Source organism: Coffea eugenioides, chromosome 8, assembly GCF_003713205.1.
Source record: "Coffea eugenioides isolate CCC68of chromosome 8, Ceug_1.0, whole genome shotgun sequence".
In the NCBI taxonomy this organism is placed as follows: domain Eukaryota; kingdom Viridiplantae; phylum Streptophyta; class Magnoliopsida; order Gentianales; family Rubiaceae; genus Coffea; species Coffea eugenioides.
Genome location: NC_040042.1, coordinates 6,523,772 through 6,595,860, shown reverse-complemented (window position 1 = coordinate 6,595,860; position 72,089 = coordinate 6,523,772). Strand labels below are relative to the sequence as shown.

The window sequence follows — 72,089 nt, the reverse complement described above, 5'->3', positions numbered from 1 at the left end:
TTTTCCATCCATGTTTTATTATGTTCCTGGTCTTTTTTATTAACATTCAAGTCTGGGATCCGGGTAATACTGATGCAGACATGGACTATGCTGGCCAAGTTGCCGTTGGCCATTTCTATCACGTATTCTATGAGGGCTGTTTGACAAACTTTGAAGCAGGAAAAGATGGTAAAGAAGCTTCTGAGCTATATCCGGAAGTTGAATACACCCGCATGGAATCATACTTGAAACGTTATGTTTAGATACATTGTTCAATTTTCTTGGGAGATGAAGTGCATTACAGTAAATTTTGTGCTTCAATAAAGGATCTGATGTATTTCAGTTTAAACTTACTCTTTTTCCTACACTTGATTTTCATTTCTTCTAACTTCAAAGAGAGGAGTAAAAATTTCCACTTCATGCCTAAAGACTAATCCAAAAGTAATGTTTATCTATTGCTTCTTTCATTCCTCCAGTAGAATCAAACAATAACCAGATTCAATAATCCGCTTATTTTTTATTTCAGTATTATTGCGTAAATACATACTTTCTGATTGGAAAACCCTTGCTTAAGAAAATATTATAGATGTTTATTTCTTTCTTCTTGGCTATGCAAATGTACTCTGTTCACGATGCAAGAGTTTTGATGCATCTAAAAGCAGGAAAAATCTAAGGCCTTGTTTGGACAGTAATTTTTCAAACGTTTTCCGTGAACACATTTTTCAATTACTTTTTTTATCTCATATATATCTAATTGCTACAGTAATTTTTCTACAAAAAATTCAGAAAAATGCAATCCAAACAAGACTGGTTATGTTTTCTTTCAAGTTACAGTATAAGAGGATATTGTGCACCAACAAAAATTCAACAATTAAGGATAGGCCAATGGTAATTGAAGTCTTGTTGGTTTTATACTTAAGAATGAGAGGTGTTGATTCAATCTTTCTCTTGCCAAAAATACCACCTTCGATTACATTAAAGAGAAATGCACTTCCAATTGAAGAAGTGATCCAGTGAACCATGCAAAATATCTACACTTGTTTGCGTTAGAAAAAATAACTATAACTACAGTATATCAAAATTAAAGTTAAGTTAGCGGTCTAAATTGGTTTAACATTTTGTTTCAAATTTAATGTTATACATAGTCTGACAAAATTTTAATAAAGAATTCCGAAAATGTAATGTAAAGTGAAAATCTCTAACTACATAAAGCGCCCAAGGGTTTGCAATAATGATTTTAGCCGATTATTTTGTAATTTCAGTGTTCATTTTGTCCTCCGGTGCAATTCTCCTTCGACGCTATCAAATGTTACATAGTTAGAGATAGACACGTAGTTAGAGATTTATGTTGTTAAAGATATGCTTCGTTGGGTTCTTTTGCACATTATTGCCATAGTGGACCTGCAATCATTAAAGATTTACTATTTCTTTTCTTGCTATATATTTTCCACGGTTGTGCTTTTAACAGGTTTAATATATATCATTACCCATCAAATCTGCACAGTTAAAGACTGTGTGCTGCCGACACACTATGTATAGTTAAGGACTGTGTGCTGGCCACTGGTCATTTGGTCCAGTAGTCATCACCTTAATGGTGATGCTGGAGGTCAGGGGTTCAACCCCCGCCTCCCACAAATATTTGCCACAATATGTGGTTGGTCTTAGTTGACCATTCCCCTTACCCCTTCTCTTAGATTAGGATAGAATAGGTTATAGGACATCTATCGTTGCGAAAAAAAAAAGGACTGTGTGCTGCCTATATTGACCTTTCCACCATCAGTTTTTTTGGTTTGACTTTCTTTACCTACAGACTAGCAACTATTCTCCGTTTGATTTAGCTATTTTTTAAGGTGTTTTTAAAAAATTTTGTTGTAGTAGAATTTTTAGAGTATATTTTAAAATATTTTTAAAAAATATTTTAGAATATTTAAGAGTAGAAGAGTTTCTAAAATATATTTTGAGATATTTTCTAAAATTTTAAAAAAATTTAAACTAATTTTTAAATTACCTTTTAGAATACTTTTTAAAAATTTTTATTGTATTTGAAAAATTAGTTTTTGAAAAACACACCAAAAACAGGGGATTCAAACAGAGTTTTCTTTTCTCTTATGTCTTTATTTTGTATCGGCTTTTTCTATCTCTGTTTCAAATTCTCTGCTTTGCGCTCGCTTCACTCAAGTATCTTCTTGTTTTCCTTTACTGCATTTCTCTAGTTTTATAGCCAATGCATCTGTATATTACCCCTCTTCCTTCGGTTGACCTTTTGCTCTTTTGCTCTTAATGAATATGCACTTACTTATTTTCTTTTCTTATGATTGAAGTTATGTTTTTATCATTTTCTCTTCCCTATTATTTACGTGAGAATATCTATTTTCTTCCCATGATTTTTTCAAAAAACTTACTGATTTACACAAAAAATTTATTTTTTCTTTGTTGCAGCTTTTTAGTTTGCATTGACTCTGAATTTTCTTATTTTAGCTGACTCCATAAATTATTAGTAAATTTAAAAAATCTTCTGATTTTTTCCATTTCGATGTCTTTTTTCCTTTTCGTAGTGTCTAACAGGGGTCGAATCTGTGCAATAATAATTACTAAAAAATCCTAATTACCATCACAATTAATTATAGAACAAATCCAAGTATTGGAGCAGGAACCCTAGGTGTGCAATGAGTTACTTGATTCACCCTATTCCTAAAGAGTTTGCTTGATCTGATATACCAAAATTGTTTACAAAGATATTAAATTTGCGGACAGTGGCAAGTAAGGTCGATTCCACAGGGAACGGGTAGGAAGCTGTTTCTTTCCAAGTCAATAAACAAAATTGGGGGATATTTGATGGAATGACGATAAAAATAAAACAAACAAAATTCAAGAGTCAACTCAATAAGTACAATTTACCAAAAATAACAATTAATAAAATTCTACCCAAAAGATCAACTTTTCAGGCACGATCCAATTAAATGATCATCGATGTAAAGATATTTCATTCATTCGTCACTAGAATGGTTATAACTATCAACAAGCTCTGGTAGCCAGTTTTTCCTTACTTTTTCGACAGTCAAGGTACAACCGTTGACTGTTTCTCTAACCAGAAAATAACTCTAAGTACGACCGTAGGAATTTAATTATCCAGTTGCATTAAAACTAGAAAAATCCAACCCTAACCAATAAACACGCTAAGAGGGTTTATTTAAACTAAATCTTACGTTTCCCCAACATAAAGCCAATTATGGTGGTTGTCACTGGTTATCAACTAAACGAACAATTACGGATTCAATTTAGTTAACGTGACAATAGGTTATTAGATTAAATTAAATATCCGGCCGTTGATACTCAATTAATAAAATAACCATAAACAATTAATCCAGGAAACGCATGAATAGTAACGGATTGAAAGAAATAGAGAAAGTTTGATTAGATCTCACAAATATTATGAACTGCGCCTTCGCGTCGACCTTTGGGCAGAGGAAAAATCTAGCCGCTCCTCATCGTATCAATCTCGCGTGATTTGATTAATATCATCCACACAATTGCTAAAGAATTGGGAAGATGAATTAACGAAGGAACGAAAGAGAAAGTCTCTTAGTTTCCTTTCTTATTTTGAGTTCGTACAGGAGGAAAATAAAGGGAAAGTCTCACGAAAGTTGTCAAAAGCCAAAGCAGAGAAAGAAACGTTCGACAAGAAAAACTAAAAGCTAATCTATTCATATGACGTGAATCTGGCTTTTCCTTTTTATATCCAGATACCTTTATGGTAGGAACCCTTCCACCATAGGCAGTTCCTCAGAGCATGACACGTGTATTTGTAAAATAGGAGCTCACGGACTGTTATGTTGCAGTGGTGGTAACGCGCATGGAGATAAACCAAACAAGACATGTCCGGATCAGCCTTTTTTCCCCTCCAATTCCTCCATTCACTGTGCATTGTTTCCCCACTGCTTTATTATATTTAAAAAATTGTGAAATTATAATTTTCTGCACCTAATATACCAAACAATTTAATGAAATTAATAACAACATATCAACAATATATACCCATGACATAAATATATTAAGCAATTATAAAAATTATTAGGATTATATAGTTACTTTAGAAGTTGCTCCCAAACACCGTGCAACTAAATTTTTCATTCAAATTAACGATAGTATGAAAAAAAGACTAATTAATGAAAATACGATCTCGAAAAATTTTTAATTCACAGTCACAATATGTGAATTCGTGATAAATACAAAAAGTATGGTACTTTGATCATATAATGAAGGAAAACCATAAAGAGTAGGTTATTTACTGGAAAAGTTTTCATTAATAAAAATACCAACTCTTCACGGGTTTCTTACCAATCCTCCAACGTATGAGCAAAGTGCCAATAATTAAATTAGTAATTTTTTCGATTTATACATAATTAAATTTTTTTTTGCATTTCCACAAAAAACAAATGAAAATTTTTTATCAAAAAGCACAAAAGTCAAAATGATTGGTCTAAAAGGGAAAGGAATAGCAGATATGTACAGTACTTGTATTTCATGTTCGAAATGTTACAGTACTGTTTTTGAAAAACACTCCAAAAAACATCTAATCCAAACGGAACAAATCTTCGTCATTTAAAGGGAAAATCGTTCAAAACGTCTCTCACATTTTACAAGATGATATTTTTTGTCCCTCACTTTTAAAAGTGTAATTTTACGTTCCTTACAAATTCACATTGACCAAATTTGGTCCCTACCTAAGTTTCTGACTAGTTTTTGCCAGAATTCACCACGTGACTTGTATGTGATCAATTTTTAAGGGCAAAATTATCAAATCAAATTTTTACATAATCTGATTCATAGTCCCTCACATTTCACAAAATAAATTTTTTCGTCCCTAACATTTTACAAAATGAGTTGTTTCGTTCCTCATATTTCAAAAAATGAATTTTTTCATCTCTCATATTTTTTAAAATAAAAATTTTCATCCATCATTGATCATGTATACGAATAATTTTTTTTTCTATAAACCCACATATATGTCTATTTGATTTTACCTGAATAGTATGAATAACATGTAATTTATTTCTATGGAATTTCATCTAAACATGCTAATTGTAGTTATACACATGCTATTCAAGAGATATATTTAGAGGTTTTAAACTAATAATTTCGTTTGAAACTCATGTATATATTTATATGATTTCACCATTTGAATCTATTCAATATTTGTGACATTTTTCTTTTGGTAATAATTTATTTATTAAGTTGTATAATAAGGTCATCTAATTAATGGGTCCTAACTCGAATTCTATAATTGTACTAACAAATTTCAGTTTAAATCTGAAATTTCTACTCGACACTTTTAAGACCAACAGTTGAATTACTTACCTTGTGATTGTGTTAAAATTTGAAAGTGCCAATCACTTATTTCTTTTTGTCATACTTTTCTTTTGTTTACTTTTTCTATCTAAATTTAATTCGATATAAATACTCGATAATATTTAGCATTAAATGTCATCTTTATTTTCAAATTTAGAGTAAAAAAAATGAATATAAGTGAAAAACTAACAATTTTTTTAAACCTATGTATATATCTATTTGATTTCACTTGAGCAATATGAATAGTGTGCAATATATCTCTATTTGATTTCACATGATATTCGTACTATTTAGGTGAAATCAAACAAATATATACATGGATTTAAAAAAAATTATTCATACACATGATCAATAAAAAATAAAAAATTTATTTTAAAAAATGTGAAGGACGAAAAAATTTATTTTATGAAATGTGAGAGATTATGAATTGAATTATATAAAATTTTATTTGATAAATTTGCCCTTAAAATATGATCACGTGCAAGGTACGTGGTGAATTCCGATCAAAAAGTAGTCGAAAACTTAAGTAGGGACCAAATTTGACCAATGTGAATTTGTAAGGGACGTAAAATTACATTTTTAAAAGCGAGGGACGAAAAAAGTTATTTTACAAAATATGAGAAACGTTTTGAACGATTTTTCCTTATTTAAAATACCAAATCTGTGAATGTATTTTAACTGTTATCCATTGGTATTTTAAAGTATTATTTTGTCATCAAATACCAGCTCTTTAACTATCATTCTCCTATAAACAAATTTATTTATCGGATAAAATAAAAAAATACCTGTTTTCCAATAGCTATTTTCAATAAATAGCTGGTGTTTTATTGAAAAACGGATTTATTTTTATTTTATCCGATAAATAAATTTGTTTATGGAAAAATGGGTACTCTGTTCTTATAATAAATAAAAGTCATAAAGAGTTGGTATTTTATGGGAAAATGGGTACACTGTTCTTATACTAGAGAAAAATCATAAAGAACTGGTGTTTTATTGAAAAATGGATTTATTTTTATTTTATCCGATGAATAAATTTATTTATGAAAAATAGGTGTTAAAGAACTGGTATTTGATGGAAAATGATACTTTAGGATGCCAATGGATAACAGTTAAAACACATTCACAAATTTGGTATTTTAAATAGTGAAGACAGTTAAAACACATTCACAGATTTGGTATTTTAAATAATGAAGACTGTGATTTAAAATACCAAATCTGTGAATGTGTTTTAACTGTTATCCATTGGTATTTTAAAGTATCATTTTTCATCAAATACTAGCTCTTTAACACCCATTTTTCCATAAATAAATTTATTCATCGGATAAAATAAAAATAAACCCGTTTTCAAGTAAAACACCAGCTCTTTATGGCTTTCCTCTATTATAAGAGTAGAGTACCCATTTTTTCATAAATTTATTTATCAGATAAAATAAAAATAAACCCATTTTTCAATAAAACACCAGCTATTTATTGGAAAACAGGTATATTTTTATTTTATCCGATAAATAAATTTATTTATGGAAAAATGGGTGTTAAAGAGCTAGTATTAGATAGAAAAATAATACTTTACGATACCAATGGACAACAGTTAAAACACATTCACAGATTTGGTATTTTAAATAATGAAGATTGGTTCCATTTAGATTAGATATTTTTGGAGGTGTTTTTCAAAAACAGCACTGTAGCATTTCGAACGTGAAATACAAGTACTGTACATATCTGCTATTCCTTTCCCTTTTAGACCAATCATTTTGACTTTTGTGCTTTATGATAAAAAATTTTCATTTGTTTTTTATGGAAATGCAAAAAAAAAAATTAATTATGTATAAATTAAAAAAATTACTAATTTAATTGTTGGCACTTTGCTCATACGTTGGAGGACTGGTAAGAAAGTCGTGAAGAATTGGTATTTTTATTAATGAAAACTTTTCCCGTAATGGCCTGCTCTTTATGACTTTCCTTCATTATATGATCAAAGTACCATATTTTTTTTGTATTTATCACGAATTCACATATTGTGGCTGTGAATTAAAAATTTTTTGGGATCGTATTTTCAATAATTAGTTTTTTTTTCGTACTGTCGTTAGTTTGATTGAATGAAAAATTTAGTTGCACGGTGTTTGGGAGCAACTTCTAAAGTAACTATATAATCCTAATAATTTCTATAATTACTTAATATATTTATGTTATGGGTATATATTGTTGGTATGTTGTTATTAATTTTATTAAATTGTTTGGTATATTAGGTGCAGAAAATTATAGTATCACAATTTTTTAAATGTAATAAAGCAGTGGGGAAACAATGCACAGTGAACGGAGGAATTGGAGGGAAAAAAAGGCTGCATCCGGACATGTCTTGTTTAGTTTATCTCCACGCACGTTTCCACTGCAATATAATGGTCTGTGAGCTCTTCATTTTATGAATACATGTGTCATGCTCTGAGGAGCTGCCTACGGTAGGAAGGGTCAAAGGCTTCCTACCATAAAGGTATCCTTTTATATCCTCCAAGTAGCCGCCGCCTAGCAGAAGAGAAAACGTCAGAGAGTAAGCCTTTCTTTAGGAGTTTTAATCCCCTGCATCTTCACGGTCCACGTGAACCTGACTTTCTAATTGCCCTCCTGTTGCTACCAATCCCGCGGGCACGCTATAAAATAAAGAGTCTTCTGAAAATTTGTCTTGCGAGAGCACTTTTTACACCAACGACCTACACTTTACATAAATACCAAATATGAGCAAAATCTCAACACTTAGCACAGTAAGTAGCCAAAACTATGACAGAATAACAGCGCAAAAGGTGCCCGATAATAGTTCTATCAAACCCCCCATACCTGGACAATACTTGTCCTCAAGCATTTCGGAGCTCAGAAATATAACCAAGAAAGCAAAGGTCATGCAGTAATCTACACTAACACAAGTATCCCGTATTCCTGACAATGTCGCCAAAGTTAGAACATACCAGACAAGTAGTTATCGAAAGAGTATGAATAGGAATATTCGTCACCTACAAGAGAATGTATGGATACAAGGAACACTCAAATCAACATCACGGAATGACACTACCATAGGCTTGCACATTTATCATATCTACACCACTCAAAAGTGAACTAAATACACTAATCAAAGGGACTTTTAATAGGGTTGTAATGGGGCTTAGGTAAAAGGCGGGATAAGAAGGTAAAAATATGGTGTAATGTGTCAAGAGAATGTCCAATATCCACTACATAACCACAACACTTTACCAGAGAAATTTCACAAGCAAGGCATTTCCATTTGCTATACCCACTGTGCAAGTGTCGAATTTTTTTTTTTTTTTTATTAAAGGGGAAACGTCTTGTAAGGCGTGGGCACACGCTGTAAGCCAGAGTTTTCTGTTCACCATCTTATTGACAATTTCTCCTATTTTTTTCTTTTTTTTCTTTTTTTGTTCCTTTTTCTTTCGATCTTAGATGCGCAGAAATAGCATCATATAGCGTCTATTCCGACAACACTTGCGACCCTAGATTTATTTTCTTTGGACAAACAATGAAATTCAGACATCTCTTAAACGACACAAGATTGAACAAGAAAGTCTAAAAAGGTCCTGGGTTATCAAACACGGCTAACAATCAAAAGAGCAGGATAAAAACTCAAATTGGTTCACTATTGGGAGACAAGAAGAATGCATGGTTCGTGGAAAACTAAAGAAGGTTATATCCTAAATGCCCTTATCATTTCAAATGCATTCAGTTCAACATAATGTGGCCTCGACATGTATGAAATAGCAAGTTCTAGAATGCCAACACCATGTGTAATACCCACTCAACAACACAAATGAAGCAACCAAGAATAATGTGCTCGTGCATGGCTCAAAAACTCCCAAAAATTTTAAGACTTGGTCAAGTTCAGCATATTCAACATTCAATGATATTGCCAAGGAAAAATAAAATACATAGCTAGCATGTATGACCACATATCCGTGCACCATAATTGTGCAATTCATCATAGCAACATGCTCTAGCAACTAACAAATGTAGAAATAAACAGGAAGTCGACTAACTATATTTTTTTTCATTTTTCTCTCTCTTTTTTTCTTTTTTTTTCAAGCAAAGCAAAAAGAAATAATGGAACCCATCCCTCCTATAACTAAAACCTACATTGTCATCAATGTAATAAAGACAAATAAAATGTATGGAGAAAAGGGGAGAAACTTCCTTGACCACCGAGAGGTTGCAGCGAGACACTAAGGCGGAGGAGGATGAGATGGCTGGAATCCAATTTGAGCAAAACGAGCTGCCTGATGAGAGAGATAGCGACAGTGGTGCGAGCAATGACGTGTGATGGATGGCGCGAGGAAGAGAGAGAGAGATAGTTGCAAGCGGTGGTGGTGCGGGCTGGAGAGCGGCGGCAGACGAACAGGAAAAGGAAAAAGATAGGAATTGAAACTAAGACAAAACAACGAAAAGTGGAAAGTAGAAGCTAAGACAAAAGAAATTGAAAAGACCAGGCAAAACAAGAAAAGAGGAAAGTAGAAAAGTAGGGGTTAGAGATGGTTCTGGTTGCGTTTGACTTTCGTTGTCGTAAAGATTGGAAGGCGTGGGCACGCCTTGGAGGTTGAGGTCTTCTGATCACCAAGTTTCACAAATGTCCATGCGCTGTGAATACAAGGCGCGAGCATGCCTTGTAACATGAAGTTTTCTGCCCACGAATTTGTGTCCTCAACCTAGAATAAAACTGCATAGAAACACCCATGATCTACAATACAGATTGTTTGTCAATAGGAAGCTAAACCCGCTGATCTTGAACACACAAATATGAAATAAAACATAATTGAAATTCTTGGATTGCCTTCCAAGTAGCGCCTTTCTTTAACATCTTTGGCTAGACGTTAAACACCACTCTTTAGTCTGGATGTAATTCAGTTTTCCTTATAATCGATGGCCCCCCTCTGGGATTCAAATAGCTATTGAGTGCAACCTTTTCCCTTAATTTTCTATTCATTTTCATCTCATGAATTGCTTTCACCCTATGATACTTATTCGTAGTAATTTTGAATTTACCCCTATAAGCAAACTCAGAAAATTCTTGCACAGAGGAATTAGTAGCATGAATAGCAAACACAGAATAAGAGTTAATTGAATGTTTTATTGAATCAAAAATATTAAAATGGACTATTTCTCCATCAAATTCGATCGTGAGAGTACCCTTATTAACATCAATTTTGGTCTGAGCAGTACTCAAGAATGACCTTCCTAATATAATAGGTGATGGATTTGGAGCACTTCTATCATTCATGTAAATCATATAAAAATTAGTAGGAAAAATTAGTCCATCTACTTGCACTAAAACATCCTCAACTATTCCATCCGGATAAGCAAATGTACGATCAGCCAATTGAATTATTATCCTTGTTTCTTTTAAGAATCCTAAATTTAGGTAATCATATATTGATTTAGACATCACATTAATAGAAATCCCTAAATCTAACATGATATTTTTGATATTAGAATGGTCAATCTTACAAGGGATAGTAAACATACCTGAATCCCTACATTTGGGTGGGAGTTTCCTTTGAAGTATAGCTGATACATTCTCTCCTACCGTCACTCTCTCATCACCTCTTAGCTTCCTTTTGTTAATGTACAAGTCCTTCAAGAATTTTGCGTACTTGGGCACCTGTTTGATCGCGTCCAATAGGGGGATGTTTACTTGCACTTTGCGAAACACGTTCAGAATTTCTTTTTCCTTCTCCGCCTTCTTTGTCTTTTCCAACCTGTTAGGAAAAGGCGGTAAGTTAGATTTAATAGGAGTTGAAGGAGTAAATTTTACCTTAAAATCTTCGCGAATGTGCCCTTCTTCTTCAATCTCCTTTTCAATCTCTTCTTCACTTTTACTCTTTAGGTTTGTGGCCTTAGGCATCTCCACTTTCTTGCCACTCCTCAGTGTCATGGCACTTACATTCTTGGGGTTTGTTTCGGATTGCGATGGCAATTTTTCAAAAACATGGGACTCTAAGCGATTAATTGCAGTTGCCATGTGATTTATTTCAGTCTCCAGATTTTTCATGCCGGCTCTAGTTTTCTGTTGGAACTGAGCAGTACTCGTGGCTAGGTTCTTAACAATATCCTTCAAAGAGCTTCCTAAATTAGAGGACGAATGTTGAAGCTTTTGTTGCCATGGTTGTTGAAACCCTGGTGAACGATTTGAGGATGAATTCTGTGGTCTGTTTTCATAGCTGAAGTTGGGGTGATCTCTCCAATCCGAATTGTACATGTTCGATTATGGATCGTACTGCTTACGAGGCACGGACACGCCTCCCATCATGTTCACTTGTTCAGCCCCATCCTCTTGCAAAATAGGGTATGAGTCAGTGAGGTGGCTCAAATTTGTGCAAATTTTACAGACCTTTGCTTGATGCTTGTTTCCCACAGTTAATTGCCGCACAAAAGATGTTAGTTCCGATAGTTGCTACTGAATGGATGTCGTCTCCACCTCATTGACCCTACGGGTAGGGTTACTCTCACAGAAGCCAAACTGTTGAGAATTCTCTGCCATTGTTTCAATAAGCAATCATGCTTCCTTCGGGGTCTTATTCGCCAGTGCTTCCCTGCTCGCAGCATCAATGATACTCCTATCAGATGACTAGAGTCCCTCATAGAAATATTGGATCAATAGTTGTTCACTAATTTGATGCTGTGGGAATCTAGTGCACAACTTATTGAATCTCTCCCAATAGTCATATAGGGATTCACCAGGATACTGCTTAATGCTGCATATCACTTTTCCCAGACTTGCAACTTGGGATGCAGGGAAAAATTTTTCTAAATTTTTTTTTTCAGTTGGGCCCATGTTGTGATACTACCTGCAATAGATAGTATAACCAATCCTTTGCTGCATCCTTGAGAGAGAAGGGGAAGGCTTTAAGTTTGATCTGCTCCTCAGTAATTCCTGGAGGCTTCATACTGGGGCATACCACATCGAACTCTTGGATGTGTTTATGAGATTCCTCACCTAAGAGACCATGGAACGTGGGTAAAAGGTGAATTAATCCCGACTTCAATTCGAAGGAGGTATTTTTAGCTAAAGTTGGAAATGTGATACACAACAGCTGCTAGGGCAATTCCAGAGCAGCCAACTCGCTTAGTGTTCTTGTATTCACCATAGGAATGTCCTCTTGACCTAGGTCACTTGAATTATCACCACTTGAATCTGTTGATTCAATCTCTGGATCCAATCTCTAAGATGCAGTACTAGATTGCTCCTCTCTGAGCTGTCTAGTTTCTTTCCTAATTCGGCGCGCAATCTTCTCTACTTTTGGATCGAAAATCAATTCACCTGTACGAGAAGAACGAAGCATAAATTAGAAAAAATGTCAGACAAATTCAAAGAAAATGACTTAGAAAGAAACAAAATTAACCATAACACCGTTCCCCGGCAACGGCGTCAAAAATTGATAGGTGTCGAGTTTGTATAATAATAAATACCTATTCAAAAAAAATACAAGTTTTGTATATAGCGGTGAGTAGGGTCGAACCCACAAGGACCGGGGATAATTCGTTTCTTCCAGAGTCCGAAGTATAGGGGATTTTTGGAGAATATAAAATAACTAATTAACTAACTAATTAAACAACTAATAGAAATAAACATGAATTAATCAATAACCAATACGACTCTAACCAAATGTGCAACTTTTCGGACATGGTCCATTCAACTGATCATCGATGCAAAGATAATTCAATTACTCATTACTAGATTAGTTATAGCCATCAATAAATTCTGATAATCAACTTTTCCTTACTTTATCGATAGCCAAGGTACGGCCGTTGACTATTTCTCTAACCAAAAAATAATTCTAGGTATGACCGTAGGACTTAGTTCCTCGATTGCATTAATAATTAGAAAAATCCAACCCTAACCAACAAACACGCTACAAGGGTTTGTTTAAATTAGATCATATATTTTTCTAACATGAAATCAATCACGCTAACTGCCATTGGTATTAATCAATTGAAGAATTACGGATTCAATCAATTAATTTGACATTAGATCATTAGATTAATTCGAATATCGGGCCATTGACATTCAAATAACATAACAAGCATAAGCAATTAAATCAGGAAACATACAAATACCAATGAATAAAAGAAATAAATAAAATTAATTCGATCTCACAGATATTTGGAACCGCGCTTTCAAGTTAACATTCAACTAGAAAAAAGGAATTCAGCTTCCCATCATGGAGAAGAACAGAATGTTTCTCATTGTCTCTTGTGGCCGAAAAGAAGGAAAAAGAATTCAACTACTAGTCTGCCGGCTTACTCTTTTATTCCCCAAAAAAAGTAGTAATCAAACGGGAGCCAGACTTTGATGAATTAATCTTCCCTCCGTAAATGTTGCAAGCCCACTCTTCCTCAAACGATCCGTCCTTTTGCTTTTCCTTTTTTTTTCGTATTCAGACTCTACTACCAATAACACCGCATGTTTCCTAAATAGAAAAGGGTAACTACTAAGATAATATTCCAAATTCCCTAATCCAACACTAAAACTAATAATGAAGAATAAAATCTTCAAAATCGTCCTCCAATACTGCCTTGAATTTGATTCGGACTTGAAATTCGATTCCGAACGTGCCACCATCAAATTAATTGAAAAATTGCCCCTTTTTGTCACGTTTTGCTCCTTTTCCTACAATTACCACCAAATACCAAATATAAGTAGAATCGATCAATTAATATAATATTTGGCTAGAATAAAAGGGAAAATAATTATGAATTAAATGACAATTTCACACCCTATCAGTGTCCTACATTCAATTAATGCTTCTTACTGTATGAACACTCTGTCTTGTATTTTGCTCATGCTCACTGTATTTACTTTTTCCATGATCATACCAGTTCATTTAATACACCCCAGCTCCACCATCCTATTCAATGCTTATTGTTCAGGTAAAGCAATCCTTTCTTTGCTTAATTGCTTCTCGTCTGATTAGTGCTTAGTTTATTCTGTTTCATTGTGTTTTATCTTGCAAGCCATGTTTGACCCTTTTGCCTATTGAGCAGCAATCATCTCTCTTATGCATGCCTGTTCTACCTGATTGAATAAACTTTAAATGATTTGTCATTATTATTGTTGCACGTTATAATTAACAAAATTCTCTTCGTTTTAGCTGCAATTCCATATGGGTCGGAAATATAAATTTTCATCAGAGGATGAATACCGTTTAGAAAAAACCATCGTGACCGTGAAAGATATATCAAGAAAATAGTTCAGCATAAAAAAGCAGCCCTTTTGCCTATTGAACACCAAAGTGCAGAAACGCAAGCCTTACCTATGACTACTGTTGCTCAGGCAATTGAGCACAATCTTTTTGATGTTCCTGTTCATGATGATCCGCCACCCAAACATACAATCAGCTGTTTTTGTTTGGATTTGCTTATGTTTTCACTTTCAGACAAAACAGATATTTCATCCATATCAGCTGTTTCTGCCATTGATCCATGTATTATTCTTCTCTTATTCTTATATGCTCTTACCTTTGTGTTCTTTTTCTCCTGACTTATTGAAGACGTAATCATTTTCTTAATCTTTTATTCATATAATTTGTCCGCCTATAAATAATGATCCGATTTTATAGAGCCTCTTTTATCCAATTTCGTCAAATGTTCATGTACACCAATTTCTTCTTCCTTCTCATTCAGGTAGCAATAATATCGCTCTTTAAACCATTGACTACCAATATGAATTCAGAGAAACATGCTAGCTTTCCAAATCAATTCATTTCTCCATAAAATATTCAGCTTGCATTTCAAACTTTGAAATTTCAGCCTCATTCTCCACCATGAACGAAGGATTTAATATACCAACATCTTCAAACGTTCGAGCGGGTATCTTATCAAGTTTTCAATTTTCCTCCTATATTCTATATCCCATTTATACTGCCAAATACACTTCATTTTGCATATGACCAAATACCAGTCATGCTGTATACTTTTAGGTAATCATTGATGTTGAACAAATATACCACTCATACAGCAGATATAATCAGAGCCAAGCATATTGTCATCTGTTCCAAATTGTATTCACTGCCATGCTAAATGTTTTTCATGGAGCCACCTCGATTCTACTGTCCTTTTGGAGAGATTAGATTAGCACCACCCAAAATGCCTGATAAATTAGTACAACTTTATAAAGCAAACACTTCTAAATCAAAAGAGTTTAGACAATGTATTAGGAATTATAAAAACATGTTTGCTTATACATCTTTGGGAGTCCATTATGATAAAGATCTCAGTAAGAGGAATGATGGTATCTATACTTTTAGGGTGCAAGGACAGACATACCATTTTATTAACTCATTACTTTCTTCTGATGATGAAAAAGCATCAAACTTGCAACTATATTTTTATGATACAAAACATGAGTTACAAATAGAATGGCTATATCAAGCAAATTCAGGGAGTCTATTATAGAAAAATCAAGTCAACACTTAATGAAAATCTACACTCTGCTTTTATCCGAAGCTTGGCAGAACTTCAGGAGTTAGACAAATATCAGATATTTCTAAAGTCTGATCCAGGATTCGACCAACGTGTCTATAACACACCTACAGTATCTCAAGTTGCAGCCATTTGGTCTGAAAGTGTTCTGAATAATGCTCAGACTTCAAGAAACATCGAAATTTCTACAAAAACAGGCAAGAAGAAAATAGTTAAGCAATACTATGGATGTTATGATGCATTGCAGTACCTTCTTATATATGCTCGAGGCGAAACAGGTTGGCATCCAGAAATTCTTCGAAAATCAAATCTGATATATTTGAGCGACCTGATCAGACTTGCAGGGAAGAAAATTTACTGCTTCTTCATCAATGTAATAACATGGATCAAATTATCAATGCAGAAGAGAAATGTACAATCATATGTCTTTGTTGGACCATTATATGTTTTGAATTTCTTCTTGCTAGATCATAGCTTTAATCTTTAAATTTTTATTATTACTGTAGTTGTCAAGAAAAAAAAAACAAAGCCAATTGTTTCATGCCGAAAATACTATGCATACATGTTTCAAGTTAGAAATGGGGATCAATCAAATCTTCTGCATATCAGTCGTCTTTTGCAGCAATACTCTGTTGACACTTATGTAAAACTAGAGACTTTAAGATTGGAATTTTACAAAGGCAGACAAAACAAATTAAGAACAGAAGCATATCAAGGATTGTTAGACATCGTTGCAAATGGTGAAACGAATGGCGCAAATGTTGGCAAGTGTATCATTTTACCAGCAAGCTTTGTAGGTGGTCCAAGAGATATGCGTCGCCGGTACATGGATGCAATGGCATTGGTGCAATGCTACAAAAAATCTGATGTTTTCCTTACTATGACCTGTAATCCATTATGGCCAGAAATCAAACAGTATTTGGACGAAAAAGATGAAACTTAGAATTGACTTGACTTAATTGCTTGTGTCTTCTGTGCAAAAATAGAACAGTTAAAGGAAGACCTGTTGAAAAAACACCTTTTTGGACAAGTAATAGCATATACATATATGATTGAGTTTCAAAAAACGAGGTCTACCATATGCTCACTTTTTGATCATCCTTAAAAACAAGTGAAAAATGTACTTTCCAAAAGAATATGACAAAATTGTCTCTGTAGAGTTGCCAGACAAAATCAGATCACCATATCTATTCTCTCTTGTTGTGAAGCATATGCTTCATGGTCTATGCAGATCTCTAAACCCAAAGAGCCCTTGTATGTGACAAAATCACAAATGCAAGAACAACTATTCAAAAGATTTTTCTGAGTTCACAAAGCATGGAAAAAGCTCATATCCACTGCATAGAAGGCGTGATGATGGAAACAATGTCATGATCAGAGATCATCAGTTGGATAGTCGTTGGGTTATCCCTTATAATGTGTATCTTTTAGCAAAATATGATTGCCATATCAATGTTGAAATTTGTTCTACTATTGAAACTGTAAAATATATATAAATATATATACAAGGGCTATGACCGAGTTATATATCAGCTGGGCACAGAACAAGTAGAAAAAGATTGTTGATGAAATAAAAAATTTTAGTCTGCTCGATGGATCTGTGCCCCAGAAGCTATGTGGAGAATCTTTGTTTTTTATCTCAGTGTCATTAATCCAGCTGTTATTGTTCTCTATTTACACCTACAAGATTATCAGCCAATGCCCTTCCATAAACATAGACCATTGCAGGATGTCATTGAAGATGAAAGACTTCAGCGAACAATGCTTACAGAATTCTTTGTTATGAATCGAACAAATAAGCAAAATAAAGATCTCAATTTATTACATATGGAATTTCCCCAAGACTTTGTCTGGGATGAAAATGATAGAATCTGGTATCCTCGAAAACGTGGACAGATCATCGGCAGTGTCACCACAGCATATCCGATAGAAGGTGAAAGATACTATCTTAGAATGCTCCTGATGCATGTTCGAAGACCAAAATCTTTTACTAATCTCAAGACAGTAAATGGATTCATTGCTTGTTCATTTAAGAGAGCTGCAGAAATTCGAGAATTGGTACAGATTAACAACGAGCAGAGCAATGTCTATCAGAAGCTATACTATACAAAATGCCATCATTTCTCAGGCAACTATTTGCTGTTATTTTGATATATTCTCCACCAAGCAATCCAAAAGACCTTTGGGACAAATTTTACCACTCATTATCAGAAAACATAGCAAATCAGTCATTCCTATCAGAGGAACAAACAAGAGCAGAAGTCATTCATCTTATTGATGAATATTTACAAATAATGGGAAAGAGTATAGCAGATTTTGGCTTCTCACAATTAATTCTAACAATGCCTTTCACTGCTATCACAAACGAAATTGAAGCAGAATATACAATTTCCATTTCTCGAGAAAATTTAGTAGCTCCATCTATGCTCAAAGAGATGCATTTGATAGAATAATGGAAAAAGTCAATGCCAATCTTCCAGTTGCATTCTTCATTAATGGAACTGGTGGTACTAGAAAATCCTTTTTATATAAGGCTTTGCTTGCAACTGTTAGATCAAGGGAAGATATTGCCCGGGCAATAGCAACATCTGGAGCTATAGCATCAATACTTCCTGGAGGTCGAACTGCCTATTCTCGCTTTAAGATACCTCTTCAGCAAGAAATTAACAGTACTTGTAACATCTCCAAACAAAGTGCCATCAGTCAATTAGTTCAAGTTGCAATGCTAATAATTTGGGATGAAGCAGCAATGGCCAAAAAATCTGCCATTATATTTGCTCAACTCTGACTCCATCTTTGGTGGAAAAGTAATTGTGTTTGGTGGAGACTTTTAACAAACTTTGCCGATGGTCAGAAAAGGTCAACGAGAAGATTATATCTCTGCATCCCTTGTCAATTCTTACCTATGGCCTCATCTGGAAAAGAACAGACTAACTGAAAATATGAGAGCACAGTCGGATCTCTCATTTTCTGATTTTTTGCTGAAAATAGAAAATGGAACAGAGCCAACTATTCTAGATAACAAAATCAGACTTCAATCTTCAATGCTTATACCTTTTATTGATGATACAACCTCATTAGACCTTCTAATAAATGCTGCCTATCCATCATTGTCTGACTTTTAACTAGCAGTTCTGTAATTACTAACAGAGCCATTTTGAGTACAACAAATGATACTATTCAAGAGGTCAATCAAATTTTGATTCAAAGATTCCCAGGCAAGAAATCAAATACATCAATTTTGATCAAGCTGATCATGGAGATTTCCTAAATTCCATTTAGCCTCTTGAATTGCCCCCACATAAACTAATTTTGAAACCAATGCCCAATTATACTTCTCAGAAATCTTAACCATGCACAAGGTTTATGCACTGGAACACATCTCATTTGTTTAAATTTTGATAAGAATGTAATACATGCTGAGATTTCAGTTGGTATTTATACAGGTAAACATGTTTTCATTCCTCACATTCTATTGCATAGTTCAAATGTGACGCTCCCACTTTTTTCAAGGGCGAACCCGATGGTATCGACGGGACACCTGCCTAACTCGCGCCAGAACTCAAAACACAAAGCAGATAAAATTATATAAACCAAAAGTGTACTATTCACAATATATTCAATCCCAAAAGAGTATTTACATCCTCAAAAGGAGTTATCCAAACTACTACATTATCTTATACTAATAACCAAAATAAAAAGTAGACCCAAAGAGGGGTCCTTATACAGGTCACTAAAGCAAGAAAAAACATCTTAGTTCTCTGGCTATTATAAACTAAGCCTAACTATACTAGTGATAGTGCCAAAAGTTCCCCGCGTTGACCCCTGCTAAGGAAAACAAAGGGAAAGGGGTAAGCTATATGCTTAGTAAGTAAACAGGGGTAAAAACATAAATTTCACAGTAATACGAACAATTACGTCACAAAGATGTCAAATCAAAAATATAAAAGTGACAACACAAGTTAAGGATACAGGTTGGCTCCAAAACCACGTCATGTGCCATGTGTGACCTCCTGTCGACATTCCGTCGACCACAAATAAGGGTCCGTAGAACTCCACTTACTCCCACCGTACACCTTATCACCCATACTGGTCAGTCACCTCACAAACTGGCTCGACCAAACGAAATTGAGCTTGTTTCACAAGCTCGGTTCACAAACTTGGTTCACATACTCGGTGAACCGAATTCACAAACTTGGTGACCTCAAACTAGGTTGGACTGACTTCGACCAAACTCCGGCCAGCTCGAATAGTCCGTCTAGGTCTTGAGATCGGGCCCACAACTTCATATTTCACAAATTTCACAAAAGTCACCCCGAGCTACAAGCTCAAGGGGTTCAGCACCAAAATAATTCATATATACACAGCTCATAAAGAAGCACAAGTATAAATTAGGGTTTAGATCGAGTGTGATCAAGTACACTCTCGCCTAAGTACCCTCTCATCCACACCAAAGCACATAAACAAGTTATACACAAAAACGGCCTGAATACTTACACACAGAACAAGGATAGCAAAAGTACGAAAATCGCAACGCGAATGATAACTAGTAGGCCCCACTGGCTCCGTCTAACTCACCACCGTCTGAAATAGAAGAGTGTACCACATTATTCCACAAACGGCTACTAGAATGTATAAATAAAACAAAACGGCAAAATTGGCACATGCATGCAGGAAACGGCTTGCGGAAACGGAAACAGAAACGGGCATAATTGTTGTCCCAGTCTGTTTTGATCAGATTTTAGGTTACAGGTATCGGATCGAAGTGTATGAGGTACCGTTGCGAAGCGAAGAAAAAGGGCTACAACTTTTATGAAGACACCTCAAGCCAGATCTCAATGGAACTAGGACAAAATTGCACAAAACAGTTCCAGCCGTTTCATTTCAGATTACCAAACAGGCCCTGCTTGAACGACCATAACTCATGACTCAGAGGTTGGAATCAAGAAATTCTAAAGGCATTGGAAATATTATTGATAAGGCTATAACTTTTGTGTTGTGACCAAAAACTGAATCAGTACAGAGCATAGGGAAAAATGGGTCCAAAGTTCCTGTCAGAACTGTCCAACTTCAAAGGCAGTTCTGACACCCGATCTTGTTTTGGGTATAACTAGAGCTACGGAACTCGGATTTGGACGCACTTTATATTGTTTTGAAGCTGAAACAAAGATCTACAAGTATTATGAAGATCTCAACACCCAGTTCACACGTTATCGAGGTGAACAGAGCACGGTCAGAAGCGAAAGCAAGAGACATAACACAACTCGGAATTTAGAACAGAAGCAAGGGTTTTGGCCATAACTCAGGCTACACAGATTCGTTTGACCTGAAATTTTGCAGGAACAACAAGGACTTAAGAAGCTACAACTTTCATGTTTTGGGTAAACCTAGAATCAGTACGTAACATCAAGAAAAATGGAGCTCAAGTTCAGGTTCTGGGCTGCCCTGTTTGGGGGTTTGAACGGTTCCGCACATCGCAAACGCATGGTTCGTTTTCATGGTTCTCATGCAAGTTTTCTAACCAATTTCATACCAAATATACACACGTATACTAACTTCTAAATGGCCTACAAATGGGCCGAAACTTTCCCTCTAAGTCACCATAAAATTACCAAACACTAACCAAAACCCCTAACCTCACTTCATTTGCACCAACGAAATTATTCTAACAATCTACTAACCAAACTCTAACCAACTAAACTCTAGCCAAGCTAAACTAACCCAATGGAGTCTAGGGTTTCATGGTCCAAACCAGATTTGGCTAGGAAGCAACCATATAAAGGAAATAATCATACCAAAGATTCCATTTGCAAGCCAAATAAGTAACCAAATCAACTAAAGAAAGTATAAAGTAAAAGCCCTAATTCCTCATAGCCTTAACTGAAATTTCAGCAACATGATCATCAAAGTAAACCATGAAAGTACTCTAAAATCACCATATATTCACCATATAAACCATAAAAGAGCACAACCATAACAAAAGCATCACTTTTCATAGTTTCAAAGCTTAATCACCAAGAGGTAACTTTCAAATCAAATGATCTACCTTCAATCAAGCCTTGTTGATGATTAAACCACAACAATCAAGTAGCAAAGATGTTGTCTTAAACTCCAAGATCAAGATGGGAGCTAGAAGAAGTTGAACTTGGAAGAACTTTTCCTTTCTCTCTTGCTCTTGCTCTCGGCCCTCCCTCTCTCTCTCTCTTTGGTTTTATTTTGTTTTGCTTCTTATGATTATCTTGCACATCCTATGATATATAAGCTTAGTCAAAGCCTTAGAAGATATTTTTCAACACCACCAATCACATAAAAGCTCCCAATTTGCTCCTTAGCCCTTACACCTTTAATTTCTCTTTCTTACACTATTGCCCAAACATATATAGAAAGCTTTCAATTAACTCCATAGGACATAAACTTAATCTAGTCCAAACTAATTAATCTTACTTAATTTCTCTACTAATCACCCTACTAACTTAATCATCTACACTTAATCATACTTTCTCCATAATAAAAACAATTAAACAACAACCTTTATAACATTGGCAAAATTAGGGTTTTAAACCCAACTTAAACTTTCTAATCTATTGGAACACTAGAGGGTTTATTAGTATGAGGTTTTCTAACTTTTTTAAACTTACTTTACCTATATAAAATAAATCGAATCCTATACTTACTTGTACCAAAACACACTCTAGAATACCAAACATGAATTACAACTCAAATTTGTGATTAATACAAAAACTAGGATTTTATAAATAATCCAATTTAGGGTTTCTAATAATTTAGTACAAAATAGAACACAATGCTATTAATGTCACATAATTTCTAAATTAAGAACTATCCGGGGTCTCACAACCTCCCCCTCTTAGAACAATTTCGTTCTCGAAATTAATACCTTTGTTTGCGAACAGAGAGGAATACGTCTCCATCTAAACTTCACATACCACTGGTACGTTTTCTACCTTCAACTGATCCACTGGAGCATTCATTACATCACTCAATGCCCCCCGTGCACCCTTGAGAGCTAACTCAATAAGGTCCACCTACAATTTTCGTTCTCCTATCATACCTCACCTCCCTCGTACACCACACTAACAATTACACTCTTATTGGTAATAGGGGTTGGTATTTCTAGATCATACGATAATTTTTTCTAGAAAGCGTACCGTCGATAACTGCCGCAGGGTCAGTCACTTCTTGATGACCCATTGAATATACTCCGGTCGGTGCTTTGGGTCGATTCCCCGCTACATTGGTCGGTTTAACTGTGGTCCTTTCTGTCGATGGCTTATATCCTTCTTTCTGCATCTTAGGGCATTGAGCAATCAGATGTTTCGTTCTGCCACATTTAAAGTATTTTCGTACCGAACTATTTTTTCAACAATTCTCATCAGTGTGATTGCCCTCACAGAAACCACAGGTCGGCTTAGTTCCTGTTGTTGACCCTCTATGCTGGGCACTTCTCTGGAACCTTTGCCCTACCTGACATTTTTTCACATTATCTCGTGGACCACCCATTCCTCGGCCTATCTTAGAGGGTGGCTCGCTTCTCGAGTTTTGTCCGGTCGCAACGTTGCTTGAGTTAGGTTGCTTTCTTTTTTGGTCATGGAAGGCTTTTACCTGTCTCTTAGCAGTCTCAATTTTCTGAGCCTTTTCTAGTGCTTGGCTAAATGTGTTTAACTGAGCGGCTGCTAGTGCCTCCTGAATCTCCACATTTAAGCCTTGAACGAAACGACGGATTTATTTTTGCTCCGTTAGCACCAACTCCGGAGCAAAGTGGGAGAATTTTGTAAACTGGGTTTCATACTCTGCCACATTAGATGCCCCTTGACTCAGGCGGATAAAATCATCTTCCCATTTCTCTTGCACAATGGGCGGCAGATATTTTTCATTAAATTTTCGTGTAAAATTAACCCATGTCCAGGGGGTCTGTTCTCGCTCCCACTTGACTTTAATCACATTCCACCAAATTTGAGCAACCCCCTCAAACTGAAAAACAGCAAAAGATATCTATCGTTCCTCCGAATACCCAAGTACGGCAAATATATCCATCATACGGTCCATCCAACCCTCTGCTAGGTCAGGATTAGGTCCACCTATAAATTTTGGAGGTGCAAATTTTTGGAATCGTTCTAAGGCACGGTCCACCCCCTCATGATTGCCTGGATTATTTTCAGAGTTTCCTGTAGTATTCCCATGGCCCTGACCCTGTTGGTCAACCATACGTTCTAACAGGTCAGCCATCCGCTGGATAGCTGTAGCTACTTGATCTGGCTCATGTTCATTTTCCCTTACAGAGCTTCGTCCTTGCCCTCTATCTCTACCCCAACCACCGGAGTCCATTTAGATTCAAAGTCTATAAATCCCAATAAAATGTACACTTATTATTCAAAATGTGAACAAGGTAGAGAATACCAAATGAAAATGCACATATACAAGAGTCACACAAAAGATGAACCCAAAAAGATTGTTTTCAACTCTATACATATATGTACACAAAAGGTTATATACATATATGTACACAAAAGGTTATATACAGAAAGTGTACACAAAAGTCACATATATATTTACAAAGTCATACCAAAAGAGATACAAATCACCCGATCTCCAGTCGGTACAAAATTCAGTATACACATGAGCACTCCGACTCCAAAATCTAGTCAGTCAACCAAATAACAAAAGAAACTAGCCATGCCAGTTCTAACAAAAGTAATCCGCCAGATAGTCAAAAGAAAGTACAAATGCGACCCTAAACGCCTCCCCTAGGGGCCCAATCCCCAACAGAGCCCAAGGTGTCAACCTCATCCATCGGCTCTGGACCGATAGCTCGTGGCGATGCCTCTGCGGCCATATCCAATAGGACTTCACAGTCCAACATAATTCCCCGGACCCGCTCCCTCAGCTGCCCCTTCATGGCGAAGAGGTGCTGGTGTGTGTCATGGAGCTGTCGACGAAAAGCATCCGTCTGCTCCTCCTCATCCGTAAAGCCCTACTCCAGCTCCCGGATGCTCAAAGCCTGTCCGTGGGCCACCCCTCTGGCCTCCTCGAGCTGTCGAAGTAAACGATCGTTCGCCTTCCCCAGGCAAAGTCGCTCGTCGTCCACTGCCAGGACGATCTCATCAGGATAACCATATGTATGTCGGCACTCACATGGCCGATTCATTCGGCCAAAAGGTGAGTATAGAGTATATGGGCCCCCAGGCTTCCTCTGGTATCTAAGTACACGCCGGCGTAACACCTGGTTCACTGGAACCCCAGCACTCGGAGGTCTCGGTTCTGGTCTCACTCCACTAGGCTCCCCGGCCTCCATACCTACAAAACATTAAGTCGTCAGTTCACCGGCATTTCAGTTTAAATTATACCATTCATCTTAAATAGAAATATGTAATGCCTATCACGTATATCCCACTTGCCCAATTCCTCTAACCTAGGCTCTCTGATACCACCTGTGACGCCCCCATTTCTCCCAAGGGCGAACCCGAGGGTATCGGCCGGACGCCTGCCTAGCTCGCGCCAGGACTCAAAACACAAAGCAGATAAAACTATATAAACTAAAAGTGTACTATTCACAATACATTCAATTCCGAAAGAGTAATTAAATCCTCAAAAGGATTTATCCAAACTACTACATTATCTTATGCTAATAACCAAAATATAAAGTAGAACCAAAGAGGGGTCCTTATACAGGTCACTAAAGCAAGAAAAAATATCTTAGTTCTCCGGCTATTACATACCAAGCCTAACTATACTAGTGATAGTGCCAAAAGCTCCCCGTGTCGGCCCCTGCTAAGGAAAACAAAGGGAAAGGGGTAAGTTAGATGCTTAGTGAGTAAACAGGGGTAAAAACGTAAATTTCACAGTAATAAGAACAATTACGTCACAAAGATGTCAAATCGAAAATATAAAAGTGACAACACAAGTTAAAGATACAGGTTGGCTCCAAAGCCACGTCATGTGCCATGTGTGACCTCCTGTCGACACTTCGTCGACCACAAACAAGGGTCCGTAGAACTCCACTTACTCCCACCGTACACCTTATCATCCACACTGGCCAGTCACATCACAAAATGGCTCGAGCAAACGAAATTGAGCTTGGTTCACAAGCTCGGTTCACAAACTTGGTTCACATACTCGGTGAACCGGATTCACAAACTTGGTGACCTCAGACTAGGTTGGACTGACTTCGACCAAGCCCCGGCCGACTCGAATAGTCCGTCTAGGTCTTGAGATCGGGCCCACAACTTCATCATATTTCACAAATTTCACAAAAGTCACCCCGAGCTACAAGCTCAAGGGGTTCAGCACCAAAATAATTCATATATACACAGATCATAAAGAAGCACAAGTACAAATTAGGGTTTAGGTCGAGAGTGATCAAGTACACCCTCGCCTAAGTACCCTCTCATCTACACCAAAGCACATAAGCAAGTTATATACAAAAACGGCCTGAATACTTACACACAGAACAAGGATAGTAAAAGCACGAAAATCGCATCGCGAATGATAGCTAGTAGGCCCCACTGGCTCCGTCTAACTCACCACCGTCTGAAATAGAAGAGTGTACCACATTATTCCACAAACGGCTACTAGAATGCATAAATCAAACAAAACGGCAAAATTGGCACATGCATGCAGGAAACGGCTTGCGGAAACGGAAACAGAAACGGGCATAATTGTTGTCCCAGTCTGTTTTGATCAGATTTTAGGTTACAGGTATCGGATCGAAGTGTATGAGGTACCGTTGCGAAGCGAAGAAAAAGGGCTACAACTTTTATGAAGACACCTCAAGCCAGATCTCAATGGAACTAGGACAAAATTGCACAAAACAGTTCCAGCCGTTTCATTTCAGATTACCAAACAGGCCCTGCTTGAACGACCATAACTCATGACTCAGAGGTTGGAATCAAGAAATTCTAAAGGCATTGGAAATATTATTGATAAGGCTATAACTTTTGTGTTGTGACCAAAAACTGAATCAGTACAGAGCATAGGGAAAAATGGGTCCAAAGTTCCTGTCAGAACTGTCCAACTTCAAAGGCAGTTCTGACACCCGATCTTGTTTTGGGTATAACTAGAGCTACGGAACTCGGATTTGGACGCACTTTATATTGTTTTGAAGCTGAAACAAAGATCTACAAGTATTATGAAGATCTCAACACCCAGTTCACACGTTATCGAGGTGAACAGAGCACGGTCAGAAGCGAAAGCAAGAGACATAACACAACTCGGAATTTAGAACAGAAGCAAGGGTTTTGGCCATAACTCAGGCTACACAGATTCGTTTGACCTGAAATTTTGCAGGAACAACAAGGACTTAAGAAGCTACAACTTTCATGTTTTGGGTAAACCTAGAATCAGTACGTAACATCAAGAAAAATGGAGCTCAAGTTCAGGTTCTGGGCTGCCCTGTTTGGGGGTTTGAACGGTTCCGCACATCGCAAACGCATGGTTCGTTTTCATGGTTCTCATGCAAGTTTTCTAACCAATTTCATACCAAATATACACACGTATACTAACTTCTAAATGGCCTACAAATGGGCCGAAACTTTCCCTCTAAGTCACCATAAAATTACCAAACACTAACCAAAACCCCTAACCTCACTTCATTTGCACCAACGAAATTATTCTAACAATCTACTAACCAAACTCTAACCAACTAAACTCTAGCCAAGCTAAACTAACCCAATGGAGTCTAGGGTTTCATGGTCCAAACCAGATTTGGCTAGGAAGCAACCATATAAAGGAAATAATCATACCAAAGATTCCATTTGCAAGCCAAATAAGTAACCAAATCAACTAAAGAAAGTATAAAGTAAAAGCCCTAATTCCTCATAGCCTTAACTGAAATTTCAGCAACATGATCATCAAAGTAAACCATGAAAGTACTCTAAAATCACCATATATTCACCATATAAACCATAAAAGAGCACAACCATAACAAAAGCATCACTTTTCATGGTTTCAAAGCTTAATCACCAAGAGGTAACTTTCAAATCAAATGATCTACCTTCAATCAAGCCTTGTTGATGATTAAACCACAACAATCAAGTAGCAAAGATGTTGTCTTAAACTCCAAGATCAAGATGGGAGCTAGAAGAAGTTGAACTTGGAAGAACTTTTCCTTTCTCTCTTGCTCTTGCTCTCGGCCCTCCCTCTCTCTCTCTCTTTGGTTTTATTTTGTTTTGCTTCTTATGATTATCTTGCACATCCTATGATATATAAGCTTAGTCAAAGCCTTAGAAGATATTTTTCAACACCACCAATCACATAAAAGCTCCCAATTTGCTCCTTAGCCCTTACACCTTTAATTTCTCTTTCTTACACTATTACCCAAACATATATAGAAAGCTTTCAATTAACTCCATAGGACATAAACTTAATCTAGTCCAAACTAATTAATCTTACTTAATTTCTCTACTAATCACCCTACTAACTTAATCATCTACACTTAATCATACTTTCTCCATAATAAAAACAATTAAATAACAACCTTTATAACATTGGCAAAATTATGGTTTTAAACCTAACTTAAACTTTCTAATATATTGGAACACTAGAGGGTTTACTAGTCTGAGGTTTTCTAACTTTTTTAAACTTACTTAACCTATATAAAATTAAATCGAATCCTATACTTACTTGTACCAAAACACACTCTAGAATACCAAACATGAATTACAACTCAAATTTGTGAGTAATACAAAAACTAGGATTTTATAAATAATCCAATTTAGGGTTTCTAATAATTTAGTTCAAAATAGAACACAATGCTATTAATATCACATAATTTCGAAATTAAGGACTATCCCGGGGTCTCACATCAAATGATGAATCTTACCCATTGCCCTTCAAGGGAACTCAATTTCCAATTTCATTATGCTTTGCTATGACAATCAACAAGTCACAGGGACAAACACTTGATTTTGTTGGAATATACTTAAAGGAACCTGTCTTTTCACATAGACAATTATATGTTGCATTGTCAAGAGCAAAAACCTCAGCAAATGTACTGTCCATTCTACATATACCAATTATACTCAAAATATTGTTTATCATGAACTCCTAGCTGCTGCAGCTGATACTTGAGTAATAATTATATTCATAGTTACATTATAGAATTTTGTGTATACCTCTTATCTGCTTCTATAACTTAATCTTATAGTCAATATCTATAAACCTTTTTATCCTATACTGCAAATATGGATCATAGATGCATGTCCATTAGTGATCTAACAGAAAAATCTCAAGATTGGACGATCAAGATCACTGTGATTGAAAAATCAAATATATTTCCTGCAAAAGACCAAGGCTCTTTGTTCCAACGCTTTATGTTTGCAAATGAAAAAGTAAAACACTTGTACTATTTCTTACAAACTGCTTATATTTTTTACCATACACTTATGTTTACAAACTGCTTATGGTTTTTTACCATCTAACTGTTATACAGCATTTCTGATATCTATTATCTTTCCTTCTTCTTATTAACTATTTCATATATGTAACTCACTACTCTTTTTTTCAGAATGAAACAATTCAGGCAATTGCATTCAATAAGGATATGAGCCATGCAGATAGCAAACTTCAACTGTATCATGCATATTATATTGGCAATGCCAGTATATCGCTCATAATAGATGCAAGAAATCAAGTTGGATCCCTGCCATATCAGCTCATAGTAAAAAGGCCACCTTCATTAAAGTAGCAACCAATGCAAAAGAAATTTAATTTGAAGATCATTTCCCAATTACTTCATCATTTTGGTAGCTTGATAGATACAAAAACAGTGATGTTGACAGATTTAGTACTACTTCGCTTCCTCAATTTACAATTACATATAAATAGACCATATATTTTCGCATTAACTATCTTACACAAATTATACTGCACTTGCTCAACATTCCACTACGGATATCCTCTGCACTGTTATACAAGGATTCCCAGAAGCAGTCATACCAACTGCTAAAGCACCTCGAACAATTTAGAGATTTGTTGCTGTAAACCTAGAGTATGACTTCTATTTAAATTTTTCCCAATCTTATACTCATCTAACCAGATATCATATATTAAAAATGCATATATTTCTATAAATATCCATGTATATTTACGTTCATTAAGATTGTCATATATATTGTTCGTGCAAATCCAGACCGCTATTCGTCTATATTGAAGGAATTCAGTTGATGAACATGATTCATACATACCCAATCATACTGATTATCAGGCCAAAGATCACATCATATCATGGTAAATCCTCTATAACACAAACAAACATATATTTTTCTTACCAAATGCTCGTATGTATACATCGACTCAATAGATTTTTTTTTTTTAACTTTTCACTTGCTTATTTACCTAGATTATTGAAGCAATTGATATCACTACAAGACCAAATACTACAATAATTCTTGATCCCCCACTTCAACAGGCAGCTACAATGAAAATCTGGTATGAATAATTGCAGCACCCTCTATAACTAACATTTATCTAACCATAAGAAAAATATCTATATGAGTCAATATTCTAACTCTCAACCTATATTACAGGATCAATGAGAACAGATCATATATCCACAAAGTCATCAATGAAAAATTATATGAAAAAGACAAACAACAACTAGTTGCGCCACTCCAAACTCAGATATGGCCAATCTCACAGATCATTTCTTCCACGCCGTAGGTACATCTCATTGCCAGTCAAGTTCCGCTTTAATGCCTCATCTACATTGTTCCTATAACTTCACAATATCCTTCATCCATCATTACATTTATTCCTCTCAGATTCATTACACCTCCAGTATATCAGGATTTCATATAATACATATTTGTATTCTCTTTTTACATTCTCAAATATTTTACTTGCCCTTTGGAAACTTATCCATTATGATTTTAAACTCTTACTACAACAGATCAAACATTTCTGGATCAAAGGAACACCATTAATAGTCAATCTGAATCAACGCTTTTTCTCTCCTACTTGTCCTGCATGCAACAAGTCTACCGGTGCTTTGATGGATGTTGAATTTTATTATAACTTTTGTGACTCCAAGAACAAAATTTCAAGACCCAAGTAAGTATTCAATTTGATAGATCTACACAGCAATTACAATTTTTTTACCAAATAAAAATTTTAAACTTTCCTTTGCTAATATTTCACGATCACAGCAGAGGACAAGCATGTAGAAACATTGCTTGGATTCACTAGTTCAAAAATCTGTGAAAGATACCTCAAGGTACTGAATTCAACTTACCTTCATAAAAAGCCAATATATAATACATGCTTATTCACAACATTTTAACATTCATTATAAATATATATCACAGAAAGATCCAATTCCTATTCAGCACATCAATGAAGAATTACAGTATTAGACACTTCTTTGTGAAATCAGATCATATTGGCCACCTCAGAGACAATATATGCCACTCTACTTTTTAACAGCATTCATCCCACAAGAATCACCACGTGAAGCACTGTCTCATAAAGTCATTCAGAGCATGCCATCGACATTGCTAACAAGACCAGCATCTCCACTGAGTAATACGCCTCAAGAACTATTTTAGACACTAACAGCACTGAAGCGCCTGCCTCTTCAACCTCAACCACTAAGAAAACAACTCCACCCCATTCAAAGTTGCCAGAAATCTCATCATCCATCAAGTGCAATCTTGAGCCAGATTTCTCTCAAGCCACAAAGCATCAAAAACTAAACTAACAGTTTACATTGCGGTTGGATCTAACACGAAAAATTGCACTTTTTGTTTAACAACCAAGGCAGCTCTCTAGAATTTTGTTCTATAAAAATTGCAACTAACTTCTGTATTAAGCTACAATCTCTAATTAGGATGTATATATAAAAAACACATGCTTTTTGCTTTCCTATTCATAATCTATTTCCTACATAAACATCTTCTTCATAAATAAACATTCAGTTAACACTCTTACACTATATACAACAAATACCAATTTCACATTGCTCTACATTTACAAATACTATCTAATATTTACTTAATCTATATTTACTACTATAATATTCAACAAATAATAACCCTCTGTTTATCATTCCTTCTACTTTATTTTATATTCCTCATCACTCAACAACACCATAATATGGGTACCCAGCGATAGCCGCAGGGTCCAATGCCTAGTAAATAATAAGGTGCAGCCACTAATTCATGGGGAAGGGGGGGTTAAAGGGCATATATTTGTGTAGACCTGATTTTAGGTCCTACTAGTAGATTTTATTGCCATTAAGTAATCAAATAATCATTGTGATATTGGATGACATTGGCTGTTTAGGGTAGACCAATGTTGTATGATGTTAAACCTAATAATCAATGTTACTTGAAAAGTTGTATCTTGAAAGGAGGAGTTCAACAAGAAGTCAAACAAGCCCAATTAAGGTTTTTTCTTTAAACCGTCTATGTGAGTATGAATATAAGGAAAATGTCCACAAATAGCAAATGGTTGTTGTAAATTACAACATACAAGAGAAAAGGGAGGGTATAAAAAGGAGGAAGAAGTACGTACTACTTATTAGGAATGCACAGGACTGCAATGCCACTACAAGAAAAGGGGGATAGGAACGATTGCTACGGTGATCATCACTTAAACTTTAAAAGTCGTAATTGATCAAAAAAATAACAATATTTAGATTACATCATATATATCATTTTCAATGTTATGTGTGACATTCATAAAATTTTATTCTACATTTATATCGTGTTAAAATAATTTACTTTATGAATGAATGAACTTACATTCAGTTGAATTGAGTAAAACCATTCATAAACGGTTCACTTGTCAACTGTTTTCATGCTTGTGGAGCGTGTTTCAGTCAAGGCCATAACGAAGATGCTTTCCATCTATTTCCCATTTTATATAAAATTATAGGAGGTTATGGCAATATTCTAAAAACTTAAGAGGGTTATCTAATATGATATAAAAGTATTGCGAAATTATTAGTAATTTACCCTTTATTAAATGATCACGTGAATGTGCTATCCCCTCAAGTAACGAAAAAGCCAACAAGCATCCCATGGCTGATTATTTCATCGTATGGATGTTCCACCCCTTGCCTGTTGGTCAAACAATAAATAATGGGATAATTTTAAATACCTCTCCTAAGATTTCTAATAAGTTTGCTCATCTTCTCTTGACTTTCAAAAATTTAACATACCTCCCCTATTTGGCATTTTTGTGCACCGTATCAGCCCAAAGCAGAAAAAGATACAATAAAACAACAATTCAAAGAGAGAAAGACTATAATTTTGTACCAAGAAAGCCCTTTTGTATCTAGCAACAATTTGTTTTAACAAATTTTTAATTGAATTGAAAGTTGGAGACCAAAAGCAAAAGTTTGAGATTTTTCAAGTTTCAGATTCTAATTTCATTTTAGGGAAAGAAATGATGTTATTGGTGCATTTTCAGAAACCATCCCTTTGGGTCTCAGATATCTATATAAAGTCTTTCGTTTCTTAAACTCCTCAAAGCCATCGCATGTAGGGTCTCAATTAATCTCCATATAAAGTCTTGCGGATCTTAAACTCCTCAAAGCCGGGGGGGGGGGAAGGAAGAAAAAACTAGAGGAAATGGCAAAGAGTAAGATTCTTGTAGTTGGGGGCACAGGCTACATAGGTAAGTGGATTGTTAAGGCCAGCTTAGCTCAGGGGCATACAACCTATGTCCTCCAACGCCGAGAAATTGGCCTGGACATTGACAAAGTGCAGATGTTATTGTCCTTTAAGGAGAAAGGAGTCCACCTCGTGGAGGCTTCATTTTCTGACCATCAAAGCCTTGTGGATGCTGTAAAGTTTGTGGATGTGTTTGTCTGCGCTATGTCTGGATCGTTTTACCGAAGTCATAACATTTTGTTGCAGCTTAAGCTTGTTGAGGCTATCAAAGGAGCTAGTAATATCAAGGTACGACCTATCTAAACACTGAATTCTTGAAAGTTAAATACTACTATTTTTAACTACTATTGTATTGTAATCCCACTAAACTACTTGTTTATTTTCTTTCCTTGTCCCTAAAAATTTTAGACACGTCCATCCCGTATTTTGTAGAAGAAATTTCTAAACTCTCAACATAATAGGAAATTAATTAAAACTTTTGCATGTCTCTCCAAATCACAGTATGTTGATGATAACTATTAATATAAAAGGAAAATTTCCCTCCGTCCCATTAATACTTGTCATCCTTAGTTAAGGACAAAATTTTGCATAGTATATTGAGATTTGGTACTCAAGAATTATTCTTAGAATTTGATATTCTAAGGAAGAAAATAAATCCAAAATATGTTAAAAAATTAAGCTCTAAAAGTCATCCTGTTAACCAGAGGTAAGAGTAGTAATTTAGAATTCTTTATAGCCAGATTTTGATAGTTTTACTCCTACAGTAATATGTCCATCAGAATAGTAATGCTTTACTTTATTCTCTTATTTTTGCCGCGTTTCTTGCCATCACAGTTCGGCATGGATCCTGCTAGAATGGGAGACGCCCTTGAACCAGGAAGGGTAACATTTGATGAGGAGATGCTTGCAAGAAAGACAATTGAAGAAGCTAAAATCCCTTTTACCTATATCTGTGGTAGCTATTTCGCTGGTTACTTTGTGGACAACTTATCTCATATCATATGGGTACACTAGTTCCTCCAAGAGAAAAAGTCAACGTGTATGTGAATGGCAACATCAAAGGTGCCTACCAAATTTTACTCTGTTGTGAAATTTCTGTGTCTCTATGATTAATCATGGAATTCTTTGAAATTATAATCCACATGAAATCCTCATAAGTTTGGTTGTTGAATTTTGTGAAAAACCGGCGTTGCAGTGGCTTATACGGCTGAAGATGACATAGCTATTTACATGATAAAGACGGTAGATGATCCAAGAACACTGATCTTTATCTCCGAGCACCCGATAATATTCTCACTCCAAAGCAATTGATTGGAAAGTGGGAAAAGCTTATAGGAAGAGAACTAGAAAAATGTAGCATTTCTCCACAAGACTTGCTAGCTTCTGTGAAAGGGTGAAAATGAGCTCCTCGTTTAAGTTTTTCTTTTGACTTCTTTCTTGGTTACATTTCAAGTTTTCTTTGATTAATTTTCAAGTTTTGGATTTGTGTTATAGAGGCATGGATTATGCTGCCCAAGTTGTAGTTTGCCACGTCTATCACCTGTTCACTGAGGGCTGTTTGACAAAGTTTGAAGCTGGAAAAGATGGGCAAGAAGCTTCAGAGCTTTAACCAGAAGTTGCATACACCAGCATGGATTCATACTTGAAACGTTATGTTTAGATATGTTATTCCAAAATTTGTCTCTTGGGGTATGAAGTAGAATTCAATAAAACTCTGTGCTTCAAAAAGAGGATTCTGTCATAATCTTTGATGTATTTGGAACCATGCAGAAGATCATTACATTATGGGTCAGTCTAACGAATGCCTACTAGTCTAACCAAGTAAAGCATCTGAGAGTTTACAAATATCAGCATTATCATACAATCGATTTATGTAATTAGCAATCAATAATTATAAGTTGTCTATTCTCTGTCAATAAGGTATTGATTTAATGATTAAGATTGAAATCCCTTGAATTTAAATGTCTTGGATTTAAATCTTCATTCCTTTTACTTGCTTCCTAAATATTGAAGAAAAAAATTCTTTTTAGAAAAATGACTATGAATTCCACGTACACATTAATTTCTTAGAGCTTGCTTTCTGTATATTGAAAGCAAAAACAGTATTTGGTATGCTACGCGCTCTTTTGAGTTGTTCTATTCACTTTTGAATTTGTGTTCTAGTTTAATTTTTTAAATTGAAAACCTAAATTAAGAAATAGTTCTTCATGTGCTCTTGAAAACAAATTTTTGGAATCATTTAAAACCACAAGAACAAGCCCTTAACTTAGTTTATAATTAATTGGGCAATTAGGTGAAGCACATGCACATAATTACTCTTCAAAATACAAGCATATGTTTAATGTGCATGACCTGACCTATCAAACTCATCCAAATTTTGCAAGCGTTTCTTGCCACCTGAGTGCGGAGTGGATCCTAAGCATATGGGGGACGGCCTCTGAACCTGGAAAAGTAACATTTGATGAGAAGATGATTGTTAGGAGGGCAATTGTTAGGAGGGCAATTGAAGAAGCTGAAATCCCTCATACTTATGTTTGTGGTTGTGGCTTTGCTGGTTATTTTGTTGGCAACTTGTCTCAATTTGGTCCCCTACTTCCTCCTAAGAAAAAGGTGCAAATATTTGGGGATGGAAACATAAAAGGTTGAGTTTTTTCTTTTTCTTTTCTTTTTTTTTCTTTTTAATGTTTGTCAATAATTGGATGTGACCATATTCTGTGACCATTTTTAACAAAGGCTAAATTTTCAAACTGCATATGTTTTTTGTGGGTTGTAAGTATATATCTTGATTCACACTTTTAGACTAACTAGTAATAGTTCACGTATTTTGTACGTGATTATATTAATCTAAATATAATATCTCTTAGATACTTTTTTGTGTGAAATTTGATTGTTTACCTGATAATAGAATATTTTATATTTTCAATTTTTTATCCAATTATTGTTATAAAGACTATCTAAATACAAACCCTTTGATCTATTAATTTTTTTAATTTATTTTGAGCTTTCTTTCTTTTGAATTTATTTTGAGCTTTTTTGGTAAATTATGGATTTAGCTTTGGCAAACAATTCTTAATACGGTTATGTTTCCCCAAAGTTGTTGTATACTCACAATATTTTGCCATTAAATCATAATATTATTTTTTTAATGTTGTGCAAAAGATGTTATTAAATAGGAAATACATGTATACATATCAAGTGTGAACCTAGTAAACAGAATTCATAATTATCAACAAAATAAAGACTTAAACAATAAAAACAATTTATGGAGGAGTATTAAGTAAATAAATTGGCTTGTTAGATTTTAATATTCTAATTATTTTCAAAACAATAAAAACAATTTATGGAGGAGTATTAAGTAAATAAATTGGCTGGTAGATTTTGTTATTCTAATTATTTTCACCACACTCACACCTTTCTCTACCTCTTGGAAAGCTCGTTTACCAACTAGAATCTAGATGTGCCTTTTCTAACTTAAAAATAAAATGCATGGTTAAGTTTTTGATGAAATCAATAAATTTTAACAAATGAAAAAAATTTGTATCAACATTTTGAATGTTATTTTCCATAACATTTTAAATGTTATTTTTTCCTTGCTAAGACAAACAAAATGCAATTGCACGATTAGAATGAATTAATTATTTTTAGAAAAATATATCAACTTTGCTATTATCCAACTTCACATGAACATTTAATTGTTCTAATTTATATTTTTGCAATTATACTTTTCAATTTTGTGTGAATTTGAATTGAGTAACGTGAGATGCATTTTTTAATTTGGATTATTTACATTTTTTTCTAAGTGTTGTTGAGGTTAGGAAAGAATAAAAATGATTCATATTGCTTAATTGTCTTAGATTGGCTATTTAGTTGTCAATTGACATTCAATTGATCGAAATAGTTGGTTTCTTTTATTTTTGCTTTTCTTTCAGTATTACTTCATACTGATAAAAGCACATAATTATACATTTGTCTCATGATATTCATATCAAGACTCTCCAAATGAATGTAGACTCTCTTCTTCTTATATAATGCTCTTTATTCTAAGAGCATCTTTTTTGGATAATAATTTTTTTTACAATCTTAAAATTATGGGTAATTTAATTGGTCACACTATTTCGAGTGAGTAATTGCTTTGGGTAAAAAAGTTTGACGCGTATAAGAATTGGATGTGTAGTGTATGGATCATTAAATAGTTTTAATAGAGAGTTTTTCATTTTAATTACCACATTATTGAGATTTAATAATTTGGAATATTTCATATTTTTAATTAATGCCATAATTAAAATGCAATAACTCTAATTGAAAGATAGGGGATAATATGGGCACAACATAAACTAAGATCAGAAATTGATTACAATTTACAATGCCAAAGCTCATCATACTTTTAATATAGTAATAGTAATAGATTTGTTTGAAGCTCAAGGTTGCAATTCCTTTCATGGATGAAGATGATATAGCAACTTATACTATATATTAAGAAAGTGGATGATCCCCGATCATTGAACAAGACAGTGTATCTTCGAGCACCAGAAAATATGCTTTCTCACATGGAGTCGATTGAAAAGTGGGAAAACTTTTAGGTAGGAAGCTGGAGAAATTCAGCATCGCAGCAGAAGACTTCCCAGCTCACCTGAAAGGTAAGTTAATGGAGTCACAATATGTGAGAGACCATGTTTTACATGTTGTTTCAGTTCCGGAAAGATTTTAGATCATATATATTACACGGTGAAAATGGTAGGGAGAAGGTGACCCTGCACATTTTACCTTTAGCAAAACGTATGTGACTTTTCTAGGACTTTATTAAATATCGCATCAAAAGAGTCAGATTAGTTCGAATTCAGACCATTCTATCCTAAAAAAAGGATCAAGATGAATTTCGGCCTAACTACATATCCCAACCTAAAAATGAGTTGAGCCTAAATTTCATATATATATATGTATGTATATGTATATATGTGTTGAATTCTATAAAGAAAAGAAAAGAAAAGGACAAAAAGAAGTGAGTTTGGGCTGCTAAACCCAAAGTAACATGTATGAGCCCTGTTTCTTTTTTTTTTTTTTCGAAACGATATATGATTGTATTCCTTTTCAAAAGATGTACAAGTACGAGCAAAGGCTCGATGCAACTATACAAGCGGTCATTTAACCACTAAGGAAACAAAAGTTCCTCATCAAAAGTAATGCCTAAAGCATAAGAACTAAGCTTGGAGCTTAGATGATAGTTATCATTTTGAACTAGACAAAAGGAGCACATATGAAACAAAAGTCTAAGTTGAACAATATCCTCCACCACAGTTGCTAATCTGATATCCCGTGCTTGTTTGGATTGAATAAGGTTGAGGAGCTGCTGATTCTGAACTTGGAATTGGACCACCCTGTGTTGCATTCCAGCAACTTTACACATTGCCAATTTTAGAGCTAATGCTTCATCCAGCAAAAAAGATCCTGAACTGGTTTCACGCATTGCCCAGCCTGTGTGTGTTCCCTGAGCTCCTCCTATTAGACAGATTCCAATGCCAACCCATGGTTCGTGCTTATCCCTTGTAATTGCAATGCTGAATTGCAGGACACCATGTTGTGAACAAAGCTGTGGATATTGCAGATGTAGAGCTTCTGTTTCGGTCGTACTCATCCTAGTTTCCAGTCTATCTACTTCCCCCAATTCTAACCATTCCTTTAATGCCTTCTGAATAACCGTCCATGGCCTGTATTTCTTGCCATTGAATTCTACCCCATTCCTCCCTTTCCATATTTGCCAGAGTATATGGACCGATAGAGCAATATGTTGCCAACCTTGTGGTCTATGTCTAGCTTCAATGATGGATGTCCACCATCTTCTAAAACAGCCATGTTGTTCCAATATGCCTTCCCACTGGATTGGGGCTAACTTCCATGTCATTTTTGCATCCACACAATTCAGAAATGTATGTTCAATCGTCTCCCTTTCCTCTCCACATCGCATACAAATAGGGTCTCCAGCTTTGATTCTACCATAGATGATATCTCTGACCGGTAAAACATTGTTTAGACATTTCCAGAGAAATATTTTCTGTTTATGCTTAATCTTTAAACTCCACAATTGCTTCCAAATCTTCTTAGACTGATGCTCCCAACTAGTAGAGCTGTCATTCTGATTTGTTTTCTGTTTGGTTTCCTTGCTAGCCATCAACACCTTATACCCTGAATTGACGGAGTAATTCCCATCCACACCATGTAACCAAAAATGAGAATCTTCCCTGCCAGCTAGACTGATTGGGATACTCAAAATTCTGTCCGCATCTTTGGTGTTAAAAGTTTGGAAATGAGCCCTGTTTCGACTAAGCCGGATTGGTACAATTTTATTCTTTTTTTTTTTTGTCAAAATGGTACAATTTTGTTCATTTGAGCTGATATAACGCCATTTTACAACATTGAACATGCTTGAACCTACATTTCAAACTCATTATGTTTACCAAGCAAATAAATATGTAAATTCCCAAAAAAAAAAAAGGTTGGGTGTTTATGTATAGCATACATTTGCAGCTCTCGTAGGATCTTAGTTACAAGTTTACTGATCGGGATGAACCTTAGAAGTCTATATTTTGGTGTAATTGAGTCGAAAAATGGTGTACCAAAAATCTAAATATGGTATAACTGAGTTGAAAATTAGTGTAACAAAATATAAAATTATCAATTTAGCATCAAATAGAGCAAAATAGAACTTGTGAGGCCTCGGATCCCTAGCCTACCACTCTTTTCCAAATAACAAGATGGAGTTTGCAGCCATGCAGCCTGATTTCAAGTTCTTATAACTGACTAGTAACATTTCAATATCTTTGGTCTATGCTCTCCAAGTTCGATTAACACATTGCTAGCAGGTTTTCTACGAGGTATCGATCTTTGGTAAACTTTGAAATAGTGGAAAATGGTGAAGAGGTATGGAAGCTGTATCCAGAAGTTTTTTTTTTCTTTTTTTTTTTTGAGGAATATCCAGAAGTACAATACACCCGCATGGAAGCTTACCCCAAACGTTATATCTAGACAAATTTCTGTCGGGAAAACCTTTTGGTTTGCAAATTTGTGTGCAAAATAAACTTCCATGTTAGTGCTCATCCATCGGTTTTTAATGTTGATAGGTTGTAACTTGTTAGGTATTGATTTTGTAATTTGATCCGTGGTTTTGTGGATAACTTTATATAATATTATTGAGTTGCAATATAATCCCATGATTGTGGTTAGTTGTAATCTTATAAAAAAATAATTGTATGTTCTTTGGAACTAATCTACGTGAAAACACAAGTTAAATTCTTCAGTTGGTTTGTGCAGAGAAACTACACTTGCTTTAAAAAAGTATAATCTTAAGTTTAATAAATTTTTAAGTGTCTCCAAAGAAAGTTAAGGAATAAATTGATAATAAGGTAAGTTTAAGGGAGTTAAATATGGTGAACAAAAAAAATAAGTAATGTTTCTTGTCAAAAGTCAAAATGGTTAATTAATCAGTCAAAATTATTGAGGTAAATAAAAGACTCTCTAAAACGTTTGAATTGATTTTCCTGTACTACTACTAGACATACTAGTGATTATTTTCTCCTTCTAGACATATGATTCACAAAGCATCATGCAAAACAATTAATGCACTAGAGAAGCCAAGTATTCTCTCTGTACAGGCAGCTAATAGATTTTGAATGATACTTAGACATCATGAAGCAAGCTCATAGGCATTTTGAAACCGAAAGAAGGATTAACCAGAAAGTCCGGATGAAGTAATCAGAGCTGAAGATTCTTGAAAGCATGTACTGAACTTCCAGCCTTCCACCAATATTTTATTCACAAAGATTCACCTGAATTCAAACGATTATATCTCTCCACTTAAACAAGTTTACTTCTACTGATGCCTTGAGTTGAAAACAATGAGGCATTGAAGAATAAGTTAATCCAACTGTAGAGTGTTATATGCACACAGTATGAAAACGAACTGAAAGGCTGTCTCCATTTTTACTTCTATTAAGTGGTTTGGCTCCAGAAGAGCTCAACTGGTGCCAATAAAGTCATAGCTACTTCTGGTATTTAAGTCAAAATTTATGGAAGCTCCTTCTAGCCTAAGTTTGACATCATTTGTTTCTCCATGATTCAACCCCAAGTAATTCTGCTCAGACATTTTTCTGTTCATGTCGTTTAGCATGCGTTTATCCATAATCTCGGCATTTCTTTCTTCTGCATTTACATTCTCAATGAAGCTTGACAGGGCCAGATTGAATTCAGAGAGTTGAGCTTTTGTTGCTTCTAGATTGCCGGGATTATTAACGTCGAGCGAAAGGCTCTTTTGAGCTTTGTCTAGAATTGCCTGTAGGTACTTCCCTTGGGCCTCTATTCTCATCTGTAATTTCTTTTGCACCTGTAGGACAAAGAATCAGTCAGACCAGCAGAATTTTTTAACAACAATGAAAAAAGTCTTTTACGGGTGAAGTTGACAGTAAAGGTCAAGTAATTTAATACAAACCTCAAGCTGGTCTTGTAATCTTTTCTGCACTTCAATCTGACATTTTAGTGCCTCTGAGATTTGGATTTCCCTGTTTGGTGCATCATCATTGGTCAGTTTGTATAACAGCTGGATGATGATGCTAGGCTCAAGTCATAAGATTTAAATGTTGATGGACTGATTGATGCATAAACTACTCAAAACTTACAAAGGCTTGGTATCTGTTCTAAATAAGCAAACACTTTGTTGAAATTATTGTTGTAGCACCTACCTTTTTTCTGTGTTCACTCTTGAGGAAATGGAGCCTGAAGCATGAGAGCTGTATTGTCCAAAAGTATCGCCTAAAAGACAGGAAACAGATTGAAATTCAGAAGCCAAGAATAAAACCCAAATAAAAATGTGTATATAAAAGTTTCAGGTATAAACGTGCCTACCTATTTACAACTAAAACAATTTCGTAAGATGAATTTGTAACTTGACAGACATAATATGGGGTCAGCCTCTTCAATATCTTGCATACCTCATAGAGATAAACCCACCCGTGATATCTTCATATATTCACAGAATGCTAGCTTTTCTTATTATTATCTGCTACTTTTGATTTCTTAATGGATCACTGAACAGGCAGGAACTTACCGCTGTTCTCTTTGCTTTGTTCAGCTGGAATCTGCTTCTTGGCCTGCTGTCCAAGCCTGTACTTCTACAAGTGAAAAGATCAAGAAGCATCACCTTTGGATCCAGTATCAGACAGATCATACAAGAGTGCAGAAATGAAGCAATACCTGTAAATGACTCTTGAGATGGTACAATGTCAATCCCTTTAAGCCCATTACCCTTAAAACTGACTTGGGAGTTGCTTCTGCAAATTGAGATCCACTTTGAGGATTGAGTTTACTATGAGGTGTGCCAAGATTTTAAGTGTCTTACTGAACGTATTATGTTATTCATCATGTATGCACTCCTTGTAACTCCCAACTTCCCCACCCAAAAGATCCAAGAAAACAGAGAAACAGAATAGAAGAATTACTAGCAGAACCAAAAATTAGAGCTCCTACTTTCAATTCAAATACGACAAGCTGACGGCACATTTAGGGGAAGAACAACACAACATGAACTTTGCTACAGCTATCAACAGACAAATCAATCGTATAAAAGAGTTTTTTTTTTTTTTTTTTTTTTAAAAAAGAAAGCCCATACCTAGGATTGATTCTGGTCAAGGGGGTATTAAGGGCTAGGTGCACAAAATTTGGAAATGTTGGGGAAAAAATTGAGTAAGTTTATGATCTCCAGCATATTAGCTAGGGCATTTTAAGTCAATGGTCAGACACACAGAGAAGGAAATGCCAAGTCCATTGAAAAACAATAGAAGCAGGGGAGCCAAGATTTCCTAAACTCAAGGGTCATTTTCTGGAGATTTCCTAAACTGGAGATTATATTTTATTCACTGTATCAGGAAATTGATAAACTTTCTCCCACCAGATGAGGAGACGATGCTGCATGGTTGATTAGACTGTCATTCCAATATGCAGTGGTGCACTTATTAAGCTGGGAAAACACGAATCCACACAGAAACTGGCTAGACACCATTCTTCCAAATTGACGGGGAAAACATTAATCCACAAACAATCCGGGAAGGGATCTGATCAATATGCTTTAAAAGTAGATACCATTCTTCCATCAGGGCTCACAAACTGGGAAAGGATCTGAGTGTTATACATGGATGTTTCTAATACTCAGCTCTTTAACTTGAAATTTCTAGGTTTCATATGCAAAATTTATACCAAACGTTGACTGTGAAAAACTGTAAGGCCCCAAAATAAACCAGAAACTGACTAGCAAAATTGCAAAATATAGCTGCCATCTTTAATTTTCTCAAGTACTGAGCTTAAATAACTAATGCTTTCCCTGTGTAAAAAATTTCCCTCAAGAGAACCAACATCACTGCTTAATCTATAGGAAATGATTTGACTATAAAAATTCAAACAGCACAAAACAATAAAAAGTTGGCACAATTAGTCTTCAAAACGTATAAATGAATGACCTTAAAACAGTAATTTTTAGCTAGAAGGTACAGCTGCCCCATGTTACTCAGCTCAGCCAATCAATCATGACAAAGAAAAGGGGCGCAAAGCAATAGAAATGAAAACAGTAATGATGACAAAAACTCACTATCAGGGCCACCAAGCTTTGTAACAGCATCAACAAAACGTTCATGAAGATCAGCAGTCCATCTCAGCCTTGGCTTTGGATCTCTAGTCATCACCACCCCACCAAGGCCGCCACCACCACCACCACCTCCATTCCTTTCAAAAGGATAGCAATTCCCTCCAACTCCACCACCACCTACTCCACCATACATTCTCTCCATCACCGCCACTTTTTCACTTGCAACCACCTTGCACCACTCCCACCACCTCCACCATCCAAAACTTGAAAAGACCTTGATTATATTCTTTCTCTACAAGCAACCCTTTTTATCTAGATCATTTTTTCCAAAGTCTCGTGCACTTTATTCTTTGTCAAAGCAAAAGAGAACAAAGTAACTGGAGAACGAATGGATGAATGGATGAACTTCAGAAACTAAAAAGCAAAATGCAAGGAAAAGAAAATGGACTTGTGTATAGAAGAAGTCACTGTAGCTTTATCCGTATAAAGCTATGAACTTGAAAATTTGATGGGCTCTATGGAGAATTTAGGAAAAGAAAATTCCTAAGAGGAAAGATTCAAGTGATCAGAAGATAAGAGAGAATGCTTGCAGCTTTCCTAAGACTCAAACGATAACAGTTGTACTTTTGGCAATGATTTCAACTCTGCTTTCCGTTCATTAAAAGAGAATATAAATTTAGTATCAAACGAACATATTTATGTGTCTAATAATGAATGTTGTATGTTTTAAATTATTACTTTTTGGCCCCTTGAATTATACATTTTGTAATATTACCCCGCTTCAACTAAAAATTACATGAACTCCCTCTAGACTTATTTTTCATTTTCATTTTTTTTGCCGAGTGCAAGTTGAAATAATAAATTATGAGCACAAGTTGGAATACTAGATCATAAATGGTATTAAAAGAAATTCAAATTATATTTTGAGAGAAAGTTGATTCACCTCTTAATAAAACTCAAACTATTCGAGTTTCAAACAATACTAATTTTTTAAGAGATATATCAAATTGATGTGTATTTAATTTATATAAAGAAATTCAAAAAGTAAGATGGTCCTTAATGCTACTTTTCCATCCATTTTGCCCATGCCAAATTCCATGTATTGTTCCTAAAATTCTATATGGCTCATATCAGATTTAAATTAATACAGCCAAAGAGGGTTGCTTAAATATTTAATTTCTTGGGGGGGAAATGAGATGATAAACTGATTTGAGGGCGCAAATTGTATTTTACCTTGATGTTGTAGGTGGATTTATAAAGTTAGGAGCAAAAGTGAGGAAAAATCGGCGACGAATCTGAAGGAGCATGATGCCCGAAAAGACAGGTCCTATAATTGTGTGAAGTAAGGAGTACACATGCTTGATGTAACAGCCGTTAGATTAACTTTGAATGGTGTATATAGTCAAACTAACTTGAATCTTCGGGGTTTAGAATATGGTGTTTTGATTCGACTGTGCACTAAAATGTAGGAGACAAAAATGTGGTTACACGTAGATGCCACGTGGAATATTCGCCGGCAAATAAGCTGAAACGAATATTCGTGCATTCACGTGCCACGTCGTCCGAATAGACCCCAGCCCTTGGCATTTTACTGTCATTGGACATTTGTTGTGACATACGTAATATTTATTTTTAACTAGGGGTATAGATGAGTCTAAAAATATTGAATATTACAGTGTTTAAATTTGTTTAATTATTTTATCAAATTTGAAATTTTGTTCAAGTTTTATTTGTTTGTCTATCTTGCCAAACTCAAGAGTTTCTATCACACCGAATTCGAGTGTAGCTCGAGTAACTTGAATTTTTTATTTATAAATTTGGTGTTTGGATTGTAATATTTTATCAAAAAATTTTTATATTTTTTGTGAATACATTTTCTAATTATCATTTTATCTCATATATATTAAATCATTAAGATATATTTTTCTACAAAAATTTTGAAAATTAGCAATCCAAACGGGTTAATTTTATACTAATCAAGCAAAGATTGAAGTGAACTTTAACATTTATCAAATGCAAAATGCTGTTTAAATTTAGTTTCATTAGTCGGCAAACTAAGCAAGAACAAGTTCTCACTGAGCTAAACTCAATTCAAGTATCAAATAATTTGATTCGCCTTTCACACTTATTTTCAATTAACCTAAAATTTTTTTGGATATAGATTTTTTTTTTAAATACTAGTTGACTTGTCTTATGAACACATTTTTTTAACTAAAATTTTATATTTTTAATTACCTTTTTATGTCACACAAAAGCACTATATTATTCCAAATAATCTCATATCCAAACACACCTTTCAACTTCATGGAGTTTGAAATAATCCAATCCTATCTACCAATTTTTATCTCATTTTCTTGATGATATGAGCTCTTTCAAGAACAATTTACAAATGTGTATATCTTCTAAATTCATAACACAAAACTCTGTTTTTTTTTTTTTTTACTTATTCAAAAGTGTAATAGGTAAATTGACTGCCGTAATGTTTACGCTAACATAAGCCACAAGAATATGTAGCTTCTAATCGAACTTACCACCTGTTTAGTTGCTATCAAGGAATAGGAATGACAATAATTATGAAAGACCACCTCAATGATAATGGATTTGTGAAGATTCTTTTGATGAAATTTTATGTTTGGTAGTCACCATAATGGCAGTGACTTTTTGAAAAGGAAAAAAAGGAAATTATTATTCTTTTCTTCCTTTCTATTTATCTCCAGCAGATTTCACTGCTGGTTTCCAGCTCCCGGCTCCGACCACCGCCCTCTGTTTTTGTTTGCTTCCTTCCCCTTGATTTTTTGCATGTTGCCGACCTATTTCCCCATCCCTTTTTATTTACTTTCCATTTCTTTCTTCCTCTGTCTTTCTTTCTTTTTTTCCTTTATTTTTTGTGGCCCTGTTACCACCATACCGCCACCTCTCATGCGTTCACCACGATCCCATCTTATAGACCAATCCTACAAATTTTAACTTCAAAATTGTCACTTAAAGTAAAAAAAAAAAAAAAAAAAAAATATCATCGCACCAAAACTTTGAGAGAACAAGGGGAGAAATTACATGGGCTGGAAAGGGAGGAGAAAGGTTAGGATGAGACAAAAGGGGCAGGTGGGAGAGGTAGAGGAAATATGAGAGAACTTGGAGATATGAAGCACCGATCTTCTTTCTATTCTTTCCCTATCTTTTAGCTGGTTTTTGTTTTATTTTTTTTTATCTTGATGGGTAATCAGAGTAAAAGTGCCCAATTTAGCGGGTAATGGATTTTGGGTAATACTTTCTTTAAATATAAACACCATGGCCTACTTAGTTTAATTCTAAGGCACCAATGGATTGAATGAAAGGGAAAGAGAGAGAGTAGAAAAAATCTGAATCCATCCATCTTGCTTAGAATATGGAAGGAAAGGAAACGGACTATCATGTGTTAGTTATATCTAACAATATAAAAGAGAGAGTTGCTACTTTTTTGTCAAGCGATTATTGTGCAATTGTAATTGGATATCCGAGCTATTTTCCTCAATTGCCTGTTTTGTTTATTTGCAGCTGGTATAGTTTTGGTGCATTTATCGGACATGTTGACCGAATTGGTAATTGGTGGTATAAAGAGTGAAACCTATGGAAGTTGGTTTTTGTGGTTAATTATTTGCTTTTGAAGTATTCTGTAAATGCAAAATTACCTAGGAAAGAATAAATTATATTTGGCTTTAATGACTTTAAAAAAGGCCTTTATTACTATGACATGAAATAAAATTATTAAATGTTCTGTAAATGCATAATTATTGAGGAAACAATTAATAAATTATTGTTGGCTTGACATGAAATAAAATTGTTAAGTGTTCTGTAAATGCACAATTATTCAGGAAATAATTAATAACCCATTGTTGGCTTTAGTAACTTTAAAAAATGGGTTTTATTACTGTGACATGTGGTGATTAATTTTTAGTAATGTCAAATTCTATGATTTAAGTGCTTAATTGACTTGCGGGATCCCTTCTTTTTTGGGTCAACAATGATTAATACTCTTTTGGGAATGATTCAATTTACAATTTTCTAATTATCCTGATCCAAATGCAAAATAACCTCATACAATTTTCTAATTTACCCTTATGCTTTCTATATAAGCACCATCATGCATTCTATATATTATTGTCCTCATGCATTCTATATATTTCATAATTGTTAACCTTTAACCAAAATGATAATTCCCTAATGATCCGCATGAATTAGATAATAACAGAGATGTATGCTAATAAATCCATACAACCAAAAACAGTTAACATGGGAAATATTAACCCCCCCGTACATCGCACAGGCCGTCTCGCTAGTTTTTATCTATAATTTAAAAATCTAATTTATAAATACATACTAGGGTTTTTTTTGAAAATTTTAAATTTTCATTAATTTGGTGTCATTTTCCCTCAGTTTTTGCCCATTTAAACGAAAAGCAGGCTAACAAAAAAATAAGTAAACCTTATTCCTTTCTTTCCCTCCTCACAATCCAATCCAAACATCAAAAGTCTTGTCCCATGGTTTCCTTTCCTCTCCTCCCATTCCCTCAAAACAAATTGTGTCTAAAGTCTTTTTTCCTTTTCCTTTCTTCTTTCCCCCATTTTCAGCTTGCAGTGTCACTTGTATCAACCAAATCAGATTTGCAGCTTAGACTACATATATAGACCATATAAATAAGTATTCCAAATTATGAAACAGACTACATATATAGGCCATATAAATAAGTATTCCAAGGAACAAATCATTATCAAAATCCAAATTTCAGTCAAGCAACTCCAATTCTCACCCCTTTAATATCTGCCATCTCACATATTTAATTTTGAACTGCAAAACAACAAGAAACGAGTGTTGCTTAACATAGTAATAACAATTTTTATCGTCTCACATATTCAATTCTAAGTGCAGAAGGAAATTAATTATCTTCACCCCACTTAGCAAAAGAATCTCAACAAAATTAAATAAGGTGAAGAGAATAACTTGATAACTGGCTCAAAACGTTTTCTTTTTAAGAACCATTAGGTGAACTATGCGTCATGGCTACTAAGCCTAATATAAACTTTTCAGTTTTCACATCATGTTAAGTAAGCACATCTTATCCTTGTTATATTATGCCAAAAGCTTCATACAATGAATAATGCCTTGAGCAATTAAAAATTGCAATAGATTTCCGACTGAACATGCAAGGAGGGAATCTTGGAATCAACTTCATTTTTATCACTTTCGATGAAATAGAAGCTAGCTTGATAAAGAAAGAAACAAATGGTCCATTCCAAAATTTTATAGTCCATTGACTCCAATTCTTTAACAGATAGAAACCAAAAGAAGCAAAAAAATATACAAAGCAAGAAACAAAGAAATGAAGAATATGATATGTGACACGTTTCGAAGTGTCCTTAAACGATGGATGGTAAGGATGTGACTGCAGAATATTCTTTCCCGCGGACGCACACCCTCCTTCAAGGAAAATGTAGAAAAAGTTTTTGTTCTTCTGGCTTTCTCACCCTCTTTTCTTTTATTTATATTCTTCGATTCGCAGCTTTTCTTTTCTTTTTTTTTTCTTTTTTCTTTTCAAAGTCTGTCTTAGATTTCATCACTTTTGTTGCAACTGCAGAATATGCGTTTGGGAGTTATCTGTCAGCAGGAGAAATTTTTATTTTGTGTCCCCATCAAATGATCCCCATATTCTTCTTGTTTTCGTGTCGATGTAAGCAAGGCCAAATTTATTTATTCTGTTGTGGATGGTATGTTTATTGGAAAAAGCAACCCCAAAAATTTGGGACCAAAAGCGGTTAGCAGTGACCATTGAATAAGTTTCTTTGGCTTGTGTTGGGTTAAAAGTACGGAATGTATTTGCATCATCACCATCTTCAAATAAAGTATTTTCTACAGTAACACCATGAATAGCGCATAGCAAAGCAACGCCCAATACACCAGCAACTCCCATCATATGAAATGGGTTCAATGTCCAATTATGAAACCCTTGAAAAAAGAGGATGAATCGAAATATAGCTGCTACACCAACACTAGGCGCAAAGAACCAACCAGACTGACCTAGTTTCTCGATTGCGAAATGTATCAAAGCCTTGGGTAGTAAAAAAAAGTGGGATGCTGTATTTCCAAGATTGAATCTCATATTCGAATTAATCTCGTAATCGTAAGAAAGTGGATTTTTTTAGTTATGGGCCTAGCAAAAGAAAAATTGAGATAGGATCTTATAAGATCTCTCCCCTCAAAATCGGACGTGAAAATTTCCTTTCATTCGACTCCAGTAGGTACACCAAATAAAGAAAATAAAAAAAGGGGTTCGCTCTAGAAAACCCCCCAATTAAAAGATCTACTCCTTACTCAAGTTCCTCATATAGATACAAAGATGGTAAGAAAAAAAAAGGTATAGGTTATATATTCAAAACATTGTCATGGTGCAGAAATATTTGTCATTCGATTGACAAAAAATAGTGGAAAAAAATGTAAGAATGAGTTGTAGGTTAGAACCATGGCGTGTAATATTCTTTTGAGTTGAAAACTGTTCTGATTAAGAATGAATTAGGTCAAGCAAACAGAACGGAAATGATTGGAAGGGGATGACATTAGAAGCTGTATAAAGAGACAAAGGAGGAGCACAGTAATGCTCATTTTATGTCCTTACAACCATTGAATCCATCTAAAAGACAAGCATGAAGTGAAACAGAGAGCAGAAGAAAAATTGGTACAAGATATTCAAAAGGAAGCAAAAGTTGCAAAGTCAAATAAGTGGTGGCAAACAAGTAAGCCCAATGTTGGTAGTTGAGAAGGTAGTTAGCATGTACCAAATCAGAATCTTAGGTAGGTAATCCTATACTTATCATCTAATCAGAATTCAAACTCATTCCCCCTTTAAACCTCGTACCTGCTAATTGAAGAGTTACACTATCAGCTACGACAATGTGCCTTCAATATGTCGCTTACTTTACAATGATACAAGGTCTTCACTGCAAATTAATAAAGAAGTGAAAAAAAAAAAGTAGGCAAAACAGAGAAAAATGCCTATAGTTAGATAAAACCCTTTTCCCTAGGGACAATAATCACACACTACATGTCAATAGAAGGTGAATTGCCTATCGAGTATATGCTTATGCATCCTATAAAATGACCTTACTATAGGCTGTAGCAAAGCTTATTCTGCTCAAGTCTTGCACGCGAACACGCAAGGTCCTGTGTGCAACGTCCCCCTGTCCAACCTTGGCTCATTTGTTTCTTCTTCCATGAATTGTCCAGAGATCCAATGCGTTGCTAGTCTATTCAGATTCTGACACTAAACAGCCCTTGAATCCTTTCCTTAGGGCAGTTTCATCCAAGTTTCTTCCGATAAATACAAGCTTGTTAACCCTTTTCTCACCTGGTCCCCATGTCTTTCCGGGGCAGCCATCCAATGTAGAATGTACTCCCTGGGATAATTTGGTAAGACAAAGAAACGAATCAATAAAGCTTCATGTCAAAGGAATAAAACATTCTAATATCATTAAAATTTTAACCTGGAAAACATAACGCTCTTCCGAACCGGTCACAGAAAGAACTCCTTTCATCCTGTACAGGTCATCTCCTTTTTCTTCAAGTAATCTTTCAAGCCAGTCATCAACCTAGACAAAGAACAGACACATTAAGAAAAGTTCCAAGATTTAGCATTTAGGTGCAATAAAGATACACTCAGCTGCCTCAAAATGAATCATGTTTGAAATACTACACTGGATGGATATGGCATTCAATTCTGCACAAAAGTGGAACCACATGATCTATGCCAAAGGAATAAGAAGAGACATTGCTAAAAAACAGGACGTACAAACCCTACACTCCTGTGCAGGTTCAATTTTTTAAACACAAAATAAAATAACATGATTACAAATGCTGATTAAAAAAAAAATTACCTCATCTAGGTCTAAGGTTCCCTCAGAAACGATACTAACACTGGAGACGGCAGAATCATGTACATGGTCATGATGATGTCCATGTCCCTTGTGATGCTCTGTTGGAACCGGAAATAAAAAATTATTCAGACGAACTAATAGTTTCTAGATATCAGATCAACTACCCAAAACATTTAACATTTCAATTTTCACTTCTATAAGCCACCATTGAAAGCAGCCACTGCTGGAATGTCAAGACGCACATATTTCAATCCCAACTGAAATAACCCTCATGATCTACGCTATCTGACCCAGTGACATAAAGCAGAAGCAAATTCAAGTTTTACCAAAATGTGTTTGGCACTAAAGGAATATAAATTACTGAAAGATCTCATCAGTAAAGGCCTTTTGTCGCATACAATCATTAGCACGTTGTTCTTTGTAGAATTCAATTTTAGGCAAATATATGAATTAAAAAAATAATTCGAAGCACTGAAAGAGACTGACAAAACACTTAAAGAGACTGACAAAACTTCCATGCATACACATTACAGAGACATGCGTAGAGGGTGAAGGGAACAGGAGGCAGAGAGGAGTTTATAACAGAAAAGAATATACAGCTATTGTCACTAAGATTCACTGTGAATCCAACCTCATATAATCTAGTAACACAAAAGGGAATAAGAAACAAAACGGGAAAAAAATAAAAATCTTTAAAGAAAGGCCACAAATCACTTATGTTAAGTGCATATCAAAGCAAGTTTAAGGAATAAATTCCATCTAAAACAAAAAAAATTGATAGCCTTGTCTATAAAGTATTGCAAAAGTGGATCATGCATCATAAATGCAAAACAACCAACTTTCCTTCATCTTACTGTCTTTTTAAATTTTGCATTGGTATCAGAGTCACCTAATGATCAAGATAACTTAACTAAGACATAAGTTCAATATCACCAATAAAAACTCGTTCAAATACGATGTTCAGTTCCATGTTCATGGGCACAATGAGAACCACCTGATTCAACTTCTGAGTCAATCCTGCAAAAGCAAAATATGTCCTCACATCAGAAAGCACAATGCACTTGTGCAAATGTATTTACTTCTTTTGCAATTACTCATAACAATATCTTCCAAGGTAAAATCACCTGTCAAGATCATAGCCTCCTACTCCTAAAACAAAGTCCATATCCACCAATCCAAATTTAGCTTTCTTTATTTGAGCCATCCCGTTGATGTGCTGGACAAAGGAGTAAGCTGATAAAAGACAAGCTACTAAAAGAGTGGACAAGATCCAGTCAAAGCTATCAACCAATCAGAACAAAATGCTATTGTCTTGACTCTGGATACCAAAAACTTCATTGTAACTAATCAACAGGAGGATGAGAGTTGCTTTTACACTTAAACTAATTGACAAAATATTTGTCAGTAATAAATAAGTATAAAGCTTCTAAGGACACCATATTTACAAAACAAAAAGAAACATAGATTTTCTTCAAATAGAAAGAAAAAAAGAAAAAAAAAGTCTTGGGAAAGAAGAACATGATATCAATAAGGTTATTCTGATTTATCTTTAGCATCCAAGAAATCCTGTCCCATTACAAATAATATCAATTCTATATGTGAAAATCAGAAACTGATCCACCCCAAAAAAAAAGTCAGAGAAAAGAATAATGCACATGGAATAGCTTATGCAAATCAACAATTGAGAGAAATTTTCTATGAAATTTTCACCTGGAGAATAAAGATTGTATACAAGACTCTACCTTAATTCTTTTCATCAAGACCTCCAGGTCAGCCCCCGTTACCAAATCTATCTGTCAAAATTATTAGAAGAAGAAATTAACCAGCACATAATTGCACTTACTAAGACTCTGGAAGAACTTATTACATGTAGGGAAAGATTCTAATCTTTGTTCTTTCTTTTTAGTAATAAAAGAAAACGCTGCATATGATAAAGCGTCAATTACAGGAATGGAAGGAAAAAAAAAAAGTTTTACCTTATTCAAGATAATACGATCCGCATAAGCAACTTGTTCCACAGCTTCATTAACCACGAATCTTGGTTTTACCTCATCCAGATGTTGAATGACATGCTTGGAGTCAACTAAAGTAACTACTCCATCAAGTTTCACATAACGTGAAACCAACTCATCAGTACAAAATGTTTCAATGACAGGACCAGGTTTTGCAAGACCTGTAAAAAAAAAATTAAGACTAAGAAATTAAAACGATCAAAGGCGAGTTTCAGAGGCTGGCAAGCAACTCTAACATTAATAGGGATAAAAATGCATAAAATATTCACTCAAGTAGGATTCTTAACCCCCCTGTTACACAAATTATCAATTAAAATAACAGAGACTAACATTTAATAGACATTCTGTGAAATGGTAACTGAAACCCAAGTTCAAATTACCACAAGAAACTACCAGTGAAAGATACAATGTTATAGGTAGAACAATCACATATCTTTTCTGCATCAAAAAAAAATTAGAAAAAGTAAAAAGAAAAACATTAAGCTGTTTATCTCCATCTTTTTATTCCAAACAATGCAGAGCAGCCCGAGAAACACTTTTTGTGGCATATGAGTAATTGTAATTATTCAACATCATATGTGGCATGTATTTAGCATCATGTTTGGAATGTGTATCTCATCACATATAGTTCCTCCATACGTGTGTTATCTTATTACGAGCATTAAGGCAATCAATTTTCTTTGCAACATTTAAGACATTGACTTACCTGTTGTTTCTATAACAATATGATCAAATTTGTCTCGCTTCGTCTTAACCAACTCCAGAAGCATTTTAACAAGATCTCCTCTAACAGTACAACATAGACAACCATTATTAACCATGATAATGTCCTCATTTGAGGAGGAATGGCTAGCAACTAACGAACCATCAATGTCCACCTCACCAAACTGCAACAGCAACATTAAACATATAAGGGAAAAAAATTAAGACTGGTAAAAGTTTTGTTTGCAAACTCTTCACAGTAACATTAAAATATGATCAGACTACTTGTAACCTTTCACAAAAGAATATTCATATGCTGTCAAATACTCATATTCATGACTAAATGATAATAACCTAGGCCATACTTAGATAACGAAGATTAACAACAGAGCCCTCTACTAGTAAACATGCAGTACTCAAATGAGATGCTAAGCTCTAAACTGGTCATAGTATTGGATACAGGTATTTAGAAAATATGAGTCATATTTTTAAGTTAATGCAGAACATACTAGACATGAGCTCACGTTGCAGACATGAAAAGTAGAGAAAAACATACAAATGTCTCTAAATAGTAGTTGACAAGCTATCTGTCGCAGTCTTGGCATATCCAAATCCCAATGTTAGATTTATCCCTCAAAAAACATAAATGAAAGTTGCAGAATTGCATCTCATGTTGAAGTAAGCTGCCTTTTAGAATTGCCCCAAAAGATATGCAGCCCCACTTGAAATAAACAGAAACAATGACCCCACTGCCAGACAGATATATTTTGCCTCTCAATCCTAAGCTACATAGATATTTTTACTAGGCACTTGCTCAAGGGTTGAGCTTCAGTTTATTCAGTTATTCAAGAGAGAATTAGGGGTAAATAGTTCAAGTACTCGTTTTCCGTATGCATTCTTGGTAACACTTCCTCTGAATCATTGCAACGTCTAGAAGAATGAGAACAGGAAAATGAAAAAACAAGAAAAAAAGAAAAGGATATCATACCTCATTTTCTATCACAGCAATTCTCTTACCATGATTAGATGTCAATATATGATTTAACAGAGTAGTCTGCCACAACAACATAACCGGGAAAAATCCAAAAAAAAAAAAAAAAAAAAAGTTCAGCAGGAAGCAGTGAAAAAGCTAAAGAATAAGATCATACTGAATACAGAATGCAAGTCAGAAACACATTGCATTTAAGTTTCTTAGGGCATAGAAGTTGAAACCCGCACCAAATTTGGATAAAATCATTTCACCCTATGTCAGAATATTGAACAGGTCAATAAAACCATAGAACTAGACAAATACCAAGAACCAGAAACTTTTCAAATGCTATGAAAGAAAAACTCAGGAAAACAAAGCAAAACGCAACTTATTATATAAACATCTTCCACCACTTTTGATAACTATGAATTCCATAGTTACATTTGAATACTGACACAAAGATAACACTTTTACACCTTTAAACTCATGAAAAACAGTCGATTAGTCGATTCTCTCATTTTCCAGCCAACTACTGATGCCTAGAATATATAATAAACCAAGACACAGGAGCAAATACATTTATCTGTCCTAACTTCTCCACTCCCAGAATAATGCGTTACTACATCTCTTAGGAAAATCAAAGACCAATTTTGTCCAAACTCATTCCTTTGCCTAGTGAAAACCCATAATTTCATGCTCATTTTCTCGTTCCATTAACATCCAAGAAAATCCAGTACCAGCAAAGGAAAACTTAAGCCCAAAACTCCAAAGCATTCCTCAATATTGAAAACCAAAACAACCATTTATACATATCAAAGAATTAATCATTAATAGTGCAAAAAGTTTCACACTTTTTTCATTTAAAAAGGAAATTTTCAGTAACGAAGGTCGGAAACAGAGGGGGCAGGGTACATTGAGAATCCTGCAAGCCAAGCAAAAAAAACCCTTTTTTCGATACATAAAAGTTTCCTTGCACACCATTCCATATTTCTTGGCTTCGGAAAATCTTTTCTTCTTCCTTACCTTGCCGGAGCCAAGAAAGCCAGTGATGACGGTGGCCGGAACCCGGTTATCGAGGTTTAATGCAGTGGCAACGGAAGAATCAGTGTCCTGAATTACATAATCAGATGCAGACGAAAAGCTTCTAAAATCGGAATTGGAATAAGAATGGAATTCCCTGGAAAATAAGGACTGGAGACTTCTGAGCAGGGAATAATATGGAGGACTAGTGCTATGGTGAACAGAGGAGTGAGAGAAACGACATGAGGAAAGAATTTGAGTGAGGGTTTTGGGTGTCGTTTTGGAGAGCAGGCATCTGAGAGTAGCCATTGACTGATTACAGTTGAAAGAAAGCACAGGGCAAGGCTTAAGCCCTAGAAGATGGAGTTGAGGTTTATGGAGGGTTTTTTGGCTCTGAGTTTAGGATTTTTATTTATAGGGTTGCCAAAATCACTTATTTAGTACTTCAACTTGTAAATAGATTTAGTACATTAATTTTTATTGTAGATTATTTTGTCTTAATACTAATATTTTTAGTAAATTTTGGGCATTTTAATTTAGATAAATGGAACCTTTTTTGAAATTTGGGCACTAATAGAGGGGAGAAATTTGGTAATTAAGCATATCCCTTATCCTAAATTTAACATTCTTATTATTATTTATTGAATAACTGGATCATTTTTATAGCATAATTAATAGTACCACATCCAATTATTGATCAAAGGTATTAAGATTATGTCTAAATTGTTTCATATTTCAATAATGAAAAAAAAATCTACATATAGAAACGTAAAAAGAGCAATGCATAGCATATTTGAATTAATATAGGTGCACAATTTATACTAGCTGTAAAAACAAGTTTAGATGCCTAGATTAATTGTCTAATATGTCGAAAGTTGAAGTTGGTTTTTCTTTTTTTTTTCCCCCTTAAATTGTGTAATATGTTAGTAATGAAAGCAAAGCAACACATATAGATCAAAATATTATATGGAAGGCATATTATTTTTTTGTTCATGAATAAAATACAGGTAATATGCCTATACTAAAATTAATTCTGTTGCCAATAGTTAAAATGGCACCTTGTAAATTTATCTAGTAAAAAAGTTTTCTATCCTTGACACAACATGAAATGATTGCATGTCTATAATTTTTTCTTGTGAACATTTGGTTGATTATGTCCACATAATCTTATGATTGATGAAAAATCATACTTAAATGCTTGAATCTATTGCCCAATATATCAATAGTGGATGAAATATTGTGCATCACTATTACATTTCACAATCAATTTTTTATCTTGCCAACAACTTTTTTGTCTTATATATATCATATCACAAAAATTGTTACAATAATTATTCCAAATAATATTTTAAACAATCTTCTATCCAAGCACATATGCATAGAAAATGGAATAAAAATATATAATGTATTCATTTTCAGTTAGTCGTATGCAAATATATCATTTGTGGATGAAAAATCATATGCGCATAAAAACATGAATAAAAATATGTTATGTACTATTTCCGTTAGTGTTATACAAATCTATAATGCATACATATGGACATTTCTACTATAAATATATGCTTCATGTAGATGTATATACATATTGGTCCAATAAATTAGTGATTAAATAGTTTAGTCCAACGAATTAGTTAATCAATAGGGATGATGGTTATTTAAAGTTGAGATTTGAGACATGAGAATGGTTTTCAAAGTTACCTCAACTGCTGCCATAGAAGATTTGATTTGGTTCGATCTTGGTTAAAGGACTAAACAAGCTAAAACTTTGGTAGTATAACACTAAATTCCAAAATAAAAGTTTAGGGACTAAATCTCTTGTAATAATAAAGTTAAATCACTAAATAAGTGATTTTTCAATATTGGATTAAAAGATTTCCCATATGTTGAGAGTGGGTTAGATAAACAATTTGCTAGATTTTGGTGTTCCTTGTGAAACTAAGTGCAAAGTTTGCCTCTGAAGAAATATTAGAAATTCAACAACAAATGTAAATATAGCATAATTACTCGGCAACATAATTCAAGATTTCATTGAAGAATGAAACCTAAATATATATAAATGTTGCCTAAATTAAGTTAAAAATGGCAACATCCTTATACAATGTCGAGTCCAATTATCTAGTAGGAGAATTGTTCAAAATGCCCCTCACATTTCATTAAATGAATTTTTTCATCTTTCACTTTTAAAATGATAACTTTAAGTCCCTTACAAATCAAGTTACCAAATTTGGTCCCTACTTAGATTTTTGACCATTTTTTACCCGAAATCCATCACATAACTCATACATGATCATTTTCTAAGAGCAAAAAAGTTAGATCTTATTTGTAGTTGTACAAAGGACTTGATCCATATTCATTTTTACACCAAAAAAAATAGGATCCGACCCAAATTATATTCATTTATTTCCCAAAAAAAATGAAATCGAATTTAATCTATATTCATTTTTGTCACTAAATTAAAAATGGATTTGACTTTTTTGTAAATAAAAAAATACGTTAAAGTCATGTGTGATTTGAAATAAAAAAAATGGTCGAAAACTTATATTAGAGCTAAATTTTACTAACTTGTACATATAAGGGATGTAAACTTAATATTTGTAAGGGAGGAAAGATGGGTTGGATAGTTTGAGAAAGAGAGTGTAAGTGAGAGGTATAGAGGTCGAACACTTTTACTTACACTATAAAAAATTAACATTTTAAAAGTAAATGATCAAAAAATTTATTTGACAAAATATGAGGTAAAAGTAAAGGACCAAAAAATTCATTTGACAACATGTGATGAATGTTTATAACGGTTTTCCCTTATCTAGTTACAAAAAACCATCTTTCATGTATCTTCAATTACCGAACAAATAATGTCTAAATAAAAATTGAATGTTTAGGGTGAAAAACTAATCATGCAAAAGGAATTGTAATCAAAATTGTCTTAAAAATCTTTCATGTATTCTCAATTACAGGACACATAATGATTAGTTAGTTAGGTTAACTAACTAATCATGCTAAATGAATTGTAGTCGAAATTGCCTTAAAAATGCTGCAATATACTATATATGAGACATAGAAGTAATATACATATGAAAATTGTCAATTTTTCAAAAATAACAATTTCATCATTCAAAGGTTGGACGAAGACGAAATTGGAAGATAGGTTCAAGAGTGTTTCAATACCATAGAGTGTTTCATCCTAAGTGCATATCCTGATGTTTTTCCAACAGGAATAGCTACAGCATTTCCAACTTGACAATACCTGAAATAACACAAAAGTTGCATTAAATCCTAGTGAGATTTATAGTACAATGAGGTTGAAACAAATATAACAACTATTCATTACTTGAATCATGCTGATTTGTTGGCAATTCGAATGAGTCACTAAAATTCTATAATCAACCAAATAATCTTTCATTTTAGGAACAACAAAAGAAAAAATAAAAAATTGTTGACAACAACAAATTCTCCATTTCTCCATTTATTTTGTCTTTGTTACCACCGTACAACCAAAATTATTCATCGTATTTCTTTTTCATGGATGCATGAGAAATAAAAAAAATGTTATTGGGTGGGGGGATTTTTTAATTTGAACTTGTATATATAGGGTTGGCAAAATTGTTTATTTAGTCCTGCAACTTATAGACTAAAACAGATTTAGTACCTTCAGTTTTGTTTTAACAAAATTTGTCTTAATATTGATATTTTTAGTGAATTTCAAACATTTTAATCTAGACAAATAGAACATTTTTTAAGTTTTGGGCAGTAATAGCGGAGGGGGTTTATTGAAAACTAAATACATCTCTTATCTTAAATTTAACATACGTATTAATTATTGAATAATTGATTCATTTTTAAAGCATAATTAATAGTGTCATAGCCAATTATTGATCCAAGGTATTAAAAGTATGTATAAATTATTTGATGTTTCAATGATGAGAAAAAATTTATATGTAGAAACATAAAAAGAACAATGCATAGCTTATTTAAATTGATATAGGTGCATAATCTAAATTAGTGGTAAAACATGTTTAGATGCCTTATTCTATTGTGTAACATGTTGAATGTTTATGTTGCTTTTTTTTCCTTAAATTTGTTCAATATGCCAATAGTGAAAACAAAGGCAACATATGAAGATCAAAATACTATATGGAAGGCATATCATTTCTTTTTCTATGAATAAAATATAAGTAATATCGCGATATTGAAATTGATTATGTTGCCAATGGTTAAAATGGCACTTTGTAAATTTATCTACTAAAAAGGTCTTCTATCTACAACATGAATTGATGGCATGTCTATAATTTTTTCTTGTCTTGTAAACACTTGGTTGATTATGTCTGCGTACTTTTATGCCTGATGAACAAACATATTTTAAATTATTGAATCAATTGTTCAATATTTCAATACTGAATGAAAAATCATGTATCAGAATTACAAATTTCAATAAACTTTTTATCTTTCTAACAAATTTTTTTTATCTCATATACATTATATCATATAAATTGTTATAGTAATTATTTCAAATAATATTTCAAACAATCTCTTATCCGGACACCTATGTATAAAAAAAGGAATAAAAATTTGTAATGTGTCCATTTTCGGTTAGCCTTATGCAAACATATTAGTTGTAGATGAAAAATCATACATGTACAAAAACAAGAATAAGAATATATTATGTATTATTTTTTGTTAATCTTGTACAAATCTATAATGTGTAACAATGTACATCTTTACTACTGATATATGCCTTACGTATACGTGTACATGTATTGGTCCAACAAAATTGGAGAATAAGTAATTTAAACCAACAAATTGGTGAGTCAATAGTGGTTATGGTTATTTAAAGTTGATATTTGAGAAGTGGGGAGGGTTTTCAAAGTTACCTCTTTATTGGATAAATGGACTAAATAGGCTAATATTGTAGCAATGTAACAATAAAATTCCAACATAAAAGTTTAGGGACTGAATCTCTTATAGTAATAAAGTTGAACAACTAAACAAGTGATTTTCTATTATTGGATTAAAAGATTTTCCATATGTTGAGTTTGGGTTAGGCATGCAATTTGCTACTTTTTAGTGTTCTCTGTGAAACTAAGCGCAAAGTTTGCCCCTCAAATAATATTAAAAATTCAACAACAAATCCAAATGTAGCCTCATTACTAGGGTACACAATTCAAAATTTCATTGAAGAATAAGACTTAAATAGGCATAAATATTGCCTAACTTGTGTTAAAAAAAGACAATATTCTTAAACAATGTTGAGTCCAATTATCTAGTTACAAAGAAACATCTTTTATGTATCCACAATTATAGAACAAATAATGTCTAAATAGCAAATTGAATGTTTAGGGTAAAAACCTAATCATGCTAAATGAATTAGAATTGGAATTGCCTTAAAAATGCTGTAATCTACCACACATGAGATAAACAATTAATATAAAAATCAAAATTATTAATTTCTTAAAACAATAATTTCATCATTCAATGGTTTGAGGAAGGATAAATTGGGAAGTAGTGTCAAGAGTGATTCATCACCACAAAAATTTTGAAAGGCCATCCCAAATGCATATCTTAGTGCTTTTCCAACATAAATAGCTACAGCATTTTCAACTTGATAATATTTGAAATAGACCAAAAAATGACCGGGCAACTAGCTGTAAGATTGTAGGGGAGCTGGTAGCAGGACTGCAGGGAAGAGTAAAAATTAGTGAGAGATGACCAGTGGTGCCGGGTGCGTGCTTTTGTAAGAAGAGAAAAAAAGAGAGAGTAGAAATTAGTGGGAGATGACCGGTGATGCGTATTTTTGTTGGTGTATAAATGTGTGTCTTTTTTCTCGATATACATGTAAGTAATTATAAGCATCCGGCTTGGGTTATAAAACTCCAGCAATTGTGCATATCTTAGTGCTTTTCCAACATAAATAGTTACAATATTTCCAACTTGACAATATCTAAAATAGTACAAAGATGCATTTAATCCTAGTGGACTTTGCAATATAACAAGTTTGAAACAAATATAACAATTATCTATTATTTGAAATAAACTAATTTGTTTACAATTCAAACTATATGATGAGTCACTAAAATTATATAATCAATCAAATAATCTCCTACTTTAGAAATAACAAAAGAACAAATGGATAGTTGTTGATAGCAACAAACTTTCCATTTTTTTAATTGTAATTAAGTAAATATAGGTTTGAAGTCAAAGAATTCTGGCCTAACTTTTTTCAATAAAAAAATAAAAAATCATAGTTATAGATCAAAGCACATTGGAACTAAGTATATCCCTTGTCATAAATTCAACATTCTTATTAATTACTGAATAATGTGTTCATTTTTAAAGCATAATTAATAGGGCCACACCCAATTATTGATGTATGGCATTAAGATTATGTATAAATTGCTTGACATTTCGATGATGAAAAAAATTCATATGTAGAAACACAAAAAAAAGTAACGCATAGTAAATATGAACTAGTATGGGTGCACAATCTATACTAGTGGTAAAAATATGTTTGGATGCTTGAATCAGTTGTGCAATATGTCGATATTTAAGTTGCCTTTTTTTAAGGTTGTGTAATGTGTCAATAGTGAAAGCAAATCAACATATGAAGATCAAAATACTATGTGAATGGCATAGTATTTCTTTGTTCATGAATAGAATACAAGTAATATGTCTATACTAAAACTGATTCTATTGCCAATAGTTAAAATGGTAATTTATAATTTTATTTATTAAGAAAGTATTCTATCCTTGTGAACACTAGGTTGATTATGTTTATATACTCTTATGACTAATGAATAAACATTCTTTAAATAGTTAAATCAATTAGTGTATAATATATCAATAATGGATGAAACAGCATGCATCACAATTATAATTTTCAATCAACTTTTTATCTTTTTAATAATTTTTTTTATCTTATATACATCACAGCACAAAAATTGTTAAAGGAATTATTTCAAATAATATTTCAAATAACCTCCTATCCAAACATGTATGTAAAAAAAAATGAATAAAAATATGTTATGTATTCATTTTCAGTTTGCCTTATGCAAATATACAGTTGTGGATGAAAAATCATAATTGAAATATGTTATGCACTATTTTTGTTATTCTTATATAAATCTATAATGTATACCAATGTACAACTCTACTATTAATACATGCCTTATGTACAAGTGTACATGTACTGATGAATTAATAGTTATGATGGTTATTTAAAGTTGAGACTTGAGATGTGTGGAGGATTTTCAAAATACCTCTTACTGGTGTCATAGAAGATTTGATTTCGCTAGATCTTTGACTAGAAGAACAAAATAAACTAAAACTATAACAATATAACACTAAATTCTAAAATAAAAGTTTAGGTCTTGTAATAAAAAAATTGAATGGCTAAATAAGCAATTTTCTATTATTAGATCAAAAAATTTCCCATGTGTTAAGGTTGGATTAGGGAAACAATTTACTAGCTTTTTGAATTCCTTGTGAAATTAATTGCAAAGCTTGCCCTTCAGGCAATATTTGAAACTCAATAGCACATGTAAATGTAGTTTCAATATTCGGTAACATTGATTCAAATTTTTTATTGGAAAATAAGACCGAAATAGGTATAAATATTGTCTAACTTGTGTTGAAAAAAACAACATTCTTAAACAATGTTGAATCCAATACATGAAATATCTTTCATTTATTCTCAATTATAGAATATAATGTCAAATAATAATTGAATGTCTAGGGTGAAAACTAATCATGCTAAATGAATTGGAATCGGAATTACCTTAAAAAATACTATAATATACCAAATATAAGACAGAAGTAATATAAAAATCAAGTTTGCCAATTTTTCAAGACAACAATTTCATCATTCAATTTTTTCAAAACAACAATTTCATCATTCAATGATCGGAGGAAGGAGAAATTGGAAGATAAGGTCAAAAGCGGTTCATTGCCATAGAGATTTTGAAAGGTCATTTCAAATGCATATTCTAGTGTTTTTTCACCATAAATAGCTACAACATTCCCAACTTGATTGCACTTAAAATAATACAAAGGGTGCATTAATTTTAATGAGGTTTGCAGTTTAATGAACTTGAAGCAATTGTAACAACTATTCATTACTTGAGACAGGTTAATTTGTTTATAATTCTAAACATATAATGAATTACTAAATTTTTATAATCAACCAAATAATCTCCCATTTTAGGAATAACAAAAGAAAAAATGGACAGTTGCTGATAACAACAACTCTCCATCCTTCTAATTATAATTGAGTAACAGAGGAGTTTGAACTCAAAAAGTTCTAACAGAACTTCTTTCATATTTATTTTGTCTTGCTTATTGCCTTACAACTAAAATTAGTAATTGTATTTCTTTTTATGAATGCATGAGATATAAAAGTTCTTTTTGCTGAGAAGGAGGGTTTGAAATTTAGGGGAATTTTTGAGTTTGAGTTTATATATATATATATTTGATAAAATCGCTTATTTAATTCTTTAACTTATAGACTAAAATAAAAATATATTTATTATCTTAATTTTTGTTTTAGTAAATTTTGTCATAATACTGACATTTCTAGTGGATTCCAGACATTTTAATCTAGACAAATAAGACCTTTTTTTTTTAGTTTTAGTCATTAATTGCTGAGGGGATATTGAAAACTAAGTACATCCCTTATTTTAAGTTTAACATTCTTATTAACTATTGAATAATTGGTTCATTTTTAAAGAATAATTAATAGGGCCATACCAATTATTGATCCAAGGTATTAAGATTATGTATAAATTGTCTGATATATCAATGATAAAAATCCATATATAAAAATATAAAAAGAATAATGCATAGCATATTTGAATTAATATGTATTCACAAGCTATACTGGCAATAAAACTGTATTTTGATGCCTGGATCAATTATGCAATATATCGGATACTGAAGTTACTTTTTGTTTCCTTAAATTATTTAACATGTCAATAGTGAAAGCAAAACAATATATGAAGATTAGGGTACTATGTGGAAGGCATATCATTTCTTTGTCCATGAATAAAATATAGGTAATTTGCCTATACTGAAATTGATTCCGTTGCCAATAATTTAAACGGTACTTTGCAAATTTATGTCTTCTATACTTGACACAATATGAAATGATAAAACATCTATAATTTTTTCTTTTGTTGTAAATACTTGATTGATTATATTTGCATACTCTTATGACTGATGAACAAACACACTTTAAACGCTTGAATGAATTGCCCAATATATTAGTAGTGGATGAAAAACCATGCATTAGAATTACAATTATCAATCTACTTTTATCTTTCTAATAACTTTTTTTTTATCTCTTATACATCATACCACAAAAATTACTACAATAATTATTCCAAATAATATTTAAATAATCTCCTTTCCAAATACGTTTGCATAAAAAAGGGAATAGAAATATGTTATGTATAAATTTTCGATTTGCCTTATGCAAATATATTAATTGTGGATGAAAAATCATATATGCAGAAAAATAGGAATAAAAATATGCTATGTACTATTTTCGTTAATTTTATACAAATCTATAATGCATATCAATATATATCTCTATTATTTATATATGTCTCATGTGCATGTGTGTACATATTGATCCAACAAATTGGTTAATAAATTGTTTGCTCCAATAAATTGATAAATCAATAGAGATAATAGTTATTTAAAGTTGAGATTTAAGAGGTGCGGAGGATTTTCAAAGTTACTTCTTTACTGGTGTCATAGAAGATTTAATTTGACTAAATAGGATAAACCTATAAGTAGTATAACACTAAATTACTAAATAAAAATTTAGATACTAAATCTCTTGTAGTAAGTAACATAGTTGAATAACAAAATAAGTGATTTTTCAATATTGGACCTAAAGATTTCCCATATGTCAAGGTTGGATCAGGCAGATAATTTGGTAGTTTGCGGTGTTTCCTATGAAACTAAGTGCAAAGTTTGCCTCCCAATTAATAGTAGAAAATTTAACAATAGATGTAAATGTAGTCTCATCACTCGGCAACACAATTCAAGATTACATAATATTGAGTTCAATTATCTAGTTACAAAGAAGCATCTTTCATGTATCCTCAATTACAAAACAATAATGTCCAAATAATGCTTGAATATCTAAGGTAAAAAAACTAATCATACTAAAGGAATTGGAATCGGAATTGCCTTAAAAATATTGTTATATATCATATATGAGAAAAAGAAGTAATATACATATCAAGAGTGTCAATTTCTCAAAATAACAATTTTGTCCTTCAAAGGTTAGAGGAAGGAGAAATTGGGAGGTAGGGTCAAGAGTGGTTCGTCACCATAGAGATTTTGAAAGGCCATCCCAGGTGCATATCATAGTGTTTTTTTAATAGAAATAGTCACATCATTTTCAACTTGACAGTATCTAAAATAGCACAAAATTTGCACTAAATTCTAGTGGACTTTGCAATATGATGAACCTGAAGCAAATACAGCAATCATCCATTACTTGAGACAGGCTAATTTGTTCACAACTCGAACTATGGAATGAGTCACTAGAATTCTAAAATCAACTAAATAATCCCTCACTTTAGAAACAACAAAAGAAAAAATAAATAGTTGTTGATAATAACAAACTCTCCATTTTTCTAATCGTAATTGAGCAACGATAAGTTTGAAATCAAAGAGTTTTGACAATAATTCTTTCCAATAAAGAAATAAAAATTTGTAAATATCATTTATTTTGTTTATTGTGTCTTGTTTGCTATCCTACAATTAAAAGTTGTCATTGTATTTTTTTTCATAAATGCATGAGATATAGTAGTTCTTTCTCTTGGAGAAAAGGGTTTTGGAATTTGAGGAGATTTTGAGTTTAAATTTATATATATATATATATGATTGGTAAAATTACTTATTTAGTCCTTCAACTCGTAGACAAAAATAGATTTCGTACCTTAATTTTTGTTTTAGCCTATTTTGTCTAAATACTAATATTTTTAGTGGATTTCAGACATTTTAATCTACAAAATAATTTTTTTTTAAATTTTAGGCACTAATAGTCATCGAGGAGTGAAGGATTTTGGTAATTAAGCACATCCCTTATCTCAAATTCAACATTCTTATTAATTATTGAATAATTAGTTCATTTTTAAAGCATAACTAATAGAACCACGTGCAATTATTGATCTAAGGTATTATGATTATGTATAAATTATTTGATATTTCAATGATGAAAAAAATCCATATGTAGAAACATAAAAAGAACAATGCATATCATATTTGAATTAATATGGGTGCATAATCCATAGTAGTGGTAAATTCAAATTTGGATCCCTAAATCAATTATGTAATATGTCATTTCCTTGTTCATGAATAAAATATAGGTAATATATCTATACTGAAATTGATTATGTTGTCAATAGCTAAAATAGTACTTTGCAAATTTATTTGCTGAGAAAGTCTCCTATCTTTGACACTACATGAAATGATGACATGCCTATAGTTTTTTCTTATCTTTTTTATTTCATACATGTTATATAACAAATATTATTATAGTAATTATTTCAAATATTCTCCTATCCAAACACCTATGTACGAAAAAGGGAATAAAATTATGTTACATATTCATTTTCGGTTATCATTATGCAAATATATCAATTGTGGATAAAAAATCATGGCCTTGTTTGGATTGTTGTTTTTTAAAAAAATTTATATTTTTCGTCAATACATTTTTCAATCACCTTTTTATCTTATATACATCCAATCTCTACAATACATTTTTTTTTAAAGAACTCTAGAAAATAGTAGTCTAAATGGGCTTAATTGTCAATATGCCCCATACCTAATAGTTGTTTGGTATTGACATTGTTAGCAAGTTAATAGCTCACAACAATGCAGTCAATTGAAAAGATCAGATTGCATATTATCAATAATCAATACTAACAAAATCTACGAGTTATAATACTTACATTGACAGCTATGCTCATCATTGAATCATTGTTTATCACAAATTTCAGGTGATTAGACTTACTTGATGCACATAATTTAGGGTTAGTACGCATAATTTAAACTTGATTACGATACAGAGTGCGCATAATCTAGGGGCACCGTATCTTATACATTTAATGTGAAAGATAATGATGAATGTCTTCATTTCTCACTCTGGCAAAATAGAAAGAAATATACGAAACCAATCTTTATTCTTGCCAAGAAAATATGACCTTCCATTACAATAAATAATGCAAACATGAAACTATGATATTGCATTTTCTATTACTATTGGTAGCTCTTAATCCCCTCGTAAGTTGAAATGAAGTAGGATCAAGTTTGTGAACTATAGGGAGGATTCACTATCCAATTAAGGAATCTAATGAGTCAAAGCTTAGTAGAATTTGACCTTTAAGCATGCAATTTTCTTCGTTTGTGTGTTTGGATAGTAGATTATTTGGGATAAATTTTTTAAAAAATATGCTGCAACACTTTTTTAATGTGATTTATATGAGATTAAAAGGTAATTGGAAAATGTGTTAATAATGCAAGCAAATAACATTTGACAAATAAATCACTATCCAAACAAATATGCACAAAAAACAAGAATGAAAATATGTTATTCACTATTTTCGTTAGCCATATAAAAATATTTTATGCACTATTTTCATTAGCCTTATACAAATCTAGAACGTCTACATATACACACATCTACTATTGATATATGCCTCATATGCACATGTATGTGTATTGGTCCAACATATTAGTGAATAAATAACTTGGTCTAATGAATTGGTAAATTAATAGTGATAATGGTTATTTAAAATTGAAACTTGAGACCTTGGCTAGAAGGTTTAGATAGGCTAAAACTAAAGCAATATAACACTAAATTGTAAAATAAAAGTTAAGGGACTAATCATTTGGTTTATGGAATGACATAGGATTGAATTATCCTTGTCATCCCATATATGGTTGTATTTTATATATGAGATTATACATCCCAACTAGCCAAATCAATCTCCTATCAGAGACAAATTAGAGCAAATGCTATGCAGATTCCTTTGGATAGGCTCTGATGTTGGCCCTGCTCGAGCAAAAGTTAGTTGGAAAAAAGTCACAATTTCGAAATAGGAAGGAGGACTTGGGATACGAAAACTCGCTGAATGCAATACAGCCAACCTTATGAAGCATTTATGGCGTATTGCATCCTTTAAAAAGACACTATGAGTCCTCTGGTTTAAGGAAAGATACCTCAAAAAAGACTCTATCTGGACTATGAAAACTCCTCACTCATGCTCGTGGGCTACTTGTAGCATACTTAAGATCAGGGGTGAAGTTTCAAAGTTGATCACTCATCTTATCGGCAATGGTAGTTCTACTCATCTCTGGCTTGAACCATGGCATCCTCGAGGTGTCATTTGGAATTCCTTCACTTGGGCTACTCCGTTGATTATTTTGGATTGCAAGTTTGACAAAGTTTCAAACATTATCCACGGAGAGCAATGGAGACCACCAGATATATCTCTTCCATGTTTAAGCATCTTTTGGCTGGAATTACACTCTATTCCAAGATTGAAGAACCAGCAAGACAGAATCATTTGGAGACCTTTACCGTCTGGGAACTTCACTACCAAATCTGTTTGGAATGCTATCCGGACACGACAGGAAAGAGTTCATTGGTATAATCTGATCTGGTTTAAAGGTTTAGTACCAAGATATTCTGTCATTGCTCAGCTAGCATTAAGAGAAGCACTCCAAACAAAAGACAAGTTGTGTGAATATGGTGTTACAAATGATGGGACCTGTTGCTTATGTGAGTTGCATATTGAAACTGTTCACCACCTATTCTTTCACTGCTCTTACAGTAAGGTTGTGTGGAAGATTCTCCTTAATCTTCTTGGGCTGACTTTCAATCAGACTCAAAATTGGTCACAAACTCTCAATTGGCTTTGTTCACATATTAGAGGGGCAGAGCTAAAGGGTCTCTTACGTAAGCTATCTTTCTGTGCTGCTGTCTATTTTATATGGCAAGAAAGGAACAACCACTTGTTTTGCCAGGAAAGCAGATCACCAACAGCATTAGCCCAGACTATTATAGATCAACTACAAAAGAAGATTGGGAGAAACTGTGAAATTAAGGACAACCCGAGCAACAGATCCTTAGCCACAAAATGGAGACTTCAAGCTGCTTTCTTTCATCCAACTATATTCTGGTGCAAATGAGAAGCTCCCAAACCTGGAATTAAATGCTTGAATTGTGATGGATCAGTCCAGGGAGACATAGGGGGTGAAGGGTTCATCCTTAGAGATGAGAATGGTGACATCTTAGCAGCTGGGGCTATTGGAGTAAGCGCAGACTCAATATTAATCCATGAGTTGGAAGCCATCAGGGAAGCATTGGTGTTTGCTAAACTCAAAGGATGGAAACGTATAGAGGTTCGCATTGATTCAAAGCTCGCTGCAGATATCTTAAATAGCAAAATTGACTGTCCTTAGAGGGCTCTAGTTGCATATTCTGATATAAAGGATTTAATTTCATACTTCAAGGAGTTGACTATATATTTTGTATATCACCAATGTAATCAAACTGCTGACTTTATGGCTAGTTATCTCAATAGGATGGATAAAGTTATTTTTGAATCAAATTTCCCCCTGATCTTCTTAGAATTGTAGATGAAGATAAGAGGGGAAAATTAACGGTTAGAGTGTAAATTCTTATTTTGTTATATAAAACTCGCCAATTCTAAAAAAAAAATTTCCTATTTATGGGGTAAAATAATTCAATTGGGGAAGTAGTATTAGTTATTTCGAAATGACTAAGAGATAGGATGATAAAATTTTAGACTGATTTATTCTTACAAATAATACAAATTTATATTCTAATAACTATATAACCCTACTCTCACATGATAATAAAACATGATGGACTAATTTGCCCCTATTGATTAATTTTGAAGTTTTTTTTGACTAATTTGCCCCTATTATCAACATAACAAAAGTTGAACTTATTACTCTTGTGAATGCTACAAATTCATACTCATTATTATATAACCATGCTCTCACATAACAATATGATAGGAAATGGACTAAGTTGCCCCTACTAATTATACTAAATTTTTTTGACTAATTTGCCCCTATTCATTATTTTAATTTTTTTGACTAATCTGACTCTACTAACATCGTAATAAAAGGACCAAACTGCCCTTGGACTGAATTGTTCTTACTAACCATATTTTCTCAATCAAATTCTGCATAAATACATAACTCTATCAATTGAGCTTTGTGAATGAGGATTTCAATAAGTTCAAACTTATTCAAAAAAAAAATCTTCTAAATTGGCTTGAGTTCAATTCATTTAAAACTCTTAAATGGGTTAGGTTTTATTTCATTTAATCCTAATTTAGCCAAAACTCGACCTATTATTTAATTGGATTTCAAATTTAGGTTCAAAAACTC

The 72,089-nt window shown here is 33.6% G+C and overlaps 3 protein-coding genes, 1 non-coding gene and 1 pseudogene across 5 annotated transcripts in view; 3 read left to right on the top strand and 2 right to left on the bottom strand.

Moving 5' to 3' along the window:
- The window catches only part of LOC113781098 (isoflavone reductase homolog), a 2,236-nt gene extending 1,879 nt beyond the window's left edge, over positions 1–357 (top strand). The window contains exon 4 of the mRNA XM_027326945.1: positions 79–357. Within this exon, the coding sequence (XP_027182746.1) occupies positions 79–242 (164 nt within the window). The 3' untranslated portion in view covers positions 243–357. The remainder of the gene's footprint in view (positions 1–78) is intronic.
- Positions 358–11,990: 11,633 nt separating this feature from the next.
- On the top strand, positions 11,991–12,097 carry LOC113781815. The gene has a single exon (XR_003469719.1). It is a non-coding gene; the product is annotated as a small nucleolar RNA R71 (small nucleolar RNA).
- Positions 12,098–33,386: 21,289 nt separating this feature from the next.
- On the top strand, positions 33,387–35,088 carry LOC113781674 (annotated as a pseudogene).
- A 6,099-nt stretch (positions 35,089–41,187) lies between these two features.
- On the bottom strand, positions 41,188–44,466 carry LOC113781036 (myb family transcription factor PHL11-like). The gene is made up of 6 exons (XM_027326866.1): positions 44,056–44,466; positions 42,669–42,745; positions 42,523–42,586; positions 42,158–42,227; positions 41,908–41,977; positions 41,188–41,802 (listed from the first exon to the last, which is right to left on the bottom strand). The coding sequence occupies exons 1-6, from the start codon at positions 44,252–44,254 to the stop codon at positions 41,437–41,439; spliced, it is 846 nt and encodes a 281-aa protein (XP_027182667.1). The 5' UTR covers positions 44,255–44,466; the 3' UTR covers positions 41,188–41,436.
- A 6,302-nt stretch (positions 44,467–50,768) lies between these two features.
- Positions 50,769–57,022, bottom strand: LOC113780937 (P-loop guanosine triphosphatase YjiA-like). Of its 2 annotated transcripts, none has more exons than XM_027326723.1 (10): positions 56,661–57,022; positions 55,656–55,721; positions 54,672–54,852; positions 53,930–54,126; positions 53,696–53,746; positions 53,078–53,169; positions 52,945–52,970; positions 51,954–52,051; positions 51,564–51,668; positions 50,769–51,476 (listed from the first exon to the last, which is right to left on the bottom strand). In XM_027326723.1, exons 1-10 carry the CDS (start codon positions 56,964–56,966, stop codon positions 51,327–51,329), a joined length of 1,272 nt encoding a protein of 423 aa, XP_027182524.1. In that variant the 5' UTR covers positions 56,967–57,022; the 3' UTR covers positions 50,769–51,326. The 2 variants fall into 2 exon arrangements, with proteins under 2 accessions (XP_027182524.1, XP_027182525.1); XM_027326724.1 differs by having other exon boundaries at positions 52,948–52,970.
- Between the last annotated feature and the right edge of the window lie 15,067 nt (positions 57,023–72,089).

Bases quoted from the DNA above. Each gene is read 5' to 3' on its own strand.
- LOC113781036 (XM_027326866.1), bottom strand. From the start codon at position 44,254: ATGGAGAGAATGTATGGTGGAGTAGGTGGTGGTGGAGTTGGAGGGAAT. The intron at 42,228-42,522 runs GTAAGTTCCTGC...CCTGTCTTTTAG, and splicing joins ACAAAGCAAAGAGAACAGCG to GCGATACTTTTGGACAATAC. The intron at 41,803-41,907 runs GTTTGTATTAAA...TTTGTCCTACAG, and splicing joins GATTACAAGACCAGCTTGAG to GTGCAAAAGAAATTACAGAT.
- LOC113780937 (XM_027326723.1), bottom strand. From the start codon at position 56,966: ATGGCTACTCTCAGATGCCTGCTCTCCAAAACGACACCCAAAACCCTC. The intron at 55,722-56,660 runs GTAAGGAAGAAG...TTGTTGTGGCAG, and splicing joins GCTTTCTTGGCTCCGGCAAG to ACTACTCTGTTAAATCATAT. The intron at 53,747-53,929 runs GTAAAACTTTTT...TAATTTTGACAG, and splicing joins ATCGTATTATCTTGAATAAG to ATAGATTTGGTAACGGGGGC.